General features: G+C 31.6%; 2 protein-coding genes across 5 annotated transcripts; one reads left to right on the top strand and one right to left on the bottom strand.

Moving 5' to 3' along the window:
- Positions 1-9,529: 9,529 nt before the first annotated feature.
- LOC143246747 (ubiquitin carboxyl-terminal hydrolase 10-like) lies at positions 9,530-41,818 on the top strand. 3 transcript variants are annotated; one of them, XM_076493854.1, is made up of 14 exons: positions 9,530-9,652; positions 11,495-11,590; positions 12,154-12,208; positions 14,288-15,862; positions 16,305-16,396; positions 19,166-19,275; positions 21,215-21,353; positions 22,428-22,533; positions 22,665-22,762; positions 28,900-29,022; positions 31,691-31,783; positions 34,877-35,021; positions 37,830-37,898; positions 40,201-41,818. In XM_076493854.1, exons 1-14 carry the CDS (start codon positions 9,635-9,637, stop codon positions 40,407-40,409), a joined length of 2,928 nt encoding a protein of 975 aa, XP_076349969.1. In that variant the 5' UTR covers positions 9,530-9,634; the 3' UTR covers positions 40,410-41,818. The 3 variants fall into 3 exon arrangements, with proteins under 3 accessions (XP_076349969.1, XP_076349959.1, XP_076349978.1); XM_076493844.1 differs by lacking the exon at positions 9,530-9,652 and adding an exon at positions 10,092-10,136; XM_076493863.1 differs by lacking the exons at positions 9,530-9,652; positions 37,830-37,898; positions 40,201-41,818 and adding an exon at positions 10,092-10,136 and having other exon boundaries at positions 34,855-34,989.
- Positions 41,819-43,678: 1,860 nt separating this feature from the next.
- LOC143246734 (uncharacterized) lies at positions 43,679-49,882 on the bottom strand. 2 transcript variants are annotated; one of them, XM_076493825.1, is made up of 4 exons: positions 49,724-49,882; positions 49,492-49,552; positions 48,593-48,665; positions 43,679-48,205 (listed from the first exon to the last, which is right to left on the bottom strand). In XM_076493825.1, exons 3-4 carry the CDS (start codon positions 48,625-48,627, stop codon positions 45,028-45,030), a joined length of 3,213 nt encoding a protein of 1,070 aa, XP_076349940.1. In that variant the 5' UTR covers positions 48,628-48,665; positions 49,492-49,552; positions 49,724-49,882; the 3' UTR covers positions 43,679-45,027. The 2 variants fall into 2 exon arrangements, with proteins under 2 accessions (XP_076349940.1, XP_076349948.1); XM_076493833.1 differs by lacking the exons at positions 49,492-49,552; positions 49,724-49,882 and adding an exon at positions 49,364-49,407.
- Positions 49,883-70,242: the final 20,360 nt, after the last annotated feature.

Below are 70,242 nucleotides of genomic sequence, written 5' to 3'. Positions count from 1 at the left end.
GAATATTAAGGAAATGTAATTAGATATACATGTAATAAATTAATGTTAAGTTTCCTTTTTCAGGACTATTTACATATAAATGTTCAGGAAATGTAATTAAATATACATGTAATAAATTGATGTTAAGTTTCCTTTTTCATGACTATTTACGTATGAATATTAAGGAAATGTAATTAAATATACATGTAATAAATTAATGCTAAGTTTCCTTTTTCAGGACTATTTACATATAAATGTTCAGAAAATGTAATTAAATATACATGCAATAAATTGATGTTAAGTTTCCTTTTTCAGGACTATTTACATATGAATATTAAGGAAATGTAATTAAATATACATGTAATGAATTAATGTTAAGTTTCCTTGGTCAGGACTATTTATGTATAAATGTTCAGGAAATTAATCAAATATACATGTAATGAATTAATGTTAAGTTTCCTTTTTTAGGACTATTTACATATAAATGGTCAGGAAGTGTAAAAATGTGTCTCAACTGATTGTTATAAAGTGTAGTTGGTTTGTATTTATAAACTAGGTTTATATGTGGACAATATTATACATATTATGCGTATTATCGTTGTCGACATATGTCGAAACGAAACCGCCTATATAAATTTGTTCATGACTTTGTGTTCAAACTTTTCGTGTAAATACATATTTAATACACGAGTCTTTTTATGTTCATCAGATTTTAAACTATTTATTGTTAAAAAGAAATATTGTGACCACATTTTTATTACAATCATGTTACCAAGAATATTTGAAATAATCATTTGATTTATAGTTGAAAAGCGAAAAAGTAAGTTTTAATTATTACATGAATTAAAGTGGTCAAGAAATGTAACTAACTAATTAATTAGTGGTTTACTCTGATTGTATTAATTATAGTCACGTCGATCAAAGTTCAGTTTCTCCCACTTAGAACTATGGCGTCATGGCTACCTGTCATGGCAGTCTGGCAAAATGTCCCCGACAATACGACATCTAGTGACATTTTGTGGAAATACGACATCATCGTCTCTCCCACTTCTCCCTTTTGCCTTAGATCAACATACGTGTAGCGCCCTCTGGTAGCGTGTTGTGCGGTTCCCGCCCTAATAACTGGTGGATACAATACTTCTACATGATCTGTAAACAGTAGCGAATTAGTGTCATTGTTAGAGCATATAGATCGATTGTTTAAAGCTTTGAAACACAATTCAGCTTCCTCATGAATGGATGTTTTTTCACTCTGCTTTCTTAAAGAAGAACTGCCAGTTTCATTTTCGGTTAAAACACGTGACTTTGTTGCTCGACATGTAACACGAGATTCGTTTTTATAAACTAAAATTTTATATGTTAAAGGCAGTGTTTTGAGAGGAAATATATAATACGTAGATTTTGAAACTTTTCGATTTTTTCCGTCTTTGAATTGAAATCGCTTAAGAAGACTTTATTTGCAGAGTTTAAACTTTGCAAAGAAACAAACGACTTGGGTGCCTCAAATAGATTGTTACTTTTATCACTGGCAGAAACAACTTGTGTTTCTCCAGAGTACTGGGTTGTTCAACCATATTGTTTGCGTGATACAAAAGAGGGTACTGGATTGTTTAATAAACCTGTTTCCGTGTTATAAATGACTTATTTGCTGTACGCTTATAACAAGAACAGCAGATTCAACGTCTGTTTTGTCACGATTCGACTGAGGACCAAAGATTTGAACAACTTTTTGAAGTTTACTCTTTTTCCGAATGTCTTCGTTTGCATTTGGTGAGACAATATGTTGTCTTTGATTGATATGAATTGCATGAGTGGTTGTTTTGAATTTCGCGCAAAGCTGCACGATTTACCAATGAATAGTGTGATTGACCGTCACATTATAATTCCCCTATGACTGAAGGGCAAGTATGTTTGGGTTAACGGGGATTTGAACCTGCAACCCTCAGATTAGGAGTCGAGTGCCTTAACCACTTGGCCATGCCGGGCCCCACTCAACTGACTAACAACAATGATTGTAGTAATAAAACACTTTTCTTAAGAGATGACTATTGATGCGTCCAAAGTCATATCCCCACAACTCAAACTAAATAAGGCACATTATGCGACACATGAGCTAAAATCCATTTTAAATACCCCAACCTAAGATTTAGACGGAATCATCCTTCATTTACAACTTTTGACCAGACAAGGTCAACCATTAGCAGCAGTTATCATTATTTTGTTATCCTTAAATGAATAACAAGATTGGCTACAACAAGTACAATATATGTAGTTAAAAACGTGGATCGTGTTCAACTACATCATGTGGCTCGTACCTTGGACCATATGACTAATAGTGTCGAATGTTATCCACTATGCGACACTTGACACTTTCACTACTTATAGTACTTTCTAAGTCCCATAGTAAAGTTAACTAATTGGTAAACTTTTATATCATGTATTTGTATTGATGTAATTCGCAACAGTTTGTTCTTGTTTCAACTTAAGGTCACAAAGATCTCACCACAAGCATTGCTTACTTCGCATATTATCGTGAAACAAAAACTACTGTCCATCTATTCCAGTGCTTCTCGACCTTTTCCAACATTATTCACCTATATAATTTTTCACAACAGCTCACTTACCCTAGTTGACAAAAGAGTAGCCCAAGAGTTGGCGGTGGGTGGTGTGACTAGTTACCTTCCCTCTATTCTTACGCTACTAAATTAGAGACGGCTAGCGCAAATAGCTCTCCTGTAGCTTTGCAGGAAATTCATAAAACCAAACACTTATTCCATGTCGAAAATATTATAGCTCCCCGTTGGTAAAGCGGTAAGTCTACGGACTTACAACGCTAGAATAAGGGGTTCGATTCTTCTCGGTGGGCTCAGCAGATAGCCCGATGTGGCTTTGCAAAAAGAAAACACACACACACGAAAATAATAAAGACAAAAATGAGAATATGAACTACAAATAGAATGAATACAACAAAAGTAAATATATTTATAAAACTTAGAATAAATAATAACAGTTAATGCCTTTTTTAGCCTTGAATTTGTTGTATAATTGACAATTCAACCCATTCACACCCTGCCATTCAACCCATCAATTTCATTCCATTTTACTTTGATCTCATTCACTCGTATGTGAACCATTCACTTAGTTGAGAACCATTGGACTATTTCAAGTTATCCTGCGTTTCTATGTAACGGAAATTAATGTTTTTGAATCATAATCTTGTGGAAAACCTGCTCGAAGTAATGAACTATCAAAACCAAATTTTCTTGTTTTATTAAAAGTCCTTACAATGGGAAATCTTCAACAGTACTTCTAGTTAATTAAGATTTTACTCTTTAAGCTAAATAAATCTCATATTTCTTTGAAACATTTTTTTATTCCTCTGCGCTTTACATAAATAAATGAGCAGAACAAAAAAGAAAATACGTCATTATATACAGCTTACGTCACTGTCATTTCCTGAACTCTTAGTCATTCGGACGGATGCTGCTGCTATAAGGTTTTAAATAAATTGAAGTGAAAAATAAAATGAAACTTTTAAAAGGCCAAGTTAATCATTTTACTGAAAATCATTAGATAATATTTTCTATAGATGTGTACAGAAAGTTTTAACGGAGATAGACCGAAATGTACAGTCAAGTTTGTTTGTTTTTCTGTTTATGACGTTCTACTTTAGAACTACATATAACATGAACACATATAATCCTTAAGTTAATTTAAAATATTAATTTGGAATATTTATAGCACACCGTCAATTTACAACATAGATTGAAACTTATGTAGCCCTAATATTCGCAGTCACGATTTTTTTTAAGTTTCAGTATTTTCATCTAAAATATTGCATAAAACTAAAAACGACGTATCCCCGCATGGTCAGATGGTTAAAGCACTCGGCTTGTTATCTGCAAAACCGTAGGTTCGAATCCTCATCACACCAAACATGTTCACCCCTTTTAGCCGTGGGGTGTTATAATGTAACGGTCAATTCCACTATTTGTTGGTAAAAGACTAACTATAAAAGGTAGTGGTGATGACTGATTGCCTTCCCTCTAATCTTACACTGCTAAATGAGGGACGGCTAACGCAGGTAGCCTTCGAGTAGCGTTGTGCGAAATTCAGAACAAACCCAACCAACTAAAAGTGATGTCAAAAGAATGAGAAACGTGTACACCGTTGAAGGTCACCGAAGCATCTCGAAACTTCCATTATTAGAAAAGTTGTGATCGAAGTCCATTCTAATATTAACTTATTCGTCACTGATAGCTAACATAAATTTTATTTTTAGTAATCGTATAAAAACACTACAAATTGTCATATCTTTTATTACGTTAGAAATACTAACTTCCGAAGTAAATTCACTAAAGTTAACTGGTCTGTAATACTCGAAATCTACAAACGTTTCTGGTCCCGTTCTGTAGTTTTCCGACTAAAAGACGTTAATCACTATTATAGCTTCCAAGAAATACGACACACTGACTGTAGCTGTCCAATAATATTCTTCTATTGGTGCGTCGGTTTTATATAGCAATCACGTGAGTTTCTCGAAGTTTCAACAATGATCAAACATACCAGCGTTTTCGTAAAACATGTATTGTTGATTCTTACTCTCAGGAATATTCTACAAATTTCACACTTATTGCAAGAACAGTGATCCTATATCTCAATACGGTATATACTACTATATTAGGGATGGCTAGCGCAGATAACCTTAGAGTAGCTTTACGCGAAATTAAAAACAAACAAAGACCGCCAACTCTTGGGCTACTCTTTTACCAACGAATAGTTGGATTGACCGTCACATTATAATGCCCCCACGGCTGAAAAGGCGAGCATGTTTGGTGCGACGGGGATGCGAACCCGTGACCCTCAGGTTACGAGTCGCACGTCTTAACCCACCTGGCCATGCCGGGCCAACACAATTAAAAAAAAAAATTGAAAAAGATTTAGCGGTTTAATAATGTTCATTAATTAGAAGATGATTTATGCAACTTATAGTATATTAAATTGAAACTGCCACATTGAAGATTCATTTCTCGAGTTCGCTGTTATACTTTGTTTTCATGTGATTTCCTCTAACTATTTCAGTGAGTTTGATAACAGAAGATGATTACCATAATAAGTTTCTCTACTCTTGTCAGTGGTCATTTATTTCTCGGAGTTTCTTGCTTCGCTGTAATTGTGAGTACGTATTTTAGTATTATTATTAAATTTTTGTTTCACAAGCACACAGTAAAATCGGTTGGGTATTTTACACCAAACCCTAGACAAATATACTATATAAATGCTGCAAATGGTCACAAACTATTTGTTGTTGTTTTGAATTAAACACAAAGCTACACAATCGGCTATTTGTGCTCTGCCCACCACGGGTATCGAAACCCGGATTTTAGCGTTGTAAGTCCGCAGACATACCGCTGAGCCACTGGGGGGAACACGAGCTATTTAAAAATTTCGTTATTTTCTACTGAAAATTCATTTACGTGGATATAAATACATAACATATTCAATGTTCCTGTGACCAGCTTCCTTTTCACTTGATGCTTGTTAAACACGCGTTTACAAGAAACCTCAGACACAAAACCACCTGTTTCAGTGCAGTAGTAAACTGGTGAATAGCATACAACTAAATGCATATGTACGTGCGCAGTTTAAAGTGTGTTTGTGTTTTCTTAGAGCAAAGCCACATCAGGCTATCTGCTGAGCCCACCGCAGAGAATCAAACCCCTGATTTTAGCGTTGTAAATCCGGAGACATACCGCTGTACTAGCGGGGGGCTGCGGAGTTTAAAGTTTATTCTCCAGAACTAGACATAAGAAACGAGATGACAAAAAACTGTTAATTTAAAAAGGAGAAAACAGATCGTCAAAAGAAACAAGCCGAAATAAAATGTTCAGATTATGTTTTCAAATTTAGAACTAGAGACTGAAAAAAGAAAATAAACTAGAGAGGAAAAATTGTCAACGTTATTTCCTAAAGCTAGAAATTTCTATTTTTGATTCCATGAAGATGGATAAGTACTGTAAGTTAAACGTATTTATTTATATTGTATAGTAACGTTGGTCTATATTTCACGGTTTTCCCTTGTTATCTGATTTCGAACACGAATGCTTTTTCGTTACTGATATGCACATACAAATACCATTCGATCCAATAAGCCTTGTCAGCATTCAGTCAATTATGTTATGAAATATGAAAAGAAAAAGACATTTCTGATGCGCTCTGAAAGCTTCAGGCTTGTGACCTCATTTCTCTCTGTTACATCAAAAGCAGTCTCGTTCAACTACTTCTAAGTTTATGGAACAGGATAACTACTGCCGCAGTATCAGTTTTTGAAAGTATAAAATCAATTTCTCTATTCTTTACTGAAACTAAAAAAATGAAATAAATGTACGAATGTAGAATATAGGATGTCATGTGACTATAGAAACACTCTCACATATATATGTGTGATGTCACTGCCAATATATATATCGAAAAGACAAAACTATAATAATAAAAATACAAAGATAGAAATTTTGTCAACAAAAAGGATGATTAGACAATGAAAATTGTGATGAAACTTACATCACAAAACTAACTGATTAGGCTCCGGCATGGCCAGGTGGTTAAGGCATTTGACTCGTAATCCGCGGGTTTGAATCCCTGTCACACCGAATATGGTCGCTCTTTCAGCCGTGGGAGCGTTCTTGGTAAAAGAGTAGCCCAACAGTTGGCGGTGGGTGGTGATGAATCGTTGCTTTCCTCTTGTCTTACACTGCCAAACTAGGGACGGTTTGCGCAGATAGACCCCATGTAGCTTTGCGCGAAATTAAAAACAAACAAACAAAACTAATTGATTAAATAAAAGTTTCTAGAAAAAGATCGAATTTCAAAGTCTCAGTAACAGTGATTGGTTGTCCTTTTCTCTTTATTATTACCAAAAATGGGATCCAGTGCTTTGGAAAGAATAAAAGTATTTTATGTTAATTGTGGGTATATATTTGTGTGTGTTCTTATAAAATCGATTTTAAAACACAAATTTCTTTCTTACGCAACATCACAGGTTAATATATCTGTGTGTACTGTTAGTTTATTCTATTTATAAACGTTAATATAGTTATATATGTTATTCACATGTAATGATTTAGTGGTTTGGTTTGTCTGAAGTTAATCACAAAGCTACACAAAAAGCTATCTGTGCTGTGCCAGTAAAGACCACCGAAACCTGATTTATAGCGTTGCAAGTCAGCAGATGTATTAATGGAAGAAAATAATTACATAATACATTCTATTATTGAAATCAATAAGAATGTTTTTTGTCATGAAATGTAAATTTTCTTAAGTAATTATGTTAACTATTTCATTCTTTGCAAAAGTACAATTTTGTTTTAGGAATGGTGCGACTTTTTTATTTAGATACATTTATATATATAAGTATATATATGTAAAACCAAATATGCCAAATCTTCATCTGAGGTGTTACTTAACTAACGTTTTCTGTTATAAGAAAGTCGTTCATAAACATGTTTTAAGGTATTTACTTCCATAAACAACATCTCCTTGTTTTATCTCTTTACAATAAAAATTAACTTGGTGCAAGCAGAGCGTTTCTGTCAGAAATGGGCTAATCGTAGCTAAGCGGTTTGTGTGTCCAGATTGTGAATCCTATGATACATGGTTCGCATTCCATTTGCGAATAAAACATTCAACACTTATGAGGCAGTGGGTGCACTATAAGGGCGATGGTCAAATCCCATTATTTGTCAAACCTTCCCGTCAGTCTATGAGTTCATAACTAGGAACTGTTATGCGTAAGTCGCCTTTGTGTAGTTGGGTATGAACATTTTAAAGAAACATTGCATAATATATGGATTATTTGGTCTTTCACGACTGTTCTTACAGAACCATTTCCGAAAAAGTTACAAATTTAAATCCATCTTTTATTTTTTTTAGGAAATTATCGACCTTTCTATCAACCTCTTGTAAACTGACAGTCTTCACTACTGCCGACAGCAACTGAATCCATAAATCAATCACCGTGTTACAAAAATAAAACTGCCTTAACCAAAACATAGCCTATCTTTTCCAGGTAATAGAATTGTCATTTAAGAATATAGCACAAAACAAAATCAGGGAACTTTATCTCATCGATTCGCTAAATAATATTGTAAAATTCAATTAGATCACATATTACCCTTCTCTTATCATGATGAAACAAGAAATCTTAAGTTATCTTTATAAAATAACCCTCCCATCCCCGGAATAATCATAGTATCTCTTCTTTGAACCCTCTGCAATAAGTTAAAATCCATCCTAATATAAGGTGACCAAAAATATATACCGCAGTATTCCAATTGAGGCCAGACTAATGATTTATTTAGAGATATAATTGCTTTTTGTAAATTTCCATTAGTTTTGCTAATGATTGCTACGGATGGATTGAGTGACTTATTTATATAAACACAAAAATTATTTTAAAGCTGAGATGCTGAGCTTCATAAAACTCAAAATTTTCATATAATATATATATATTATGTCATTAACTGCAGTTGTTGGAAAAATACGTTGACTGGTAACTAGTTCAATACAAAATCACACTGGTCACGTGCTACACATTGCTAATCGTTTTAAAATATTGAGTGTTTGGCACTCATTTTGACTTAACTATTACAGAGGTAATATAAACTGGACTAAAATGTTAAGAGCATTACTTATCAACCGCATTAAAGAAAAAAGTGTGGCATTAACAATTCTCCAATTTCTTGACACCTGCACACTGATACTGACCGATTGATATACAAGCAATGTTTCAGAGATACATGGGAGACTCATGTTAGTTTAGCATACAAAGGACCTACAAATGGTTTATCTTTTCTCTTGTATATAATTTCACGCTTACAAAAAGATTGGTTTGAATTTCGCGCAAAGCTACACGAGGGCTATCTGCGCTAGCCATTCCTAATTTTGCAGTGTAAGACTAGAGAGAAGGCAGCTAGTCATCACTACCCAACATCAATTCTAGGGCTACTCTTTTACCAACGAATAGTAGGATTGGCCGTCACATTGTAACGCCCCCACGGCTGAAAGGGCGAGCATGTTTTGTGCGACGGGGATTCGGACCCAAAACCCTTGGATTGCGAGTCGAATGCTTTAACCACTCAGTCATGCCGGGCTCTTACAAAAGGAATATACATTGTTCAGTTCAAAATTACACACGTTTTCAGGTTTCTTAAATAGTTTCGTTCAGTCTAAACGTTGTAAACAATCAGCATGGGAAGCAAAGTTTTTTTTTGGTTGTTTTAATTATGCGAAAAATTTCATGAATAATATTGATGTATCATTTGTCATGTATAACTTTAATTGTTGCATTGGATTTTTAATCAAATGCAATTCATTCATTATTGCTGTAATTCCACATTTCGGAAATCCTATAATTTTCAGGTTATATTTTAATAACAACGACTAAAAGTTTGACAATATGGCACAAACTTTGGAAATTGTGGTTGTACCATTGTTTACTTTTAAATTTTATTCATATTAAGAGGTACAAAATGATACATTTTACCACTTGTTTGTTATCCCCCTGCCATCTGTTATTGTATATCCTTACGCCATCTTGATCGACATCATCATGTAGTGAGTGACAGGTGTTGTGAACAATGACTCAAAGAATTTCAAAATGAATAATATTAAACTGGTAATATTTCCTTGTAAAACATAAATAAATTTAAGGAAATTTAATATAGAAATTGGTTTTATCTAATCGTATTTATTTCAAGAAGATAGCATTTGCTACTCCAAACGAATAACATTTTTATGATATTGAATTCGAAGGTAGATACACCTGTCGAAAGCGATAGTGTATGAACTTTGGATGTAATCCGATTATATAATAGAAGGCTTTTAGGTTTAGTATTATATTGGGCGTTTTTATCAAACATACGATTTTAAGCCTAACGAAAACTGTACCAGTATTTTATCAGCTTTAATTTTCTGTTCATTCTAGCAAAAGTTCTTTGTCATACAGTACATTTTTGTTTTTGTAATTTATTTATTAATAGATTATTATATTTATTTTTCTGTTCTTTAACTTAAATATTAAGACCACTTAATTTGAAGTTTTCTCATGAACTAATTAAATATGTAAAACAATGGCATTAAACAGTATTAAGGATGTTGAGGTATTGTTTTAATTGGTTGGTAATTTTAATAGATATTGATAAGGTACCTATAATTATAATAAGTGCAAAGTAATGCATGTGGATGATCATAATCTAGATTACTGTTAATAATAGAATTGATCTCACTCAAAAGCAGACCAGTGTCTCAGTATGTTTGTATAGTGATAAATTACTTTCTATTCATGAAAGAAGTGTAAGAGATAATCTTAATGAAATTTGAAATTATTTATGGAAGTAAGGAGATAAAAGTATATGGTTTATTTGTATTCTGAAGATAATGGGATGAATGTACAAAAGTTTAAAATTTAGTAAAGCAAGATAATTTCAGTTAAAATAGTTTTATTTTTCTAAATGAATGATCGACTTAAAGAATGAGTTGTTGGTGGTAGTGGAGACCAACACTTTGCAATAGTTTGAAAATAGAATGGATAATTTAAAAAAAAATAAATTATGGGTTTAAATGTTTACTTATTTTAATGTTGGGTGACTTGGTGTAAAAGAACAGCTGTAAACTATAACACTGCTATTCATTTTCAACAAAGTGTTGTGGTTCAATGTAATTATGTATGTAGTAAAATACTTATGGGAGGTTTGTAAAAATGATATTGGCACTTACATGTGTCTTATGTGGGTATGTATCTTTGATTTTTGTTTTCTCACACACCTATGGGCTTACCCACCTTTACAAAACAAATTTTGCATATACCATACAAATATATAATATAAAGGATTATTTAACATCAGGTCAGAAAATTGATTTTCAATGCATCTAGATTTGGAAAGAGCATTCATATTTTCTCCAAGGGGTAAATGCTTAAGTTGCAATGGTATTTGTTATTTAAACTGCCTGATTTAAAGCCAGCTGTTGGAAATAAGGTTACAACTTAATTCCAGTTGTCTGTCACTTGAGGTGAGCAGTTCTCCTTGGACGTGTATTAACTACCACTTCTTATATTTCCAGTGAGCTGCTTTATTTTTATAAAGTTTATTGCTCTGTGAAGTTTATGATTTTATGAATTTGAACTCTATAATGGTATGGAATATGAGGTAGCAATAATAAATTCCAAATATCATCCGATTGCAAAATTTGATGAGCAGAGCTAATGTCTAATATTTCCCTCACTAATCTTGATTAATGGTGGGAAAAAAAGTGACAATAGTGTATGATCTCTTTGCTAACTGAATGAAATTGCATGTGATGTCATTTCATTCTGCTTAACTAATACAGTGCATCTTGTTAACTTGAAACCAGTAAAACTTTCAGTGCTTAGATATCAAAGCCTTGGCTTTGTTTTAAGTTATGCAAATTATTTTAATATATATATTATTTCATCATCTACAAGAACTTTGTTTTCTAGGATTTGGAGTTTCTGGATTTATCTGATGTACCTGAAAATGAAGTAGAAGAAATTAATTTTTTTCTTCATCCCCCTGGTGGTGTACAATACATTGAGGTAAGAAATAGCATTTATTGTTATTTAGAATGTTTATATAAGAACATGTTTGAAAATCATACTTCATGTTTCTCAGCATACAGTATTTTAGTAAAAGTAGTACAAAAGTATTTGTTTTTTGTGTGAAGTATTCAGTTGACTATATGTTCAGTACTGTTTACTGAATAATAGTTGTAAACTGTCATGTTTACATCATTTGTTGCTGATGATGTTTTTTTGTTTTCACTTTTGAAACAGTCAGAAAATAATGAATATCCTCTTAATCTTGTATTATTTAAAAGGATAACCCAAATGAAGACAAAGATTTCTTATAGACTTGGTGTATGATGTTGTGCTTCAAGTGTGTATCTGTTGATAAAAATGAAAATATATTGAATTTTTCATGATAAAATGTTATGGATATTTTATAATAACAGAAATTTGTTCAATGAAATCAGAGTCAAGTAATATTAACTAGTTGCTACATTTAAAAAACATTTATGAGAAAGAAAAACATTTTTTTTGTATTTATTGATGTGATTGTAAACTAAAGTATTTCATTATTTAAGGTTTTTACTTTTTAGCTTCCATGGGATGCACCTGCAAATTTCTTTCCTTCAGTAGATAATCAGACTACGAGTAAGTACACTTTTACAATTTTTGTATGTTGAAATGTTTATTTATGTCAGTGTTAAACTGATGAAGTGATTATAATACAGCATCATTCAAATTAGAATGCAATGATGTATGTGTTGTGATTGTGTGTTGTAAATTGATCACTGATAGATACTAGTCTAGTAAGTTTGGCCTCAACAAGAAGAATAGTAACAATTGAAAACTTAAAACTAACAGTTTTCTAACTTAACAGTGTAAACTTTGAATGCTGACCTCAGTTTGTACATTCTAAATAGTAAACACTTTGTAGAAAATATAACACTATTGCAAAAGGCCTGTGATGAATTAATGAGCAAATTAGTATTTGTTCCTTACTTGTATTAAAAAGAATCAATAACTTTTGAATTCTTATCAGCAGGAACTAGCTTATGTATGATATTAGAAGTTAAAAATTTTCTTAAATATGTGTGAACTTCACTGATTATTTAAATTTAAACTTAGTTTTTTGTATTTTCTTATCCAGTTTTACTGTGTCAGGTAGAGAAACCCTTGTAGATTTTAAAAGCTTAATTGAAATTTCAACCATACTGTAAAAATATTATTACAGCCCAAAAGCTATGAATGTACTAATATACTTAAAATAGCTTTAAAAAATAGAACCTTTTACTTTTTGGTACAAAAAATGCACATGAACTCTTCTACTTCTGTAGATGTTTCATACAAGCTCTAAGAAGGCGTGAGAATTTTGTGACTCTTTGGACTTGGGTCAAATTTTCAGTGTTTTCATAGGTTTTTTATTGTTGTTGTTTTGAGAGAGACTTTGAAAAAGTTAACACTTCCAGCACCCCTTTTTAGATTGTAGTGACTTAATGGTGTTAACGATAAAAAGATAAATATTTGTGACTGTACATTTGCACTAAACTTTAGTTTTTTCTGAGATTTAGCAAGTATCTATGTAGTTCTGTAAAAATTATGAACAGTTTCTGCAAGAGTAACATGTAATTAAATCTTAATAATGAAACTTTCCTAACATTAGGATAATTACAAATTTTACACTCATAATTTTTTAGGGGGAAAATTTCATGCAATGTTAAATTTTGTAAAATATTTGGTAAAACAATTTGAAATTAAGTACATTAGGTTTGTTTTGACTCTCTGTGCCTTAAGCTTGTCCTACAACTACAAAAGCCATGTGACAGTGTCAGTAACCAAATACATATTTAAAATAACTGATCGTCAATGCTTCTTTTTTGTTCTTCACAAAATATTTCTGTGAAAGTTTACTAATACAGCCAACTGACTACTAAACTGAGGTCAAGACAGAGAAGAGAGAAAAAATCAAATAAAAATCCCATAGTCTTCATTAATTGCCTTGAAAACTAGGTGTAAAATGTTTTGTTCTATCATAAGCATAAATCTTTATTAAGAGTTGTAATCTCTAAGTTGATAATATATCTGTTTGTAGGTGTACAAGCTCAAATCACACTATATTCTTTGCAAAATTGTATAGCTGAGAATCTTCTTAATGGAATACATAAGTGCACTGATAAATGGAATAGTATTCATGATGTTAGAAAGATGTAGGTGTTAGAAGTCTTTGTATAAACTATAACCCATGGGCTTTCAAAAGGTGGAATTTATTTTATTCTACCCCAAAAGAAGAAAGGTCCATGTTTTGAAAGTACTTGGGTTGTAGGGTATTTGTCATTTGAAATGAAATAATATCATATTTATATTGCTGTTTTTTATCATATGATAGTGTTGTTTATTATCTTATGTATATTATATTTATAGGGATAGAAATATTTGTTGTTGATCCTGAATAGAAAATATGGTAAATATTATAGGCAAAATGTTTTATTACATTTTTTTTAGCAAGATTCATATAATTTTCTGCATTTTTTTGTTATATTAGTAAATAATTGTCATCCAAAGAATGTATTGCTTTTATATAGACTGATAAAACATTTGGAAGTAAAGAGTAGAAAGTATAATTTCACACTATTTCTTTATTTGTGTCAAATAGATGCAAGTTTCTGTAATTTGTACCAGTTTACAATACTGTTGCAAGATGTAAATGTTACTATTGTTTTCCTAATTCAGATAACATAAGTGAGCAGACTCAAAATACAATAGAAAATTGTAATCATTCTCTGAGACTGAACCTGTGTGAGGGTCCTAGATTTCAACATCAAACTGGTTCTCCAGCAAATCATCCAGTAGTACCTCCACCCTTTATATCTCCAAGTGGGCCTACAAGTGTTCCTCATCTGGTTGCTTCCCAAGCTTTCCCTTTCATACCTTGTTCTTACACACTGCTTCCTTCTCACTTTCAACAGTTAAACTCACCAGTGTTTACCAGCAGTTTTGATCACCCAGAAGTTTCTCTTGTTCAGCGCAACTCTCTGCCGCCTGCTTTTCCCACTCGTACTACCAACAGGGATTGTAACCCTGCTCAGCCTAACAAAATTGTAAATCAACCAATAAATGAGCAAATTGTTGTTGAAAAGCAGAGTAACCAGCATAAGGGCTCAGTTGACTATTATAGTTCAGTTAACAACTCAAAAGAACAGCAGTCACATCCCCAAGGAGCTGTTTTTGAAGATTCTCTGCCTGCAGGATGCCCAAGTTTGGTTCCAGTGCCTTTTACCGTATCTGCTTCCAGTTTTCCAAACTCCACAGGTACCATTTGTATGAAAGAGACTGCTTCCAGTTATCCACCTGTTATGAGCCCTGTTCATTATCAGCACCAAAGGCCTTCCCCACCAATATTATATCCAGTTCCGTTTATACCATCTCCGTATCCTAGATATATTCATCCTCAATCGTCTCAAGTTATCAATAGTTATTTCAACCAAGGAAAAGGAGACACCAACAGTAATGGTAGTGGTGCAAGAACCACTTCAGTCATCCCATGCGTTGATGGTGGAATTCAAGAGTTAAGTGTTACTCCCACCTGTTGTTCCAATAATACAAGAAGTGTAGAGATTAATTTGTTTAATCAGCAGGATCAACTGAGCAAAGATCCTAATATGTATAAATCTCATATTAATACATTTCATCACATGCAACCAGAAGATCTTCAGAACAGTCAAAATATACCTACAACACAAATGTTTACAAGGAATGAAAGCAGTTGTAACAGTTGTGTAAAAACTGATCAAGGGCTATTATCTTGCAATGGACATGAGTTTGATAAATTGCCAGCTGAAGAAACTGTAAATGCAGGTGCTATAAAAGATAGTGATAGGTGCTCAGCTGTGTTAGAACAAACTCTGGAAAATATGTCTTCAACTGATACAGAAAACTCACCAGTTCTTACAGAGAAAATACCTGATCTTAGTTTTGCAACATCAGACTTTTTAGTTAAAGAGGCTCACCCTAAAACTTCAGTTGACAAAGAAAATGAACTCGGAGAATTAAATAAGAATGTATCTGCTGTCCCATCATGTGTAACTAAAGCAACATCTGATAATGTGTGGCAAAGACGGCCTGGTGCAGATTTATTTAAAAACCAGAGTGCTTGTCCTGCTGCTGTACTGAAAATTGAGAAAGAGAGACTTCCTTCCATTTCTCCTAAAACAACACCTGTGAAACATAAAAAAAGAGATCTAGAAACTATTGAGAATTGCAAAATTGTGAAAGCCGAAAATGATGTTTTAGCCTACAAGTTGGCTAGTAAGTATGCTTTGGGATTAATTACTTTTTAGTGGTCCATTTTTAGGTGAATATAAAGTTCAAATCTTTTTAAGAGGTAAGATTTCACTTCCATCACTCTTACATGATCATTTTTTGGTCAGGATTACAATTAATAAAAGTAGATGTTCATATGCCAAACATTATGATTTATATTTTAGGTTATCATTAATTTAGTTTCATAAACGTTTTTAAAAATGAATACTTGTTTATAAACTCTTTTTTTTTTTTCAGAGAAACTTTTTTGGGCTGGTCCTTTTCAGTTTTCACTTTCAAGTTGCACATATAATTAAAAAACAATTTAACTGTTTTGATGTATTATGTTTCTATACATATATGAATTTTTTAGGCTTAGTTATTTAAGGCTTTGAATTTCAAGTTTTATACGTCCTTCTTGCATTCCTGACTTTCATTTATCTTGCAGAGGTTTTTGAAAGTACACACCTAAACCATAGCACTGCATTTCTACAGCCTCGTGGACTTACTAATCGAAGTAATTGGTGCTATGTTAATGCTGTATCCTTTCTTATAAATATTGTAAATGTTCCACAAATTCTTGAACTTAGACTCCAGAAATTTTAAAAAAGTTTTGTGAACTAAATAAAATAATAAATATGTAACTTGCTTTATACAATAACATGTGATAATACATTTGTTGTATTTGTAGTAGACACGAGAACTTGGAAACCTAAGTTACTGTGTCATTTTCTCCTGAAGCTCAAATATCAGTTCATATTATGTACATTGAATAATATGACATTCACTGTAGTCAGTGTTTTGAGTATATCCCAGAAATTATTGTAGACAGAATTGCTTAATGTTTTGGAGCAATAAATATTAATATAGCACTGTGTGCAAGAATAAATCAGTATAAAATACAAAACAGGTTAATATTTGTGCAAAACTAAAGAACAGCTCTTGTAAAATCAGTTTATACATTAAAAGAGCATACATTCAATTATGTTATACTTTTAAACCTGAAATATCAATGCAGGAAATCAAAAAGTATCTTTAATTCTATCTTGTAAACTTTTATATTTTCTAATTTATCAAGGATGGACCTTTATAAATAAAAAAAAGACTTCTTCCATCTTTACACTTATTTGAATTTGTTTTTTGTAACTTGTTATCATACTCATAATCTCTAATGTTTGAAACTGTCATATAATTCAATTCTCTTTTGTTTTTATGTATTTATAATTTCATTGTCTTGGTGTATTTACTAGTTTTATTAAGGACAGTGTGAAGTGGCTTAGAATGAACTTATTAGAGTTGAGAAAAGCATTACATCTTTATCATTTAAAATTGGTATATTTTAACCCTTTCCATCCAGGAGGTTACTTTTGTACATATTAACAGCCTATTACAGTGATGCACTGAACATTTGATTAAACAGATATCAATATATGTAAATAAATTTGACATGAAAATGTAGTTTATAATTCAATTTTTTATGGTTTGTAAATTTTAACTTCTTATTCAAAAAAAATTTTTAAAATCTGTTGACTTATCTGTATCATGTGACAAACTGTGGGTTCCAGTTTCTGATATTAAGTTGTCTAATTAGAATTTGAGTTTGTGCATAATTACAGTCAAGATTATAAAATTTGTACCTTTTTTTTTTTTTTCATTTTTGGATGAGATGTCATTAAACTTGTCAAACCCATCAAATAAACCCTTCCCCTGACTCTGACTTTCAAGATAATTAAATAATTTTACATAGCTGATGAATATGTTTATAACAATTAAAAAGATAAAATTATATTTTGTGCAAATGATAGTTGCTTTGTTCAGTATTGGTTATATTGACAGTAATAATTCTTTAGGAATTGTTTGATTTCTTATGATGATGTTTGCTGCTCCAAACACTTAAGATTATTTTAAACCTACTTATGGCTTATTCATAAAACTTAAATTATATATTCTTGAAACATTCTGTTCTAGTTATTGACATAATTATTTTGTTTAAAAATGCATGTCTGACAACTACATTAATTTTCTTTTGAACACCCAAATTTGTGAGACTCAATAAGGCTTAGAGAAAAATATCTTCAGTAGTACTCAAATGTAAACAAGTTCACCTTGCAATGAGTGCTACAAATCTTTAGTAATTTTAACTTATTCTTTTTAATAAAAGTAGCTGTAATGTTAAAATTATAGACTTTTCAACTTAACCTCGGAAAAAAACTTGAGTAATATAAAATGTCTGAAATTCCTCACCTTCTTGCTAACCAACACTTGCTTGTTCTATTTCATGTGCTGTCTATTTACCAGCATAAGAAACATTCGATGGCTTCTGCTGTGATTTATCATGTTGTGGCTGAGGATTACTTCTCAAGTGTGTACAAAGTACTGAAATAAAATCATATAAAATAACTGGGAAAATATTAACATTTGAATTCGAATTGTTAAAAGAGGTTATTGGGAACTTTCTGAATAAGTCAGTTTAGACAAAAGAATAATGTTCATTTTATTTCATATTTTTCAACTATATTTGGATGATTTCTCTGAAGACCCAGGAATTAAGTATGTTAAGGTATTAATGTAGAAAATGAATGAAGTGTTTAACATTTAAAAAAAATGTCATTCACTTAGTAAGTTTCAGAGGTTATGCAAATGAGGTATGAAACTGTAAGATGAAATCAGTGATGTCAAGAAAACCCGCTTGTAGAGAAAAAATATATATGTAAAAAAGACTCGTTTGGGTTGAGAAAATATTTTACGTAGAGGAGCGAAAGTTTCGACCTTCTTTAGTCATCATGAAAATGAGCCATTTTTTTACGTATGTAAGATGAAATATTTATATTCGCAGCATGAAATTCACCTTTTGCTCTGATGGACTGACTGATTTAATAAAGGCTTTGGAATTCATAGACAAATTTAGTGAAAACACTGTACTAAAAAGTTAATGTTTGTGCACAAGCTGTAATACTTACTAAAATATTGTCAAATTTCTTGAAATATTTTGTAAATTGAAGCTACAGTAAAAGTTCATATGTTTAGCTTCTCAAATCCAGGGTTAATCAATGTGACTGATCCTGTGAACAGAGGTTTAAGTTGCCTTTCTTGGTCTTTTTCTCTAAATATCACAGATCAGTATTATGAACTTAGTACTACTGGTGAAGGTTTGTGATAAAATATTTATCATTGTAGTGTTTTATAGCATTTATGATCACCTGAGTCTAATTAATAATTTAATGGCTGTAGTTAAGAGTTTTAAAAATAATTTACTAGTCATGTAATATGTATGATTGTATACATTTTTTTTAACAATTCATCATTCAGACATTGCAAGCCTTATTGGTATGTCCTCCTTTTTATAATCTTCTAAAACAGTTAACTAATGTATCTGGACAGAGCCGTGAGAATTCATCAACCCCAATCTTGGATAGCCTGTAAGTGAACTAAAAGGACTATAGTTGTTTTAATGTCGTTCATCTGTTTTTAATCTAAAATATTTACAGATTCAGTTGTGTATGTGTGTGTGTTAATTATTGTGATAACATAAACATATCTAGTTAGGGTTTTAAAAAATTAACTCATTTTAACGAATGTTAGAATATGGACAGTTTAAATGTTAAAAGCAAGGAAGCGTTGATAAGAACATGCCTAACATTTATGTTGTAATCCTGACTTAGCCTAACTGCTTTTTTCTTTTTTTCAGTTTTTGGTTTAATGCTTTGAAAGGTTTATTTCATTGTGAGATATAAGTTGTTATTCTTGCTTCAGAATAAACAAAATGGTCAGTTTTAAATGTTGACTGTTAAAGCTATGACTGCTAATTAGTTAAATTATTTACTGTTAATAGATTTTTTTTTCCCCAGAAGTTACTTAGAGAAAAGTATTTTAAAATTATTTGCTTGTGTTAAGTATATACATTGGTAAGAAAGATCTTTACAATGGGTATCAAAAAATGTGTACATGTATATTTCATAGTGGTTGGACCTCTAGAGTTCTTGTAGTCCTGTAACTTAAAAACTGTTTTTATTTGAATATTGGTAATTGGAAAAACTAAATTTAGGTGCCATTAATAGTTAATAAACATTATATTTGATTACTGCTCTTCTTTGGAACTTCAACATGAAGCAGTGGCTGTGCAGAGGTTTAATACAAAATGTGTAGCAAAATAATCAGAAATGTTACTAATGTGGAAAAATCACTTCCAGGAGGCCCAGCATGGCCAGGTGGTTAAGGCACTCGACTCCTAATCTGAAGGTTGCAATTCAAATTCCTGGCAACACAAGCATGTTTGCTTTTCAGCCATTGTGTGATAGTCAATCCCACCATTCATTGGTAAAAGAGTAGCCCAAGAGTTGGTGGTGGGTGGTGATGACTATCTGCCTTCCCTCTAGTTTTACACTGTTAAATTAGGAACAGCTAGTGCAGCTAGCCCTCATGTAGCTGTGTGTGAAATTTAAGCAAATGAGAAACACTCCAAGTAACTTGTTCTTTATAGTCTTTTAGTCAGTTTGGTAAATTGAATTCTTTATACCATACAGAACTCTTTACATTAATTCACACATTTAGTTAAAACTCGAATTTTTTCCATCTGACTTTCATGAAAGGTTTAACCAGTTTTGCAGTTTAAAATCCTAGTAATTTATGAATATACCTTGAATCACTTTGGTAACCAAGGTTGTGTCATCATTAGAAATGCTTCCCAATGGGATATGGGGGTCTGACAGTATACCATCTTTGTTTCTCATTAAAACTAGATCTTAAGGTACAAATGAGCCTAACATGCATTCTTACTTGTCATTGTGTTCAGTGAAATACATCAAATGAACTTTTATTTTCCATCCTGTGCTGAAGGAAGAAGAAAAAAAGTTCTCTCTGAAGTGTCAATAATTTTGGAAAAAAAATGTCTGGTTAAATAATCAACAATGTTTTGGATGTTTTTTCAGAATATTCCCAAAATATTTGTGAATTGTAATACAAGTTACTTTATTTCAGAATACTACAAAGATAAAAAGTTAAAAAAAAAATCAAAACAAAATTTGAATTTGACAATAGAAGTAACATGAGTTATATGTTATATAAAAGTAAGCTGTGATTTTTGTCTAAACCTTGAGGTAATTTTTGCTCTTAAAACTAACAGTTTAACAGTAGGAATCTATATTAATTTAATTTCTTGGAGATAGTTTATTTCACATAAATGTTAAGCTATAATCATTTAAAGCATTAAATATTTTGCTTGTCACTGCTTTAGCATTTTTAAAATGTTTAACAAAGTACAACTTCCAGTGTTTTACTTTGTATGAACTTGTAAATGTATATTAATGTACCAAGATATGTGAGGCACATAGTCTTAAATATTGACTGTATGGTGTTTAGAATGGAGTTCATACAAGAATTTCCAGTCATCCCACAATCCAGCAGAAATAAAAGGAAAGAAGATCTTGTTATTGGACTTTCTTTTGAGCCAGTAAACATATATAAAATGTTGAATGTCATAAATTCAGAATGTGTGAAGGTATGTTAAACTTGTTAACCTTAAGTAAATTGTTTTGAATAAAAGACATAATTTATTAAGTTGTATTATTATTGTATTTTTCTAAATAAAATATAAAATTGGGTACCTATGTTTGTGGGTGCACATACATGCACACACATAGATATATAGATACATATATGAGAGAAAGAGAAGATTATAGATTGTAATAGCATAGATAGTATTGTCAGACATACCTGTGTGTATTATGGTGTGTATAAAATCTAACTTTGTGAAACTTCCACTTGTGTGAAATGCCTTTGAATTAACAACATATGACCTGTAAGATTTACTTCATTTCTTTGATCTGTTTTTAGTGTTATTGGTCATTAAAGTACATAATGTTTAAATTTTGTTAAACTGTTACCCATCACATGCATGTCTATATTAACAATTTACATAACAGACACTAACTTTTATTCTGTTTTATAAGAATTTAGTTAAAAAACAACCACCATTGAAGTGGTTTTTAAGGTCCCTGGATCTTGTGATCTGAATTTGTTTTCTCTCTGGAATATTTGTTTATTGTGTGGTTTGTGTTTTTTACACTCATTGAATAACAGAACCATTTTCCTTTATACACAAACATGCTTCATTTATGTAATAAAACAGTCATAACAATTATTTCAGAAAAACAAAGTTTCTTCTCAAAAGTAAGACTTAGAATTCATGTTTTGTTTATAGGTTTAAAATACTTGTCCATTAAATACTGGCACTTTTGTGCAAAATTTGTCCTTAGTTTTGTTTTGTTTTTATTTAATGGAAATTATATTGGTATTAATGTATACTCTTGTTACATTTATCAAATTAAACCATGACACAATTTCATAAATGCAATAAGTATACATTAATACAATTTGATGTAATACCACTTATTCCTTTTGTGATTATTTGTTCAGTATGAAATCTATGGATAATTTCTGACTTCTGACTGAAAATGACTGCTGAATGAGATTTTATCAAATTAATATTATTTTTAATTGTATTCTTGCGATCAAGTGCTTTCATTTTTCACTCTGCCATTGGTATTTTGTTTATTTTATAACTTATCTATAGGGTCATCAGGAAGATGCTGAGGAGTTTTTGAGTTGTATTTTAAATGGTTTACATGAAGAAATGCTGGCAGTCCTACAGATTACAAGAGAAAATGAAGTGAAAAACAGTGAGTATTATTAAATTATTCTTCTCATACTTGTATTATTTCCTTTTTTTCATTTGCACCATGTTTGATAATCCATCTTTGAGTTTTATACAACTAAAATATTCAGAATAAGTAAACAATTTGTTTTCAAGCTGGTAATGAAGAAATGTCAACTAATGGCCATATAGATGATCCGGATGAAGGATGGCAGGTGATGGGACCAAAGAAAAAAAGTATTTTGACCAGATCTGTAAGTACAAATAAGTTTGAACCAATATTTAACTTGTGCACATAAGATTTAGAGTTCATTATATAAAGAAATTATGAAGAAAAACTTTTCTGACTGTGTTTTAATAAACCAGTTTTTCAACTTTTTAAGTCGTCCAGTGTAGTTAAAGTGGCAGTGGAAGTGGCTAGAAGTGAATATGCTAACAAAATAGTTATCATACTGTACTTTTTTAGTGTTTAGTTTTTTTATTACACTGAATAAAATAAATTAGAAGTTAACATTTTACACACGATTTTGGAGGAAGTAAATTATTAGTTTTAAACTACTGAAATATATGAATTTGTCTTAACCTGTTCAGTACTGTAGACGAGATAACTCGTCCAAGCCGGTAATACAGTGCCACGGACGAGTTAATTCATTCTCAGTAATACCTAACTTCAACGCTAGATGTCAGCACCAGACATGTATTTGAAATTGTTTCACTTTTGATCCAAAATGACATTACGAAAAAAGTTACAAAATGAAAAAGCATTAAGAGTTGTATTGTAGCAGCTGAAACACTTGGCAGTCAACAGGTTAAAGGTAAAAGATGGAACTTTTTCCAGTAGACTTTTGATATATCAATCTTCTTATTTATAGCAACCCCAAGTACAGGATTGTTAAAAAAATTATAGTTTTTTGAATGTTTGGTTCATCTTAATAGTGAGTGTATCACCTTGTATGGTCATCATACCTGTACATTAGGGTGAGTCAAAAAACCAAAAGTTGTGACACTCAGTCGCTCGCTTATAATTTGATTCCATTCAATGAAAAAAATATGCTAGCGTAAAAATCAATCCAATACATTAATATTTAGGGGTTGCGCAATGCGCTCAAAATAACAACGTGCTTCCAGAACCAAACAAAAAGTTGGCATTAGTGAAAGGCTAGCTTCGGCTTCAGACAGAACCCAGATCAGTGACCGAAAAGCCGCGCAAATTTTGCTTCCTTTTGCAGCTCATATTGGACATAATATCGAGGATCTTGCCATTAACCAAAGTTCCATAAGGAGGAAACGAATTACTAACCGTACTCTTCTAGCAGCTGAATTGAAGGAAAGTTTTTCTCCAAACGTTCCTTTGATATTACATTGGGATGGTAAGCTGATGCCTGACTTGGTTGGCAGAGAGAAGATCGAACGCTTGGCAATTTTAGTTTCAGGTGAAGGTGTAGAGAAGATTCTTTCAGTGCCCAAGATTGATAGTGGGGATGCAAATTCAGTAGCTTCTGAGATCGGATCAGTTTTAGTAGAATGGAATGTAAAATACAGAATTAAATCGCTTTGCTTTGACACCACGGCGACCAATACAGGATCCAAATCTGGCGTCTGTCTGAGGATTGAAATGTTACTTGAACGTGAGCTCTTGCACCTTGCCTGTAGACATCACATTTTGGAGATTCTTCTGAGCTGTATTCTCTACTCTCATGATAGAGACATCAAAAGTCCAGATATTACTTTGTTTTAAACTTTAGAGATTGTTGGCCTAAAATTAATAAAACTAAGTACATAACAGCAGTAGAACCAATGCCACTCCGAATACAGCCTTGGAAGGATGATATTATTCAATTTTGTCAGAATCTCCTTCAATCTCATCAACCATGGGACTATTATAAAGAGCTCTTGGAATTAGCTGTCATTTTTCTTGGATCTCTTCCACACGGACGTTCTTCAGTTTCTTTCCGTACTTCTGGTGCTGTACATCGTGCACGATGGATGGCTCGAGCAATATATTTTCTAAAAATTTGGATGTTCCAAGAGGAGTTTGGTAGACTGCAACCACGGCCTGCTTCATCTCGTGTTTCATATGACGCACATTTCTGCAGCAAACTTGGCGATTTGTGTGTCTTTATAACTAAACGTTACTTGCTCTCATGGTTTACAGCTAAGGATGCTTCTGTGACAGCTCGAAGGGACCTTACACTACTCAAGGAACTTGCATTGCATGAAAATCATATGATTAAGGAAGTTGGTACAAAGGCAATGAATCGGCATTTATGGTATTTATCTGAGGTTGCAGTTGGGCTTGCGCTCTTTGATGACGGTGTAACGAATAGCGACAAACTCAAGATGGTCTCAAATATGAATACCGTGAAAGGATCTCCTAGGCCAACTCCACGTTTAACCGTTGATGCTGCAAGCAATGCTGTTTCCAGAAAACTTCCAGATTTTTTTACCTTGGCAACGAAGAAAATTTTCTACCATCTGGATATTAGTAGCATTTTATCATTACCACGAAAGAGTGGAGCGCCTCAAGAGTACCTAACAAGGAAAGGACAGAGTAAAGAAACTTTTGTGACAAATGACGAGCTGAAAGAGGAGTAGCTTTAATTCAACAGTTTATGGCAAAGGGCGCACCAAGAACGAAGATCAATTTCAGTATATGATTCAGGTGGCAGAAGAACATCGGCGAACATAATGCGAAGGGGGCAGGCAAGATAAAACTTCAATGAAATAAATTTTTCTTTCAAGTTTTTGGTTTTGCTAATTGTATAATCAATAAATATTAAATAATTTCTTTAAATAATTTAATTACCATTAACAATGTAATGTAGGGTAAATTTAAGGAAAATAGTGAACTTTGCAAGGGATGCGCGAACCCTAAATACTTCGCGATTGAAATGAAACTTTGTCTATGTTCTTTCCTCATGCAGTGGCACAACTGAGCAAAAAAATTGGGACATTTTAATTTTTATCCTTTATCTGCTGATGCACCCTACTGTACATCATTGCTGTGTGATGTCAGAATGGGGTTTATACAATAATTTATGATAATCCCATAATCTGTCGGAAATAAAAGGAAAGCTGTGAGTGACATATTGCTGTACGTTTTGTGCAAGTGTTGGGATGGGTTTCTGAGAAGCTCTTTTACAAATTTGTAAAAGCTGTTAAGCCTATTTCACATTTTATTTGAAATCTAATAATGTATCGTTGATCATCTAATAATGAAATTGTTAAGTATGGAACTAATTTTCCTAATACAGCAAAACCTGTCTAAGCCATAAACTGCATAGGGCAGAAACCCGTACAAGCCAGAAATATCAAAATTTTGCAGCATTATCTTAAGATTTTTCTTATAAAAGGCCCTCTATATGGCAGAACCTGCATAACGTGGATGGAAAACTATCTTTCACCGACTTCATCTATCAACAAGTAGAATTAGAACCTGAGTAAGGCAGAAAAAAATGTTTTTGATTAAATATTAATTTCTTATTTAATTAATAATTCATTTAAATATTAATAAATTTTCTGACATTTGTTACAGTAAGTATTGGTTAAATATATTTCATACATTTTTCTGCCATCATTATTCAGGAGGTCGCTATTCGAAAGAACATTTGACTGTACTTTTGATTGCATTTCATGATGGAAAATAAGAGAAACCATGGGTAATAAGTAAAAGTGAAAATATGCACTGTTTCAAAAACTTAGGAAGAACCAATTTCCTGTGAAATGGAAAGGAAATATTAAAGCATGATGACAAGTGCTGTATTTGAGGATTTTTGAACAAATTAAACAAAAGAATGGAACAAGAAAATAGGAATATTCTACTTTCCCTAGATAATGCAAGTTGTCATCAAAAGGTTCAACTTTCAAATGTTCCTTTAGTCTTTCTACTTCCATGTACAACATCAGTCCTACAGCCACTAGATAATGGAATTATGCAGTGTATAAAATTGAAATACAGAAAATTGATGCTTCAGCATATTACAAACATGAACAACTATGAGAGAGCATCTGAAATGACCATGAAAATTGATACGTTAGATGCAATTGCATTTTTGAGTCATTCAACCAAATGCTTAATAAAGTGCTTTCAAAACTATGGATTTATTATTGATAGTGGCGGAGATTGTGGAGAAGTTGTTTGTTATGACGATTCTAGTGAATTCCAAACTGAGAAGATTGATGCAGATGATTCTGTGAATGCGGAAAGTTTTGTCAACGTTGACAAGAATGTTTTAACAGACTGATGAAATTGATTTAAAATCTATAATAGAATTGCAAGATGGTAACAGTGTGAGAGATTCAGAAGATGAACAAAATGGAAAAGATAGTGAGGAAATAGAAATTTCTACTTTATTGCAAGTGTTAAGTTATATTAATGTTATCAAATTGTATACAAAAATGAAGGGGGAGAATGAACTTCATAAAAAGGCTGTAGAATTGTGTTTACTTTTAAACACATGAGAAAGCCAATTATAAAAATGAAACAGTCGAAACTGGACACTTTCTTCAAATAAATTTGATTAAAATTTTATGTACTTGTGTAAATTTTGAATGTCTGTTTTTGTTCTAATAAATATAGCACAAATAGTATGATAACTTTATTCACAAATGTCTTACTTCCCTTGAGTTAAGCAAGTATAACATTCCAGAAATTAAGGAAATGCATTTTCACTGTCTAAGCCGAAAAACCTGCTTGAGCTGGAAATTTTACTTGGTCCCTTGCAATTCCACCTTAGACAGGTTTTATTGTATATTCAGCATTTTATTGTACACCCTTATGAATAATGTTATGTTAGATTCTGGTGGAACACGTACACACTGTCTTATTAGCTTGCTATATATTTTTTGGTTTAAAAGTTACTAAGCAAATTTGTTAAATTTGAGTAAAGACTTGTTTGTTGTGAATAAATATGAGGTTAACATCAGTATGTTTCCAGTCTTAAAGTCCTAGATTTTTGTTCTTGGTCACACATTAGTCTTCCTGTTTTGCTATTATACATAAATGGGTAATCAATATATTTGGTATTATAGACTACAAAATAAACTTTAGTTTTCAAATCATTTATGTAACAGGTTCAACATTGTTTTGTTTTCATATAATATTCTCCATTTGTTAACAATAGATTATCTGAATGTCAATTAGCTGCAGGTTTGGAGTGAGGCAACTGTCTGAGGCCTCAAAATTACTTATTAAAATAATTTCATATTTATAAATAATTTTATCACAAATAACAAAAAAATGGTAACTTTTGGAAGAATGATAAAAACCAACATTTCATTTGATTTCTCTACAACTTTGATTGGCATGTTCTCAAAGTGAAAACTATGTATTTTTGTTTTGCTTATTTGTTTTCAAGACGTGAACAGCCATTGTTTCTCAAGGTTATTCAGATTAGAAGTGCTTGAGTCTGCGTTTAACATTACACGGAAGGTACAAAGAGCATGATAAATGTGTGATGAAATGGTTAAACTTTGAAAAGATCCTAAACAAAGGTATGACTCGTGATAAACTTTCACACACAATTATAAACACTAGTGGCAAAATATTTTAAAAAGACATCTTGCCATAATGCAGTATTTAGCATTACAATACTTAGGCTTTTGTAGTCAAGAACAACATATAAATGAGCTTGAACAAAATAGTATAAATTTCCTCAGATTATTTAAATTATTAGCAAAATGTGATTCAGTTGCATGAGAACATTTTTTGTTTTGTCTTGAAGAATGAAATACACTATTGTTACCTTAGCAACACCATCCAGGATGACTAGACTGATTTGATGACTAAAAATGTGAAAAATAAAATACTAGGCAAGGTGAAGGCAACTAGATGCTACACATTTATCTTGGACTGTACACAAAACTTAAGTTATATATAACAGATAATGTGGTTTTATACTACACTGAATGTAATACTAGTGCAGTTCATTGATTTCCTACTGTATGCCAAACAGTTGGAATTAATTTTACCGCAATTATTTTTTCATCCTCTACTGTCATGATCAAGACTATGTCAGTGGAACAAACATGAGTGGCTGATTCATTGGAACTATGCACAAAGCTACACAACAGGCTATCTGTGCTCTGCTCACCATGGATATCTAAACCTGATTTCTAAGGGTTTGAGTCACCTTCTGGACATGTGGTAGTCCTAAATGGAGTTCAGGAGATATTGCTTTATTGTGTATGAGGGCTCCCAAGTGTTTTTTGGTTTACTCTAGATGCTTTAGTCTGTTTTCAGCATATTCTAACAAATGGCATATATTAAAAGAAACAGTAAATTTTGTGATTAAAGGTTAGAAATGTGATTTTTATTTACTCCTAGCTGAATTAGTTGTACAGTTTTTTTTCTTCCATATGTGTATATATATATATATATATATATTTATAGGCCAAATTTTCTCGATCTCCAATTTCTGACATTTTTGGTGGCCAGATACGATCAGTTCTGACAACTGGAAGTGAATCGTCTGCCTTTTTACAACCATTTTTTACATTACAACTTGATATTCAGGTATGTAATTTTTACAACCATTTTTACATTACAACTTGATATTCAGGTATGTAATTTTTACAACCATTTTTTACATTACAACTTGATATTCAGGTATGTAATTTTACAACCATTTTACATTACTTGATATTCTTTTACAACCATTTTTTACATTACAACTTGATATTCAGGTATGTAATTTTACAACCATTTTTACATTACAACTTGATATGCATGTATGTACTTTTTACAACCATTTTTACATTACAACTTGATATTCAGGTACATACTTTTTACAACCATTTTTACATTACAACTTGATATTCAGGTATGTAATTTTTACAACCATTTTTTACATTACAACTTGATATTCAGGTATGTAATTTTTACAACCATTTTTACATTACAACTTGATATTCAGGTATGTAATTTTTACAACCATTTTTTACATTACAACTTGATATTCAGGTATGTACTTTTTACAACCATTTTTACATTACAACTTGATATTCAGGTATGTAATTTTACAACCATTTTTTACATTACAACTTGATATTCAGGTATGTAATTTTACAACCATTTTTACATTACAACTTGATATTCAGGTATGTAATTTTACAACCATTTTTACATTACAACTTGATATTCAGGTATTTTTAATTTTTTTTACAACCATGTAATTTTTACAACCATTACAACTTGATATTCAGGTATGTAATTTTTACAACCATTTTTACATTACAACTTGATATTCAGGTATGTAATTTTACAACCATTTTTACATTACAACTTGATATTCAGGTATGTAATTTTTTTACAACTTGATATTCCATGTTTTTACCATTTTTACATTACAACTTGATATTCAGGTATGTAATTTTTACAACCATTTTTTACCATTTTTACAACTTGATATTCAGGTATGTAATTTTTTTACAACCAGGTATGTACTTTTACAACCATTTTTACATTACAACTTGATATTCAGGTATGTAATTTTTACAACCATTTTTACAACCATGTTTTTACCTACATTACAACTTGATATTCAGGTATGTAATTTTTACAACCATTTTTTACATTACAACTTGATATTCAGGTATGTAATTTTTACAACCATTTTTTACATTACAACTTGATATTCAGGTATGTAATTTTTACAACCATTTTTACATTACAACTTGATATTCAGGTATGTAATTTTTACAACCATTTTTACATTACAACTTGATATTCAGGTATGTACTTTTTACAACCATTTTTACATTACAACTTGATATGCATGTATGTACTTTTTACAACCATTTTTCATTAGGTTTGTACTTTTACAACCATTTTTACATTACAACTTGATATTCAGGTATGTAATTTTTACAACCATTTTTTACATTACAACTTGATATTCAGGTATGTAATTTTTACAACCATTTTTTACATTACAACTTGATATTCAGGTATGTAATTTTTACAACCATTTTTTACATTACAACTTGATATTCAGGTATGTAATTTTTACAACCAGGTATGTAATTTTTTTTACATTACAACTTGATATTCAGGTATGTACTTTTTACAACCATTTTTACATTACAACTTGATATTCAGGTACTTTGTAATTTTTTACAACCACTTTTTTTTTACATTACAACTTGATATTCAGGTATTGTAACCATTTTTTTTACAACCATGTTTTTTACATTACAACTTGATATTCAGGTATGTAATTTTACAACCATTTTTTACATTACAATTTGATATTCAGGTATGTAATTTTTACAACCATTTTTTACATTACAATTTGATATTCAGGTATGTAATTTTTACAACCATTTTTTACATTACAACTTGATATTCAGGTATGTAATTTTTACAACCATTTTTTACATTACAACTAGATATTCAGGTATGTACTTTTTACAACCATTTCTACATTACAACTTGATATGCATGTATGTACTTTTTACAACCATTTTTACATTACAACTTGATATTCAGGTACATACTTTTTACAACCATTTTTACATTACAACTTGATATTCAGGTACATACTTTTTACAACCATTTTTTACATTACAACTTGATATTCAGGTATGTAATTTTTACAACCATTTTTTACATTACAACTTGATATGCATGTATGTACTTTTTACAACCATTTTTACATTACAACTAGATATTCAGGTATGTACTTTTTACAACCATTTTTACATTACAACTTGATATGCATGTATGTACTTTTTACAACCATTTTTACATTACAACTTGATATTCAGGTACATATTACAACTTGATATGCATGTATGTTTTACAACCATTTTACATTACAACTTGATATTCAGGTACATACTTTTTACAACCATTTTTACATTACAACTAGATATTCAGGTACATACTTTTTACAACCATTTTTTACTTTACAACTTGATATTCAGGTACATACTTTTTACAACCATTTTTTATATATTACTGACTGATTTTTCAAACAGCATTTATGTGATGAGGTCTAATAATTAAGTATTATTTAACATTGAACCAGTTTTGATTCTTACATATTCTAAACATAAAAACTATTTTATTTTATACAATGTATAAACATTATGGTACAACCTTTTGAATATAACTAAACTGTTCCTGTATTTGTTTTGGGTATGAAAATGATTGCATTATTGACATCTTGGAATTTTTTCAGTCAGAAAAGGTTATTTCAGTGCTCTCTGCTTTAAATTACCTTACAAACAAGGAGCTTGTTCAAGGTTACACGTCTGCTAAAACTAAGCAAGAGGTAGGACATTCATGTATTTATGGTAAAGAAAGACTAAGATTGGTCACATATTGTAAGATAAGTGTAAGAAAATGTTTGTTAATTTTATCTAAGGCATTCTATGAAGATTGGCAATGTAAAATCAAAGTACAAAAGTTTATAATAATAAAGTAACTTTATCTGTAATACATATGTTTTCTTACAAAGTTTGCATTCTATGTTCAAGTATTTAGAAAAAAATTTTTGGTTTAGAAAAAATCCCTAATTATGGTTTATTGTTACATTTCAACTTGGAAGCATTAATTAAATACAGTTTAAATATATGATAAGTGTATGTTATGGTGTATTTGATAATTAGGTTGTTTTACAATGTGTAGTTTTTGTGAAACAGCCTGAGTTGTTAAATTTAAGATTAATTTAACTCTGATAAGAAGACTAGCTTTTTGGTTTGCCAGTTCTTGTAAATGATAAAGTTAATTCAATTAATAATAAGAAGAAAAAATTGGTGTTAAAAAAACAAACAGTACAACACTATTAATTTTCACCATAATTTTGATTCATAAATGACAGCTCTCTCTGTGGGCAGGTCAGAGGGCATATGTTATGATGTTCTAGAGTTATTTTCAAAATGTAATTAAACATTATCATTGTATTGCAGTGAAAGAGGCATCACAACATAGTTTATTATTCAAAGTTTGATATATGTAATAATTTCTCAATTTAAAAGAAAATATTTTAAAAAATGCCAAATATGTTTTTGTGTGTCACATGGTATGTCTTCTTGTTTAGTTGTTAGTTTTTACTTCATGACTCCTACCATACAATGTCTATGGTGGTCAAAGAATTAAAATCTCAAACTTCACACTTACAAACTATAATATGAAATAACAACCTCCCACTTCTTTAATTTGCTGAGATGTTGATACTTTCACAAACCAATAAGTGTGGCCCTGCCCACTACTCCATTGTTCTGAAACATCTTGTCTATTTGCACCTAATTTTCTTAAATAGACCTGCATAACCAACAGAAAGAGCACATTTCTAACTGTTTAAATCTGATAGCCATTTGTACTTGGTTTGAATGGGAAGCTTCTAGTTGACTGCAAATCTCAAAGTCTGTCAAGTAACTCATTGCTCTGAGTAGAAATGAAGTTTTTCTTATCTAACATACAACTTAGAAAGCCATATAAATTACAGTGGTTTTATGTGTACTAATATAGTAAGTGGATAATTTTTGGTTTTTCTGAAATGAATATTTGGAATATATATAAGAAAATTATGTTCCCCATTCTCTATGTGAGAGAATAAAAGGTTAATGGCAAGGCTTAATGAGTGTGATGCATGAATACAAATAAATTTTGTAATATAATTAGCCAAAGAAATTATTGTTTTTCTATATATGTTTTATGAAAAATAATTAAAAGTTAAGCATTTATGAGTAAATAGTAATAAGATATATACATACATTTTCACAAACACTTACACACATTGTACACCTGTACTGCTCAATTTCAGCCACCTTGGGAAGGTAACAGAAATACCTACCACATTTATTGGATTGGCCTGAGCTTTGTACAGTCATATCATAAATGTTATCTTGCACTTTTATTACTTCAGGCAATTATTGTTGCAACTACTGTATTATAAACAAGCTAATAAATCCTCTCCCATTGTGTACTTGGAGTTAAGACTGTGATAAACTTGTGGGAAGTCCTGCTGCATGAGCCTCTTTCCTGCCAACAATGTGGTAGTGTGTTGTCACATAAATAGTAGTGGCAAAGAGCAGTGATCTGTTGGTATATGATCAGCTGGATACTGCTAACAATAAAATAAACATAGGAAATAGATGTGAAAAGACAAAATAGAAACTCTTGAGGGAAGTACCTTCCAACTCCAGGTCAATACTAAAGAGGACAGAATAGTATTTGTCACTGTATTTCACATTTTATGACCTTTTAAAGTTTTACAGTGAGTAAAAGAGAGGTCAAACTGACAGACCCCTTATAGAGTTATGGTAAAGAAATCAATAGATAGAATGTAAAGTTCATCTGAAAAAAAATAGTTTGATATTTAATTAGAAGATTTTAGTGATTATACAAATGAAATTTGAAAATTTTTAGACGAAGAAAACGATTTTTAATCATAATGTAAAAAAAATCTCTTTTTGCACACACAGCAGTCAACAATGTAACTCCTTATACTTCCTGACACCTTTTTAGTAAAATACATAACTAAAAATTCTTATTTCTTGTGCACAAAAGACTTGTTTAAAGAAAGCTTCAGATATTTTTATGAAGATATACAAAACATGGTAAAAATTATAGTATGTAAAGTGACGGTCACATTGAGGTCACAAGGTCAGCATAATCCATCGAGTGAGTAGAAAAATAGTTAAATAAAATTAGTAATATTTATGGTTCTTTTATGTAATTTATTTCACACCATAAGAAAATGTTCTTGAAAATTAATGATATAAACCAATACTATGTGATATCCTAGCCTTCCTAATGAAACTTGATGGCACTGGATGTAGCATGGTTGACTTATTGCATATTCTTCATTGCTTTCATTTATAAGTTCTTATAAATAGTTCTACTATACATCAGCATACTGTTCTAAACAAACATGTAATTTATTTACAAGCCATTACTGGATAATACATTCATAATAATGTTTGAAATAATAAATTTAATAAAGAGAAAGTCAAATGTTTTTTTTTTTGTATGTTTGTAATAACATAAACTGATAATTCTATAAACCTTTAGGAGTAAAGTGAATTGAACACTGCTACAAACATTGAATTATTATGTGTTGGGTAATTGCCATTATCACCTCAGTAGTTTTTTAATCTGACTGGAACAGCACATTTTCTGAAAAGATTAACGACAACAAAATTCAAGTTAATCAGATTATTGACTGTATCTTTCAGAAAATTGTTGTTAGAGATGACAGTAAGAATTTGAATGGTTATAGCTTTTTACAGTTGTTACAAAATGAAAATTTTATCTTGTTATAAATGGATAACCTGGTATTGATAGGATAAATAAAAATAATTAACCAGAACAACTGACAGTTTGCACATATTTTTACAGACAGTTTCTACCATTCAATTAGGTTGAAGCATCACGGAGGATCACCATAGAAGAACTGCCCTTAGTTTTGGTCCTTCATTTTAAAAGGTTTGTTTACGATAAGAATGGAGGATCCAAGAAAGTGATCAAGTGTACAGAATACTCGGTTACCTTAGAACTTTCAAGAGGTGAGCCTAGTGTATTTCATTTAACATACAGTTTTCTCAGTAAATGCATTACTTGGTTAAAATCATTCATATTAAAGACATTTTTGTTTTATTTCATTAACAAGGAAAAGAACTAAGCTTAAAAATCTAGATGTGTAGCCTAGTATTTATTATTGATTGATCCAGTAATCCTTGGTGTTTCATTTGTATATTTTATCCTATGCAGGAGCTTGTTCCAAAGAATAAATTATCAGTTCTTTAAGTTTCACAAATTATCCAAAATTCCCTTATAAGATTTAATGGTCAGCCTTGCGATTAAAGTATTCTGACTTTTCTATCTATTTCTGAACCTAACTTTAAGAGTTTATAATGAAATAAAAACCACTGCATGATATAGTTATCTAAAGGACAGTTATACAGTGTACTTGTAAGTGTTGACTAGAAAGCCAGCTTTCGTGCATCCTCATTGCTTGTGACACAGTTACGTATTTAACGATGTCATGTATTAGCATATCTAATTTAATTAGATAGTATTATTGTACTTACTTTGTAAGTGTTATAGAAGTTATTCCTGTGTTCTTTTCAGAATTGTTTTTTCTTTTTTGAATTTTGCACAAAGATATTTTAGGGTTATTTGCACTAGCCATCCCTAATTTAGCAGTTAAAGACTAGAGGGGAAGGCAGCTAGTCATCACCACCCACCGCCAACTCTTGGGCTACTCTTTTATACCATCGAATAGTGGGATAGACTGTCACATTATAATGCCCCAATGGCTGAAAGGGCGAGCATGTTTGGTGCAACGGGGATTCGAATCTGCAACCTTTAATTTTCCAGTTGAACGCCTTAACCCACCTGGCTGTGTCAGGCCCAGAAATTATGTACAATTGTTTCAGAAAAGAACCCCTATTAATCTCTTAAGTTTAAGGCATAGCACATAGGACTTCATTAGTTTCAAATAATTATCAGAAGTTTTTGTAAAGCAAAGAGCAATTGCCAAAAATTACTTGTCAAAATAAGAAAGAAGCAGTGAAACAAGATTAATTTACAACCTTTAGAAATAAAGACTTGATGCAAGTGAAACTGTAAAAAATTTACAATTCGCATGACCTATAGATTATATGAAAGAAAGTATCTTAACTCCAAGCAGTATATTGTTACATATTACAATTTCAAATAGCCTGAAACTGAGTTGTATGATAATTTAAACTTGGATGTTAAATAAATGTCTGTGTCCAATTTATATTTGCCATCAGGACTGATACAGGTTTTTCTATTTTAATACAAATGTATTTTAATATACAAAGGAGAACACAGTTTAGAATAACTGTTATTGCAAAAAATGATTTATGTATGAAAGTTTTAAAAACTTACAAACAATATGAAGTATTGTATCTGATTTGCAACTGGATATCATATTGAAGGCTCATGATGAGCAAATTAATTTTGAGTTAATATAGGTACAGTTCACTTAATAGTGAGCAAACTAGCTCTGCATTCTACATCATGTTATATAATGTTTTCCTAAAAATACTAATGTTCTATGTGAATCCATTGATGTTAAATGGTTTGTAATATTCAAGATCTGTAAATATTCCTGGATAGTAATCAGCATTAGTCACGGTCATAGTTTCTAAGGTTTATAGTATACCAACTATAGTAAACCAATTGTATATAAAGTCTCTTGGTGTGTTGTGTTGGTTACATTTACAGGTGTGAGAAAAATTTCTAGAAGTTACAGCTTGTACAGTTATGTGCATATGTTGATTCTTACACACAAGAATCTTCTATAACTTTGGTAAATAGGTGGGAATTTTGCAATACAGATTTAACAGTATAAGCTGTGTACATTTTTAAATATAAATAAAATAATGACTTGAATATCAGTATTACAATAGATATATAACAGTAAATCTGTCACAGTATTCATGCCATTTTTTCAGCTTAACAATTCTAATACAAGAAGTACAGTTAGAATTTTACTTTTTTTTACAGCACTGACTTCAAAAATGTATTATTTATAAGCTGTATGAATTAGAAATGAGCAACGAATATTTGCAACTTTGTTGATGATAAATTATCTGTAATGGTGAAAGGTTTAAATACTTTTGCTGTTTGGGTGGGAGTGAAAATTAGGGTTAATATTTTGTATGTTTTCACTCCTTAAAACCTGGGGACGATGCCACTGTCCATCCAAAAATCTCAATTTACCTCATGAGGTTGTATCAACATCCAACAACATTTATTAGTTGAAAACTAATCCAAACTAAGTTAATTTTCCATCACTTATAAATTGACCATAAATTTGTAAAATCTGATAATTATTAGGACATCACAAAAATAGTTCCAGCAAAATGAGAAATACATTGAGTTTAAAAAGAGTTAATGTATTTACAATTAAAGTTATTACATTTTATATCAAAATAAAATCCTAAATCTGAACATTTCAGTTTCATTTCGAAAGTGATTTGAGGGGTGATGATCAGGCACAATGTTTTTTAACTTTCACTTTTTACATGATTTCGTATAAAGAAAAAATAATGCCAGAGAGGGTTAAGTTATTTCTAACCAAGTTAATTAGTGTTCTTAGTTCATGTAGATAATTTTATTTCCAAAATCAATATCTATTTGTAAAATATAAATACTAGCAAAGAAAAAATATTGTTCTTAGAATAAATTGTGTAATTCATTTTACTACTAAGAATTTATTTCATGTGATATTTACTTTGAAGAATTTCTCATTCTGTTAAATAATTAAGCTATTAGTTTAGACTAAATAATGTTTTAATTACACTATTTTCATTGAAATATACTTTAATTTGGTGATATAGATTTGCTCTCTCAAGAAGTAAGAAGCAAGTACAGTCAGAAATCACTTCGTTCTTACAAGCTATTTGCAGGTAAGGTTGTTAAGGCACTGTGAAAAAAATTGGGAAATTTGACAAAATGTTAAGTGTTTTATATTTCATTGATTGATTTGTATATTTTATACAGAAAAGAAAAAGGCCCTACAAAGTTTGATAGGCACCATTTCTGTGAAATGTTGTGCAGTTTTTACTTTTCTAACTCTGATCATCTATTGATATTAATCAGTTTATTTGGTTGTTTGTAAGTAAACTTTCAAAGTATTAATGAGAATTTTGATTTCTTATTTCATGGATCATTGATAGTAATAAGACAGTTCACTTGGTTGTTCTCCATTTCTACTCATTGACTACATTTTCCTCCTATGAACAAATGTGGTTCATGCTCCACGTGTGAATGAAAGTATCGCTTTATAAAATGTTACTTTCATAGTGATTAAAGGTATGTTTCATGGAGAAACATTTTCGCTCATCTAAGAATTGTTGTTTACGTGACCATAGTAGAACAAATTTTGAAGAGCCAACATTTGTGTATGTGTTCACTTTGTTTACAAATGGTTGTAGGTAACATTTCTAGAAAAGGAGGCATACCAAGTATGCCCCAATGGTAAGCAGGGGGCTAAAGCTAGGTGATTAATCCTATGATCTTTTAGAGTCGTATTGAAAATTTGATTAAACAACGTTTGTTTATCAATATTCATGAATAAATTTTGCTTTAAAACATATTTTATGATTTTAATCTCTTAATTTCAAATGGAAACATTAACATTTCTCAATCTTCAATTCTCTGTGCCAAAGGACATGTCTCTGCTCCAAATTACGAATTTTAAATTTTCTTTATACCCTTATATGATTTTCTGAGTGTCCAAATAATTATAAAAAGTTACTGGGAAGCTAGAATATAAATGTAGAGTCTTCAGTCTTCTTGCTTCACCGAGATTTAAAAAAAACTAATTAAGCCAACATGAACTCCTCTCTCATTTGATTCTGTCTTCCAAACAACATCAGTAGTTCTCTCTTGACATTACTATTGAATTATTTACAACAAAATTAAATGTATTTTTGTTTTGTTTTTGTACATGTTAGTTAATATTTAGTTTCAATTTGTTATTTGCAATCATGTTTTTTTCTGCTGCAAGGAGCTAACAGAATTTTTTAAACCAATTTATAACCTAGTAAGAAAGCCAGTTAACTTATAATAGTTTTGGAACATACTGCTGTAGCACCCGATATATTTGGTGTTCAAAAATGCACATTTGAAAGGAACATTGATGACTGTTAAAATTGTACTTAGGTAAATTACTGTAAATTAATAAAAATCAAAACCACATGTGTATATATATATGAGAAGTTTTGACATGTAAGATTGTTTAATAAATTTTGTTAGAATCTGCAATAATTCCAGAAAAAACAAAAATTATTTTTATTTCATATCTTTCAGTGTTTTTCCATTTTTAAATTGATGGTTTTGATATAACAGATGTTAGGGTAGAGAAAATAAGTTTACTGAAAAATTATTTTAGTCTTCATTTACCAGGTTGAAGAGGTTATGAAATATTAAAACTGTCAGATGAAGTAATTTCATTTTTATCATTAAAATGACCTAATACTTAGACTTGGTAAAGACTTCTTAATTTACAGAAAATCTTATTAGAAATACTTTGAATTTTTTTTCTTGTTCCTGTATAATATCTGCTAGGGGCTTGCAAAGTGTCATAAAGATACAAGTAAGAATTACGGTAAACATTGTGTAGCTTTGCAGTGTCTTAAGTTTATTAGCTGTGAGAAGTGGTTACATAATGTAATGTCCAGTAATCTGAAATTGTGATTAAATTGACTTGTCATGGAAGTGGCCAATTAATTGAAATCGTTGATTCAGTTATTTCAAATATTCAAGTTTTATGTAGTAATACTAATAAATATTCAATTAATGAGACCACCAACAATGAATCAGTTATCTAATATCAATATTATTATTCACTATTTATTACAAAATGGAATAAAAATAATTATTTGATTTCATTGTTTTATTTTTATTTTTTTTTATAATAATCTCAAAGTAATCCCACTGGTTTCAATCAATAAATAAACTTTGCATTATAAAGTATTTCTGTTAGCTTATGTTATGTTTCAAAGAGGTTTCATAAACTATATGATTCTAAGAAATGAGCTGAAATAGCCACAGGTATTTTCACAGTTGGCATTCCAGGAAATTAAAGAGCTTGGGAAGCATCACAATGCGTTATTTTTCTTTTAATTTTGTTAAGGTATGTTTCGAAAGGATGATATATAGTTATGCAAGACTTCTTTTGTAGTTGTTAATGAAGTGTTTTCACAGTGGTATACCATGAAGGAGAAGAAGCTGTTAAAGGTCACTATATAACAGACGTGTATCATGCTGGTTCTGGAGGTTGGGTGCGCTGTGATGACTTTAATATAACTCCTATAACTGAAAAACAACTTCTTCGTTACAATCCACCTCGGGTTCCTTATCTCCTGTTTTACCGTCGTTTGGATACTGTACAGCCTGGGGTCACTACAAAGTAAACTTTTTCACCAAATTAAAATTCTTTTCTGTAGTTTTTTTTTATTTTTTAGCCAGGTTTGTTCGTTGCAAAGATGACAATCTCATCTGCACTCTTTTTTTTTTGGGGGGGTATTCATCTCATCCAGTGCATAGTCAGTTGCAAATTTATTGCTGCAGTTGTTCAAGATACAAGTGCTAACCAAATTTTGATACTGAAATTGTAACATACTTGTATAAACTAATAATTTGTTGTAATTATAACTGAATACCTGTTTATGTGATCCAAAGATAATGCATCTCAAGTTATAGCTGAAGGGTGGTTCAAGTGGATGAACAATCATTTGTACATTTAGTAAGATATGTGATTAAGAATTAGGGCTAAATGTATATGATTTTTAAATTTTATAAAAAAATTAAAAACATTTCTTTCCATTTGAATGCACATTAATTCTCAATTCAGAATGCAAATCATATAATGCAGGTGGTTATACAGGACTTAGCAATTTGATTTTGAATTTTAATAGTACATTTAAAACACATTAAAACAAAACTGAATTAAAAATTCAATTTCTACACACACTCTCAGAAGTTCATCCTGTCACTGCATTTGGTTCTAAAAAGGTTGTTCAGTTGTTTCCAACTGTGATGATTGTTCTTTGTGGTTAATAAATTGTTCAAATTTAGTACTCTGTTTAAATTCACCATTACAAATATGTATCATAACCACTGTAATAACTTGCAATCATTTATTATTTTAAGCATACTGGAAATAAATTACAGTAAAATAAAATTATGAGGTAATTTTCATTCATTTAAATTGACAGTGTACTTAAAAAAATCAATAGTTCTGGAACACATTTTCCTTGAGTTATGTGGCAACTTACTAAAATCATTTATCCCAAAAACTTAACCCTTAAAAGGCAGCCATCATCAATTGATGCTGTTATCTATAACATTCCTGCTGTTTAAGGGTTAAAAATATTAAGTAACAGCAAAAATTACATAACTACACAGTCAATTTTATAGGTTTTTGCAAATATTGCAACAACTATCACAATTTAAAAAACAGTTTCCTTGGTATTTTTTTCCTTTTTAGAGATGTATTTATGAAACTGTAAATTATTATATGACCATTTATTGTACTGTATAAATTGTATGTTAGCATTGTATAAATGTGTATAGAAAATTGAGAGAATTCGAATAGAGTAACTTTCATGTTCTTAGTGATATAAACAAACCCTTTAATGTGCCATTACTACTATAAAATTTTGCCAAATTTTTGTATTATATAGATGATATACTTTCTTTTTTTTTGCCAAATTTGTTTTGTGGAAGATGTGATTTGTAACAACAATGATTTACTCAGTCATTGCAAAAATGCTTGTTGTACACCACTGAGAGAGAGTGTAAATAAAGACTTACTTTCAGAGTTTTATTGTGTTTTTGTATGACAAGTATCGTTTGTGTCAGGGGTTGTTTAATGAATTTTGTTTTTTTGACTAAAGGACTTGTTGAATATTGCTCTATAAAAATTAAATTTTTAAAACACCAAAGATAAACTAAACTTAAAAATTTTCCAGGAAATAACTTCATTCATTTGATAACACGCATTATCACACTCTTTACTTTACGAAGTTAGGAGTTTAATACTCAACCAACAAAAAGTTTTTACTTTTGATTACTAAGCGTAATGAAGGTAATATAATTAATATATTTCATAATATAAAGTTTTGCACCTACTTCACGTATAAGTGTGATAGTATGAACATCAGTTTCTTTGCATGAAGACTTATCACAGGCAAACAAATCAAGTTGTTAAACCAGATGAGCATTTTACAAAAGTGAAATTCCACATGATTTGAAATTTATATTTACAGATACATTGTCATTTTAAGTCTTATAAACATATCCAAATCTGTAAAATACCAATTTCTGCATTTTACTTTCCACTTAATTTATATTTGCTAAAAGAAATTTGTTTAAAACTTGTCAATTTTAATTCATACAAACCATGAAAATTTAAGGAAATTGTTTTATCATTCATCATGTAGAGTTCACCTTGTTCCAAAAAAATTGCTTTTTATCTTTTGGAGATACAAAGGTCAAGTAAATTAAAGTAATTTGTGAAATAGGTCATCACCACTACATTTTAACTATATCATTCCCTAGCCTAGTGTGATACCACATAATCAGTTTTGGGAAAGATGTTTGATAGCTCTATATGATGCAAAATGTTCATATGTGGATCATATAGATAGGTGCAGTTTGGAAATTCCCAAGATGGGGATATCCCTGATACTTAATACTGGATTGGAGAACAAAAAAATATTGATGACTATGTGGTACCAGAACAATCCAAACAAAGACCTGCAACATGTCATGATAAAGAGAGTGCAGTGTGCCTTAATAGATGAGAATCCATGAACACAAAGGTTAGTGGAAAAAGGCCCCAGGATTTACCATTAAAAAAAAAAAAAAGACCATGGTCACTACCAGGAATGAAATTGGTATGCTGTAAGCAACATACTGGTGAAGTTGCATGATGCAGTGCTTAGATATTCTACATCATCACAATCTAAATGTAGTCTTATGACAGAGCCTTCTGCAAAGGAAACTACACTACAGTCATGATAGCATGGACAGGTATGGTGAGACTTCAAAATCATTGTAATGTAACATAACCTGTGTACTGAAGCAGCAGTTCCAAAGCTGTGATGCAAACCTTTGAAAATAAATCCAACATCTCAGAATTGCAGGACAGTCTTGGTGAGTTACTAACATATTTCACTTGTCAGCACACTTCACAATGTTAACCCATTCTTGAATTATTCCTTATGATTTACCATTTTATTAGTGTATACTATTTCTAAGCTTCTTTAACAACTTACTTGCATCAGGGGTATGTTATGGCTCAATAATTCAACTAGAGTTATGTGGCCCAGTAATTAGCATGCCAAACTATGAATTTGAGGTTCACATCCTATTGCCACCTAAAAATAAAAATTTAAATGTGACACTTTTTGGCCATGGATGCATTATAAAAACAAGTCTAAATTGACCAATGTGTCACTGCAAATTTTAGAATGATTAGTGTATATAGCCCTTGTGTAGCCTTTTGTATAACCCAACAAACATTTTTGTAATATTTCTAATGCAAGATCAGTTTGTTTAACTTTTTTATATTTGTTAACCTTCCTAATAACGTGTTACAGCTAAGTTGCTAATACATACATTTGTAAGTCAGATTGTAATTTTATTTTAAAATGTTGATGTCAGTATTTGGAGAATGCTTATGTAACCAGGAATTTAATTAATCCAGTTTACCATATACATACTGAAATTTTCAAAAATTTTGTTTGGTATTACTCATAAGTAAGCCTCACAAAGAGAACATGAGGTGATATTATTTTGTAAAGAACCATAATGTCAGAAATAAGAGATACTAAAAATCAAATAACTAGTAGTGCATATCAATGTCACATTACATAATTGCAAAAATAAATTTTACAAGACCAAGCTCATTTTGAAGTATACAAAGTCATCAGAAGTAGGAATTTCAAAATTCATATGTTGTTAATACTATTGTATTTCATAGAGGATAAGTTAACTTATGGATACCCAAGTAAAATCTTTTCATCTGTATACAAAACAGATAGTAATTATAACATATATATAAATAATATATCTTTTGCTGCAAATTTTTTCAATCTTGTTACTCAAGACTTCTGATCACTATCTAACTAAATCATGATCTACAACTGGCCCACGTAACAAACTCTAATACAATCTCATTACCTCTGGAAAAACAATAAAATTGTGTTAAATTTGTTTTAACAAAAAAAAATAACTGGTTTCATTTTTCCTGAAAGCCAGTATTAAATACCCAATGGCTGAATTACTTTAATCTCATAATTAGTTTTCTCTCTTTGGTATATACAAATTTATTTTAAGGATATTTTAGCTTGACACAGTTCCAAGTACTTATATTCCCAAAAGAAATAAATATGTGAGAAAATAAATTAGATGCTAAGAGTACTAGGTAAAGATGTCTTTACTACAATTATGTCAGGTAAGTTTTTACTTTGAAAACATTTGTATGCTACCATTTTACCAAGTCAATTAGCATAATTCATTGAGATATAAAATAATACTGGTTTGGCAAACAACAGTCATCAAAGACAAGGAAGAACTGTACACAGCATTTTTCAACTGACTTGATTCTAATATAAAAATGTGAAGAATATTTTTTTTAATTCAGTAAAGATGCAAACTGAATACTACAGGATCTTCTAATTTGTCAGTAAAATTATATTTTTCTGTGGCAAGTAATATATACAGTAACATATAAAACAAACTTGAATACTTAAAATCTGATTTAACAAGCACTAAGAAAGTTTACCTACTGTTCCATCTACCTTTAAAATTTGGTGGTGAAGTTCATTTCAATGGATAATTCATAAAACTACAAAAAATTTTAAAATGTTTTCATTATTTCTTAAAAATATTGGATATCTTTCAAAAAAAGGCACCAATTTTAGAGGTTTCACTGCTTTATCTGATTAAAAGTCCAATAACTAAAACAAAAAATGTAATTTATATTAATGATTAACAAAATAATTTCCTGTATTTTAGTTTTTTTCACACTGGCATGTATATAATAATTGTTTCAGCATTATTTTCTTCTGTGTAAGTTGTGTATTCATAACCATGTGTTACACTTCCATGTAAACTATCCGGTAATCCTTCCACTAGAGTCTGTTCAGTGCTAAAATAATCAGGGTTATCAGTAATAAAAAAATCACTAGCTGATAATTCTATTCTGGTATTTGATAAAACACCAGTTTCAGCAACCTCTGTAACAGCCTGATGTAAATCTACCTTTGGCTCAAAATTGTCCAATGTCAACACACTTGAATTGGTTTGTGCAATAACACCTTTTACTGTTGCTTCACTAATTTTAGAGATTTCAGTGTGTTCAACCTCTTGAAATCTGGCCATCTCAGGTATCTCAACAATATTACCTTCGTCTTCAATAACAGTGGCTTCCCTTAAATCTGCTGTTGTGTCATTCTTTTTTCTTCTTGTCTTAGAGTGTTTTCTTGAAAGCAGACAGGAACTTGTTTCTCTTACTTCTGACCGAGAACCTAATGCATCTACTGGGATAAACCCATCATCAACATTGGTATTATCTTTGGTATACAAACCAGAGACATATGATGAATCAATATCTCTTTCTCCTTCTGGAAAGTGTTCCAGGTGATAATCAAGAAGATGTTTCTTGTATTCCTGAAAGTCATTGCAACCAAACTCGCAAAAACGACAAGGATACATTTTCTTTCCAATGTGTTTTTTTGTTTTTAAGATATGTTTGTGAATATTCTCCTGTGTGTTACAAGAGTAGGAACAGTATGGACATTGATAAGGCTTGGAACCCGTGTGCAGCCTCATGTGTCGACGGAGGTGACTACTGAAAGTTGCCGAGTACGAACAATACCGACATTTAAATGGCTTCTCACCTGTATGACACTTCTGATGTTTTTTTAACTGGCCACTTGTTTTTCCTGCATATCCACATTTATCGCAGAGAAATGGACGTTCATTAGTATGCGAACACATGTGAATTTTTAATTCACTCTTTGAACGACAGGCATGATAGCAACCATCTATAGGGCATTTGTAATCAAATTTTTTCAAATGAATCTTCATGTGATAATTGAGGCTACCCCTATCTGAATGTGAGGAACCACATTCTTCACATAAAAAGGGGCGTGGTCGTTCAACCAAATGGACTTGAAGGTGACGATTTAAAGCACCTTTTGTGACACACGCATAATTGCACTGGTCACATTTCATTTTCTTTATTCCTAGATGTCTTTTAATATGAACCATAAGAGTACCTTTCTGTGTAAATGTTGCTCTGCAAATGTGACACGTGTGAGGTTTTTCACCAGTATGTACAATAAGGTGACTTCGAAGGACTGCACGAGAGAACATTCTTCTACAGTATGGACAAGGATACCTTTTTTGAATGCCTTTAATGTTTTTCTTTTCACTCCTTAAGAATTTATTATCAACTTTCTTCATGGACTCTTGTATTTTCTCTGTATTTCCCACTAGATACATCTCCAAACCTTCACAATGGTGCAAGTCTATTTTATGAAAAATAATATCAGCTAATGTCAAAAAGCCACATTTACACATCTCACAAATCAAATTTCCCTCATGTTTCGTAAGGCGAGTTTTAACCGTTTCCTGCTTTTTGTGATAAGCTGTATTAATATGTTTTTGCAGTTTAGAAGATGAGAAAAAGTTTATTTTACAGATTTTGCATTCATGACAATTTTCAGGATGACTGCTCAGTACATGTTTGTAATAATCTAACCTACCAAATTCTTTCTTACATTCTTTACAACACCAGTGTTTCCTAATCTTATAATCTGTGTTTTGTAACGTTTTAGCTAAGTTTTCTTGAAGATGCTTTGAATTTTGACTATTTTTTAATGTTTTCAGACTTTTGTGGTTTAGTACAGTTACAGTGTTTACACATGGGTTTACCACACTATCTGAACTATTCTCTTTCCTTATTTTCTTCTGTAATGATAACACAAATTTTTTTATTTCACACTGCTTTGGACAAACATCACATGACTTTCTAATGGCATTTTCTGATAAAATAACTGGATGCTGCGGCAGGACCTCTACGACGTTTTTGTTATGAACAGCAGAAGTCAAATGATTTAACATTTCGTCATTTGCATAACATTCATACTGGCATGATGTACAAATTAGGGGCCGCCTCACTTGAGCTGCTTTTCGGAGGTGTTGTTTATCTCTCACGTGAGCAAAGAAACACTCTTGTTGAGCAAAATAAAAGGAACAAATCAAACAACGGAAAAGCAACGATTTGATCATTACTGCTTCATTCTGTAATACATGATTCATCCAGTCTTCTCTCAAACTAAATGCCTGTCTGTGTGTTTCACTCAAAAGATGCAGTGCAAGTTCATATGGTTTAACAAATTGTTTGCAACACTGAGTACACTTAAGCTCTACCTTTAAAGTACTTTTGGCAAAACCATCCTTCTGTGGTAAACATATCAGTCTTTGAGCTTTCTTTAACGTTTGTTTCCTGGAGTCAAGACCGATTCCAGAGGTCAAACATCCAACATCCCTTTCTAAATGTGATCGCTTGAAGTGAAGCCTTGTATCAAGATGTCTTTCATAAGAACACTTATCAGAATACTTTCTGTTGCACAATTTGCATTCAAACCTTTTCTTAACTTTTTCCTCATGATCAATGGAAGGTTCTGAAAGTGCTAAGTTTAAATCTTCGTCATCTTCTCCTGAAGATGAATTTCTTTCCCACTGGTTTAGAGTGTACTGTTCTGGTCGACTTCCGGGCTTCCACTTTCCTCCCGTGTGGGACAGAGGAGGATGAGTGTCATCATCACTTTCCTCAAACACATCATGACTTCCAAATTCATGGTCCGATTCCTCTTCTTGTTCCAAATAAGTTCTACTACTTTGTTGGAATGAAGATGTCAGTTCTTTCTTGGAAGGATCAGATGGAGTTGCTGTACTCTGAAGTTCTAGGTAGGAAAAAAAATCTGAGGCACTAGGTGTACAAGTATTAGATTGAAAAACATCCGTCACACTTTGATAACCAGAAACTGAGCTTGGTGGAAATTGGTTTGGTGTGTCTGGCTTGGCTGCTGTACAATGTTCTTTACGGTGTATGACATAACTGTCAAGACCAATTATGGTACTGTTACAACGAAGACACAAATGTGTATCATCATCCATGTCCATTAGAGACCTAAAAGTACAATTGTAAAAATTAGTAACTTTGTACCTCTCATAATGTCTCAAAACGTCATCCCCTACACTTGTGTCTCCACAACAGGCAGTTGCCGTCCATTCTATAAAGTTTCAACATTCATATCAGTACCACTTGAAACAAAATATAAAACAGGTGTATCATTTGTGGACATATAAATCCCTTATTTAAAGAAATACAAATAGTATTAAAACATCTGTAATAATTTTCTATTTCACCACTACAAAAAAAGAAAATTCAATGTATTGGTTTCAAATTATAAGAACAATGAAACTTATAAATTACTTGAAGGTACAGTTAACACTTAGAACATTTCAGACATATTATTTATTGTTGACAGAAATATGAAATGTGCATAGAACAAACCTTTTGCAGCATGACACAAAAAACTTCAAGCACATTAACTGGAACTTGGAAGTACTGGATAGCCCAAAATGAACTGAAAGAAAGAAAAAAGCAAATTAAAAAGTAAACAGATTCATGGTTTGAATAAATTTCTTTCCAACTATGAACCCATCTTATAAAAAAAGTCCTACTTTTCTGAGTTGTTACAAAATACAAAACTTCATGTCAAGTTGTATGTAAATATTTTCAAGTTTTATAAATACTTCACTACAACATCAAATATATCAGAAATTTCAAAAATTTTATATTCTATGGAAATCTCTGTACATAAGTTACAGTAAAGTGTATCTTGGTCTTGTTTGATAATAACAAAAGTCAACAAGGTTCCCAAAATGAGTTGTTCTTGTCAGTAAATGGGTTAGATTAAAACTCAATAATACCACTGCAACGTTTACATTTCTTCTAAAATATATGTAAACGTTGCAGTGGTATCATAAAAATAATAACTTTCAATTACAAATGATTACTGTAATTATAAAAATGTAGTTTTATAGTACGTTCAGATAGATGATGTGCCATTTTTATATCTAATAATCTAAAAACTAAACAGTAGTAGTCTCACCACACTAATAGTAATGGTACTAGTAGTACTAGCTATTCCTACTAATAGAGCTAAGTATTAATGAATAGTTGATATAGTTCATATAGTATGTCAGGATATAATACAAAAACTGTTCAGTTTTACTGACATTTGAATAATAAAATAGAAATATTATGAAATAAAAATCTAACGTCTCTCTTCCAATTTGTTTCTTTACTAATACTACAGCCCAGAGCTGAGGTAGCATTTAACTGTTGACGACAGTAAAATACAATACACTGTTTCTTCATAAAATAAATCAATAATAAATCTAACTTACAAAAAATAATAGCAGTTCTTGCGCCACCAAGACTGAAAAAGCCAGAATCACGAAATGTTTGCTCAAATAAAAAGATTTTTTATTATTATTTGTAATGATCGTTATATTGTTTTTCTAAATTTATGCAGTTGTCGATAAAATGATTGAACTTAAAACCATATTTTTAGTTTTACTGAAAATATAAAATGAGAGCAGTTAATAAAACCAATATATTATAAATTAAAAATCTTACGTTTCAGCTTTTTTTTTTTTTACTAGAGTTAGCATTCAACGATCAAAATACACTGCATAGTGTCTGAATCAGATAAAACAGCAATAAATATCTTAAACAATAATAGCGTTAGCAGGTTAAGCCTAACATCTAATGTCTACTTTAAATTTGCGGATGTGGCGCTTTCTATGAGCAAGATCAAAACAATGGTGAAAACAAACATTTTATTTCAGTTGTTTCTGAGTATACATAATTCATCTTCAACCACTTTTGTAGAAGCATTTAAAAATGCGAATAAATTTATTTCCACAGTAAGACATTGAAAACTTTAAAATGTGCGTTTATTAGTAACATATTACCTTTAATAACTTCTCGCTCAGACGTAAATTTGTTTTAACTAAGAGCCACAATGAACAATTGCTGTTTCCATTGCGGGGAATCGAGCTCTGAATTTTAATATTGTACATTTGTAAATTTACATGAACATATCTGAGCGCTTAGAAGTTTAAAAAAACAGGTTTTAATACCTGTGGTGGCTACAGCACAAATAACCCACTATGTGGCTACGCATTTAACAACAAATTACTGACCAAATAATAAATTCTAGTAGTTTTGAATTTCGCGCAAAGCTACATGAAGGCTATCTGCGCTAGCCGTTCCTAATTTTGGAATTAAGACAAGAGGTAAAGCAGCTACTTATCACCATCCACCGCCAACTCTTGGGCTACTCTTTTGCCAACGAATAGTGGGATTGACCGTCATATAATAACGCCCCACGACTGAAAGGGCGAGCATGTTTGGTGCGATGGGGAGTCGAACACCTTAACTCACCTGGCCATGCCAGGCATGTAATTCTAATAATTATTATAAAAATACAGCTATACTTATATATTACAATAACTATTATAATCAAACTCTTGGCTTGGCATGGCCAAGCGTGTTAAGACATGCGACTCGTAATCTGAGGGTCGCGAATTCGCATCCCCGTCGCGCCAAACATCCTCGCCCTTTAAGCCGTGGGTGCGTTATAATGTTACCGTCAATCCCAATATTCGTTGGTAAAAGATTAGCCCAAGAGTTGGCGATGGGTGGTGATGACTAGCTGACTTCCCTCTAGTCTTACACTGCTAAATTAGGGACGGCTAGCATAGATAGCCCTCTAGTAGTTTTGTGCGAAATTCAAAAAAACAAACAAACTCTATCTAGAGTGCACTTAAACATGAGATAATTTAAACAAAATTATTTCAGTTAGTTTTATTTCATAAAATATAGACTAAATTTTAAAACCAGCCATAAAATCGACAATTATGTTAAAATTGATAAGTGTACTTTAAACAAAATTTAATCATAAACTGTTAATTGTATTTCTCTCATTAGATCTAAATTTTTTAAATAAAGTGTAAACCTAAATAATTTATCTCGCCTTAATTCACAATTTTATGAAATTTGAAGATCATTTCATATCATCCTATATTCTTATAGTTTCTGTACTTTACTTCATGGCCTGGCATGGCCAAGCGCGTAAGGCGTGCGACTCGTAATCCGAGGGTCGCGGGTTCGCGCCCGCGTCGCGCTAAACATGCTCGCCCTCCCAGCCGTGGGGGCGTTATAATGTGACGGTTAATCCCACTATTGGTTGGTAAAAGAGCAGCCCAAGAGTTGGCGGTGGGTGGTGATGACTAGCTGCCTTCCCTCTAGTCTTACACTGCTAAATTAGGGACGGCTAGCACAGATAGCCCTCGAGTAGCTTTGTGCGAAATTCCAAAACAAACAAACAAACTTTACTTCATTTAACAGGATATTACGTAAAAATTTGTTTCACACATCGTGGAAAACGTGAAACATAATCCTCTTTTTATTCATTCAGCGTACCCATATAAATCGTCTCTTAATTTTGACTTTTTCCCAGAAATTTCTGCAGATTTCCATGTATATATAGAAGTAAGTGCCAGCATGTATACATATAGGCTCGGCATGGCCAAATGGTTATTTCGCTCAACTCGTAATCTGAGGACCACGGTTTCGAATCACACCAAACATGCTTGCCCTTTCGGCCGTGGGGGCGTTATAATGTTACGGTCTATCCCACTATTTGTTGGTAAAACAGTACTCCAAGAGTTTGGTGGTAGATGGTGATGACTAACTGTCTTCCCTCTAGTATTACACTACAAAATTAGGGACGGCTAGCGCAGATAGCCCTCGTGTAGCTTTGCGCGAAATTTAAAAACAAACAATATTTATGTATACTTTTATTCACTAGAGAAAAAAATCTGCGCGCATAATTCTATAATAGTTTCGTTTATCTGTGGTCAGTCATCTTGAAATTGTATACTTATTCTAGAATTCAGGAATCCCCAAACTTTTTTTACTGTCGACCCCTTCATGGAGTCCTTGACTTTTTATTGACACCTCCATTCTTTTAAGTAATAAAAATCTATAAGTCATAATTAAAGGAAGAATAACTTAATAAAAACATATAAATAGTAATAATATAATATGATAAACCAACTTACCTTTTTATTGATCGTCTGACATTTTTAAAAGGAGGGACATGGTTGATGATCTTTGAGAAGAGCATTAATAGTTGGTTGTAAATTGGTGAGATTTAGTCCTAAGTCACCAGTTTCTTCTATGTTCAGTTTGTTTCCCTGCTTTGTTAGGACTGAATTTACATGGCTAAAATCAGCTTCAACCATACAGGAACTTGGGAATGCAAGTAACGAAAGGTTCACCGCTGTGAAAGGTTTTCGATACTTATTAGCAATAGTTACATTACTTCAGAAGTTGCTGAGGGTCGTATTTTTGAACAATGATTTAGCTTCGAGATCCATGGAATGTTCAATGAGTTAATCTTGTAAATTAGATTCAATAATTACCTTTCCTATTTTCAAATCAAATGACGTAACAGTCCAGTCAGGTACGTGCATTTTCTTCAAGTCCTCAAAGCGCACTTTAAGATCTCCACTCAATTTTTCAAGATACTTTATGTATATATATCCAAGTCATCATCAGAAATAATTTGGTCTTCATCTTCCAGCTGCCGCAAGTTTAGAAAGTACTGAAAATCTCTTCGTAGTCATGAAGATTTAAAAATTCCTATTTTGACTTGGAAGCCTAAGAGTATTGCTCGGATTTGAGTAATTGTTACATCTTTGCCTTTCAGACGGATCTGTGCATCATCAAATTTTAAATGTAGGTCTGCCAAATAGAAAAGATGCTTCTTATTATTTTTCAACCCATCACATAGAAAGGAATTAACATCTGTAAGAAACTCCATAGTTGAGTCATACAACTGGACCAGCCTTTGCAAGCAAGCACTTCTTGACAGACACCTCACTTCAGTATACAACAGTAATTGGTTCACCAATTCATCATTTTTTTTTTCATAGCTTAGCAAACAGTCGCGAATTAAGTGGATGTGCTTCATTTTATTTATCGACCTGATGCACACCTTTATTGTATCATGCAATTCGTCATTGAGATATTTTGCCACAAGGTGGTGTTTGTGTGATACACAGTGAATAGTACGCACATCGGGAACCTTTTCCTTAAGAAAGGCAGCAAATCCTCTGTAACAGCTAACCATTGAAGGTGCGCCATCTGTGGCAACCGCAATTATATTGCTGAGTGGAATATTGTGCTTGTTCACATATTCCTTCAAACATTGAAAAATCGTCACCCCTTTTGCATCAACTTTAAGATACTTTCCGAACAAAAACTCGTCAATAATTTGTTTTTGAATTTGACTAAAATATCTCACATAAGCCATGAGAATGTTTGAACTACCGAAAATTGATTCATCATGTTAGATGAAAAACTTACAATGAATAAGCTCACATGCCAAAGTTTTTTCCACATCTTCAGTCATATCATCAACACGTCTTTGAAGTATATTTGCACTTAAAGGCAAACATTTTAAAACAGGACCAGGGTCTTTTTCATAACAGTTTCAGTCACTTCTTTAATTGATGGTATTAGGATCTCCTCTGCAATAGTGTACAGTTTTCCTTTCTTTGCTAAGTTGAGAAAGATATTATGTGATGTCCTTAACCCTCCTTCATTATCACCCTGAGCAGATGCTTTCATAAATGACATTATATTTGGTCCATTTTTATATCTTCCTTTCAACGTTATAAAAAATCAAGATCTTTATATCTCTTATCGCATCATTACTAGGAACATTTTTCCATGGGAGGCACATAGGTTGGGTTTCATTTGTAAGCGAAGGTAAAAACCCAAGTTTCAAGTAATCTAGTGAATATTATCGGCACTTCTTTCCTGTTTTGTTTGTTTCTTTTTTTGAATTTTGTGCAAAGCTACTCGAGGGCTAGTGCAGATAGCCCTAGACTATTATGGACGTTAAATTATGGACGGCTAGAGCAGATAGCCCTCGTGTAGCTTTGCGCGAAATTCAAAAGACAAACTGTTATATATGCATATATTTATTGACAAATGCATCGGCATTTATTTATTTTACTTGGAGTTACTTTGTTATATTAATTAACAAAGACATTTAAGAGTTTGTGACAATGTTCCCTTTGGCTTGTGTTAATGTTATACATGCAACTTTAATCGTATTTTACTTTTCGTTTGTTCGGAAACTTTAGTTCTATCTAGATTATTTGGCATTGTTACATTACATTACCTGGTACATTTTAATTTTATGTAAACTTTGTATGTAACTAGTATATGTAAATAATTAACGCATTACCAAAGCACCACCACATTATAGTTTCTACTAATAAGTAGGTTTGGTTTCTTTCATAATTTCTGAAAAATTACATCCAGTGTCGTATTTAGGTAGGGGCTAGATAACTGACAATTTTATTCTATGTAAAATTACACTGGATGTAGAACCAACAAAAATGATTAATCCCTGGGCCCATACAACTTTAAATCCAACACTGGCTACATCAGGGTTATCTTCGAAAGCCGTCTCTAGAATGATGATAGTTCTTAGGCTACTTTGATCTAATCAAATAATGAGATATTTAATGTTACTCGTAAAACGTGTCAACAGCCGTAAAATACAGAGCACGTGTTTTGCGCAAACAGGCCGTAATCCACGAATTTTCTAAATCAAAGTCTGACACAGTTAGTGGTTAAATTCAGTCGAACAGACTTCAACATTTAAATTATTTTTGTTCAATATCATAATTAGTTTAGTTTTTGTTTTACTACAGACAAATAAATACAATACCAAACAATAATGATAAGACTTTTAATTTAAAACAGTAACAACGTTGCTCTTACTTAAAATACTTTTCTTCCAGGTATGTACGGGCACTTTGAATAAGAAAAACACACTTCTGGTATAGGTTTACTGATATTTCTGTTTCTGTGGCCAAATATGGTCAAACACAAATGAAAACTTTTATTATAATTGTAATGTAAACAATGCCTCTGAATACGCGGTATTATTTTCAATGTAGCTTGCTTTTACGTGCGTGATGAAACTGCAGTAAGATTCTTAATGATAATAGAAAAGCAGTAAATTAATTAGGTTCGCCTATCGGTTTCTTCGGCCATGAAAAAAAGAAATTAGGTTCTCCTATTGGCTCCTTCCGCAATGAAAAGAAGCATTTTATTGTCAGTTGTTAAGTCTAACAAAGGTTTAATAAAAAGTTTGATTTATTTGCTTAGAAATAAGCACAAAGCTACACAATGGACTATCTGTGCTCTGTCAACCATGGGTATCGAAACCTGTTTTTTAGCGGTGTGACTCCACAGGCATATTTAAGAAAAAGAAAAGTGCTTATTGACTATATAGCAAGTCTTTCAAACGGAAGATGTTTCAAAGAGTTATTTTTCCAAAACATTATAAATAATATATAATTTTCCAATATATATTAATAAATAACAGCTAACAATAATCTATAGCTAATACACTAATTAAAAATAATTCAAAGCTGAATGTTATACATAAGTACAAATGAATCATGTTCGTTAAATTAGTTACATTGGGAAACATTAAAACATTACGTTGCATAAGCTGTTAACAGTGGCATCAAATCAGCTAACATTAAAAAATATTAATGCATGTTCAACAAGACACTATGTTTTTTGTAGGCCCGGCATGGCCAAGGGTGTTAAGGTGTTCGACTCGTAATCCGATGGTCGCGGGTTCGAATCACAGTCGTACCAAACATGCTCCCCCTTTCAGCAGTGAGAGCGTTATAATGTTACGGTCAATCCCACTACTCGTTGGTAAAAGAGTAGCCCAAGAGTTGGCGGTGGGTGGTGATGACCAGCTGCCTTTCCTCTAGTCTTACACTACTAAATAAGGGACGGCTAGCACAGATAGCCCTTGAGTAGCTTTGCGCGAAATTCAAAACAAATATGTTTGTTTGTTTTTCAATGCATTTTTCGAAACTTTTTAGAAACTGGTCAGTTTTTTGTTTATAGGTTCCTGTTGTCGTTATAAGTAAACATAGGTATTAATTTATCTTTTTATATTTATCAGATAGCCCTTGTGTAGCTTTGCGCGAAATTCAAAAACAAGCAAATAAACAATACGAAACATTATACACTAGGTAGATGCTCAGCATGGTCAGGTAGTTAAGGCACTCGACTCCTAATCTGATGGCCGCGGGTTCAAATCCCCGTGACACAAAACATGCTCGTCCTTTCAGCCGTGTGGGCGATATATTGTTACGGCCAATCCCACTATTCGTTGGTAAAAGAGTAGCCCAAGTGATCACTAGCTGCTTTCCCTCTAGCCTTACACAGCTATATTAGGAACGGCTAGCGCAGATAGCCCTCATGTAACTCCGCGTGAAATTCAAAACAAACAAATACACACTAGGTATTCTTTCAACATGAAATAATTGGTTGTTGTTTTCTAAGAGCAAAGCGCTTTATCCATCACGAGAATTCAAGCCTCGGAATTTATCGTTGTAAGTCTGTAAGATTACTTTGGAACTACTGAGGACTAAAAATTAGTGGCATAATTCTATTGGTAAATTCCGTTGTCATGGAACAAGCCTGGTGACAACGTTTCGATAACCCATTGTGCCACAACTTCAAATACACAGTTAAAAGACGTTTCGATCTAGAAGTGGACACAAATACGTTAATCATAAACAGCAAATATCTGGAGAGTTTTAACACTGTTACCGTTTCAAATACTGTACTTAGGCCTCAGCCTGGAATACGAAACGTTGCAAGTATCAAAGTTTCTCAAAACAGGCGATTCGTTTTGAGATCAATGTAATCAATGTTACTGCTTAAATTTCAACAATATTCACTAGATGTCTCTGTGCTCGTGTTAACACTTAGATCCGCCCCGAGGGGATGCGAGTCCCATGATGCTGAGGGTAACGCCTGTCTATCTTCCTGACGTCAAATGTTACTCACAGTTTCTTGAATGGAAGGTATACAGCGGGAAGTACTGTGCATGTGATCTCACCGTACTCGTGTGCTTTTCAGTGTGAAACGCTTGTCACTCCTAACCGGAACAGTACGACGGTCAGTCGAAACATGCCGAGACGTAAACAAGACCGACCGAAAAAGGTGAAATGTAAGTGTTATTGGCGTTAATTTCATGAAAACAAAAGCTTATGAAAATTGGTAAATTCTGTACATAATAATGCGAGAGTGAATATTTGTATCTTGGTTTACGTGATTTTGGTTTTATGGAACGTGGACTTACATCCGAAAAATTTTGATTCGTTGATAATTTAGATTTTACCAAATTAGCGAGTGCAGAACTTTGGCAGTCGTTACCTTTGACTGTTCGGTATTAGTCATGGTTCTGTGACGTTGTGGCGTGAACGGCGAGTCAGTTTAAACGTCACGTTACTTTCGTAAGCCGTTTTATAATCAGTATCACAATATGACGATTACTGCTTACTGAGAGACTGTTATTTCAAAACAAATAGAGCAGTATATTTGATATAAGGTTTTCAAGTAACAAATTATTTATATTTACAAAAGAAACAAATAATTAAAACTTCTCTTTAGTAAATTTAGTATTTAAAAAACAACACATTAATAGTATCTCAACCTAGGCTTTAACTTCTGAACTATATCGCTGAAAGCTTTAGAAAAGTAAATATGGCTTATTCCGTCGGTTTTATTGACACGAATCATGGGGAAAACTAAAGATTAAGGACATAAGAAGCACGAGAACATATTTTATCTTTAATTTAATTTTACTTGTATATTTTGATTTGTGGAGAAACCTCTCTTTTGATAATACTAACGTATGCTGTAGAAAATAAACAGCTTCTGGCATTACATATTTTTTAGATTTTTTTTTTTTTTTGACCACCTAATAGTATGAATACGAACGACATCATACAACAAAATGACTGTGCCAGCACGTGAAGGAACGTCATCACGTTCTTCACGAGAATCTCTCGACAATCCCTTTCTTAGAGTTAGGTGAATTCCATGAAGACGTAATCATGGTCTTCATAAATAAATGAGTTATGTATGTCAGTTAATATGGTTGAATTACAATTTTATTCCAGAAATAAAACTGTCATTTTGAAAATCAATTCAAAGTAAAAATAAGAACACATTCCAACAACGGTTTGCTGAGAACTTCGTGCTATTTTCGCTCTTTAAGTTTATTGTCAGCGATATTATTAACCCTAAACACATATTTCAGATTTATAGAATGAGAGTTATTAACCAAATTTTCTTATGATTTTAGTAGCTGTTCGAAAATTTCTCGTCTGTTTGTTTCGTTTGCATTTCACTTTTGTTGTAGCACTGGTTTTCCTACAATTCGTTATCAGTTTGCCTCAAAATTGTTCCAGTTGTAACATTTAAAACAGTGTAATGTGCTTTATCATTGTATGTATCTTTTCTTCGTGTATGCGTTGCTTGCCCTATATATGTATATACAAATAGATATTTAACTATGTATATTTCGCATATTAAATGAGACCAATAAGTGTTGTATCAAATATAAAAATTGTAAAGGTACGCTTTTTTACTATTATTAAAATAAACGTTTAGTAGCAATTGACCATCGTTGAGAATACACCATCTCTCTAATTATTTAACGAAACACGGATGAAAAGCCAGTGTCAAAAGACAAAGTAGTCAATAAAAAAAAATTTTTTTCAAGTAAAACTCGGGTGTTCAACCTCACGAAGTCCTGAGTTTTACTGACCATTGTCCAGCGCCACTTGTGAACATAGCAGTTATCCTATAAAAACTGTGTTAGGTACTAATCTTGGTGCCATTATGGGTCGCTAGAAATAAGTGTAAAGACCTGTAATGTTTTGACGAAATTATGGGTTATGGACGAGTCACAACTACTGTAAAACAGTTATGGACATTGTGTGGTGTACGCTGACTCATATCTCAGTCATCCATAAACATTTTTATTAACATTAACAAACAAACCGTGACAAACGTATTACACCAGATGATTAACACATATTTGGCAAATGCAGGAACGTTGTCTTGAGTAAGAAAACCCAGATTTAAAGATAACATCACAGAAAGATTGCAAAGATAAACATGTTATGAGAGTTTTTTTAGAAAGTTAGAAGTCAACAAAAAAGTCCAGAACGAGCCGTGAAAGAAAGTGCTACACCACAAGAGATTTTTAGATGGGAAACGGGTAATTCTTGGAAAAACAAAACTTAGAATAATATTACATGTTATGATGAGAGAAGTGTTATTTAGATTTTAATCTTGTTTTCGGGTGGAAATTTCATTGGCACAGATACCACATAGATCATCACGTTTTAGACTTAATCATGAATTTAATTTGGGTCTATGAAGAACTCCTTGAGAAAGTTATTTCAAAAGAGTGTGTTGTGATTCTTGTCAGAAAAGACAACATTATTAAAAAGTTATGAAGCGATCTTCCAATGTGTCTCTAATAGTCGAAATATTACATATATATATATATATACACATTCGCTATCAAAGGCTCCTTCAAGGTCTAAGGACGTGGCTAGGATGTATCCTCAGTAAGTGATTAATAATGAAACTGTTTGCTGTGAAGGTGAACGGTGATAATACTTAGCTAAAGAGAAGCGACGGTTGATTATGTCTTCTATAACGTTGACAACACAGGAGGAGATTCATCAATATATGAAAATAGAAGGAAAACAGGTTTGTCCAGCTTGAGAATCATGGTTGTTTTCTAGATGAGCAACCATGGGGAATTTTATTTTATCGGGACGAGATGAAGTTCCATGCTGTCTTAGGGCAGATTCTAACTCTGAAGCAATGAGGTATAATATATTACGATCCACAGTAACTTCAGAGAGTTCAGAGGTTGATAGAGGTAAAATTATTTATTTTGAATTTCGTGCAAAGCTACTCGAGGGCTATCTGCGCTAGCCGTCCCTAATTTAGCAATGTAAGACGAGAGGGAAGGCAGCTAGTCATCACCACCCACCGCCAACTCTTGGGCTACTCTTTTACCAACGAATAATGGGATTGACTGTGACATTATAACGCCCCCACGGCTGAAATGGCGAGCATGTTTGGTGCGACCTGGATTCGAACCCGCGACCCTCGTATGAACGCCTTAACACACTTGGTCAGGCAGTAAAATTAAATATCAGTAAGGAGGTGTGTTAATAAATACGAAAATACAATTAAAAACCGTAAGTATGACAACGTTTAGAAACTGTACCAAGAATACGACATTGGAGATTACATTAAAGAAAGAAAGATTAAACTGGTGGAAAATACGATCTTCTTCCAAATCGTGTCGTAAATCTTGACAGAAAAGGTAACATTATTAAATAGTTATGAAGCGAATTTAAATGTATCCCTGATAGCCAACACATTATATATATGTGTGTGCGTCCAGAAGATATAGTTGTAATGAAGTTTCTTATCGAATTATGTATGAGTATGCTGTTCATGTTATTTATTCAAATTATCTGAGCTGAAAGGGAGCCATTATATTGTCTAAGTTTAGGGCATTGTCCTTCTCTGGTTGTACAGGTAATGTCTGTAGACCATGGCTTCACTCATGTTGACCTAGAATAGTCAATCATATGGTCGCGAGGTAAATGTGCTTTAAACAGAAACGTCTCACTTAATTTTTTCTAGTCCCTACTAAGCCTAACTTCATCTTAACTCGATATGAAAGCGACGTTCTGACGTAAGTAAACTGCAAATACAACCACCGAGTTGTTGTCTCTTGAATGTAATATCATAATTAGACAAATAGTACAGCATAGATAGTCCATTGCACACCTTTGTGCTTAATAATAAACAATACACAACAAACAAACAGCATATACTAGATGATTTATAGAAGGACATCAGGGAGTAGTGGTGTGATTTTGACATGACTGCCTTATGATGGTGATTATTGTAATGACTACTGTGCTTCATAGCTATTTTCAATACGTCCGATCGTGAACTATTGCGTGACTTGAGGTGGCGGTGTGAACTGTAAAGAACACGACGAGGCTCCAAGATCATTTTAATATAAAGTACCTAACCCCTGAATAAATCAAATCACAAAAGTGAAATCTGAAGAACGTTAAATGTGGTAAAAGTATGAAGATAAATGCAGTAAAAGTTGTAACTGTTTCACAGAAAATGAACGACTAATATTATTATTATAATATATATGCATATAACTGTCATGATAATGCAAATCGTACGTAGTTTATAGCATATTTGAGATCTGTATGCGTATCTGTGTAGTGATAGACACCCACCATTAACATTCATTAATGCTAGAGTGATCTGTTTTGAATTAATTCTCAAAAATGATTATATAATTAATTGTAATATTATTATGTGTTACATAATATTATGTAAATAACAGACAACAAACCAATTTTTTAGAATCCATTTGAGTGCACTGTGTGCATAAATGTGAGATATTTATGAGCTGGACAGGGCCCATTTTATTATTTTAAACATTTAACTTGGCGAAAGATGTAGTTAGATCCTTATCAATCTAACATCATGTGACTTATTGTAGGTACGTTGCATTCACCACTCTTTGTAACAATAAGTCGCTTATTTGTGGCTGAGACATAGGCAGATAATTCAAAAGATGTATAACCGGTACTTCATTCATTGCAAGGATATGACATAGGATATGTCACTCACCCGTAAGTATAGCATGGTTAGATCGCTAACGTATAGGTTTACCATGTTTTGTTTTGATTTGATTTGAATTTCACGCAAAGCTACACAAGGGCTATCTGCGCTAACCGTCCCTAATTTAGCAGTGTAAGACTAGATGGAAGGCACGTAGTCATCACCACCCACCGCCAACTCTTGGGATACTCTTTTATCAACGAATAGTGGGATTGACCATAACATTGTAACGCCCCCACGGCTGAAAGGGCGAGCATATTTGGTGTGACGGGGATTCAAACCTGGGACCCTAATATTACGAGTCGAGCGCCTTAAACACTTGGCCATTCTAGGTGTATCTAATTATACACTGTTATTTTTCTGAAACTGATAAAGAGAGTGTATATCCATTTTATTGGGCACTTGAAATGTTCTAAGTGGGAAATTGATTGAGGCTTAAAACTTGGACTTTCCATTCTAAAGTGTGAGACCCAGCATGGCCAGGTGGTTAGAATGCTTGACTCACAATCTGAAGGTTGCAGCTTTGAATCTCTGTCCCATTAAATATGCTTATCCTCTCAGCTGTGTGAAGTGTTATAAGGTGATGGCCAATTACATGATTGATTGATAAAATATAGCCCAAGAGTTGATGGTGGATGATGATGACTAGCTGCCTTCCTTCTAGTCTTTCACTGCTAAATTAAAGACAGCTAGCACAGATAGCCCTTGTTTAGCTTTGTACAAAATTCAAAACAAACAAGCAAATCTGAAGTGTAACCCACTAGCCAACAAGCAATGCCTATCCTAGTAGAATGTTGTAAATGCAGGGCTTGTATATATGCATATTATAACATCTAGTATTAATTGTAGAATATTGTAGAGAAAGTTTTAAATTATACTAGTATCTGCATATATGTGTTAAACATAAGGTCAGATGTAAAGGAAGTCAAGGGCCTATTTTAGATCTAATGGTACTTGTAAGATGTATGAGCAAGGCTTAGATGTACTGCATGTTCTAAGAAATGTTATTAAACATTGAATATTGTATAGAAAGTTTTATAATGTAATGGTAATAGAGGATGTAGTGTTACATATAGTGTTATATGTAAAGCTAGTAAAGGGTATAATTTTGACTTAACATTGTTTTACATGTTGGTTTTGGAAATACAGCACTTCTCTAGATACATAAGAGTAGTAAATTTTGTTAGACAGTGAATTTTAGATTATATTCATTAAATAGGCAAAATAAAGTTGCATTAAAAATTTCTGGCAGAAGTTTGTGAATATTTCTGTATTGGCATTATTTACTGAGCATGTTATAAATTATGAAAGTATTTGATATTTATCAATAAACCATATGTATTGAAAGTTACTAAAGGTATAAATTTTGTATTGTTATGTTAAGGGTAAATTACAGTACACAGACCTTGAACAATACATTTTATGGAGATAAGACTGATACTGTATTAATATTGCAAGGAATAAGTGCTTTACAAATTAAACCATGTTACTTCATTGTGACATGGCTTACATTTATAATTCAATCATGAATAATGTTAGAGAAAAGAAAGAATATTTTGTCCTTTTTCTCTTTGCTTCATGCAGTTTTTTTTTCCCTATGATGAATTAATTATTTTAAGATCATTAAACAGTACCATGATTGGTTGTATTTTATTGAAGTTTCAGTGACATTCCCATTTTTGGAAAAGATGTTTGCACTAAATATGCAACTTCATTGACAGAGGGCACAATGACTAGATAATTGAACAGTGTGTGTTGATTTGGTAGTGTTTAATGTAATACTAACCCCACCTACTGGACATTAAGACCACAAACGTAATTTGTGTTTACAGACTTTGATGTTATTGATATAAAGCATTCTCCTTTTTTTTTTTTAAATAAACGTTTGAATCTCTTACTTTTATTGTGAAATACAAAATATAAGAATTTTTTATTCATCACTTTTATATTACTTGAAATTTAAATATGGTGTTACAAAACGGTTGACATACTTTTACTTTGGCTCAAAATGATCTAATACATAACAGTTAGTTTCAAGTTATTGCAAGTAATATTTGATAACCCAAAATGTTGTAATTTACAAAAATTATTAGTTTTATTTATATTGGACTCTCATTTTCGATGTACCAGTTACAAATTAATATTACCAACTCTGTAGTTTAAAAACTTTTGTGATTTGTCAGCAAGTGTACAGAGTACCTGTATAGTCTGTTGATTATATAAGACATATGTTACTGATGTTCAAAGCATACAACAAAGAGATTTCTAGCTTTTCAATCTTAAAAATCTTGATAATTTGAAATGTTGTTAAGTGTTATGACAGGTTTGTGTGTCACATCGCACTACTGCTATGTCAATCAGTTTTGTAATCATGTGCCACTTATCAGAGTAATATACACTTTTCAGCTGCTGTCACCACTCATCCATCCATTCTCTTTTATTTGGTTTATTGTTGATACATCATAAAAATTTTTTGAAGAAAATATTCTATGGAATTAGCTTGTACAAACTGTTTAGTGATTATAACTTCTCAACATTATCAAAAACTTGTACTGAGAAAACAGATATCAACAAAAACTTACAAGTTAAGGTTTTAGGAAAAACTTAAATTCAGTGAGTATTGTGAAGGTTTTTTATTATATATACTATATGTTTTTTTAGGATGACTGAAAGTATGTTGTTAAGATAGATATGACATGTATATTAGGTTAAATAACACAGTTTTTGAGCTTTGATATTTGATAGGCTTCTACACTATACTGTTTGACATGAAAAGTTTGGATTACAGATCATTGGTCGAGGAATCCTTTTTGTTTTATTTGCATCCTATTTTTTTTCTGTTTTCACTAAAGAGGGTAAACAAAGTACTGTTGGTATGAAGTTCTTATTTTTATATATAATTACTTTATGTTACTAATTAGTGTTCATAGTAAATGGAAACTACATGTTTATGTTTATGAAAAACCTGCACACACACACTTTAAATGCTTCCACATTTTTGACATGCCATAATGAAGTAACAGAGTACATTTTTTGAAATTCAAGTTCCTGGGAGCCATGCTTTAATAAGCCTGCTATCTGTATCTGTTTCTCAAGTAATTTAAGATGATCTTCAGAGACTTTTTTTTTTTCAAATGTGAATAACAGTGGTTTCACCAGGTTTATGTTTAATCTTCCATTTAAAGTATTTGAAATTTAGGGCAGTTAGGGCATTTTGCATACATGTAGCAGAAAAAGATTAGGATTTTTACTGAGACTTCAAAGTAAAGTATTGTTGACAAGCTTAAAATGTGTTGTTTACTTGTGTGAGAATAAAGAGTAGCAATCACATAGTCGAAGGTGAAACTCTTTACAGTGAAACAGTGAAGGGTATAGTATATATATATAAAACAAGGAACCGAGTCAATTCTGTGGATTGTTTTTGAAATGTTATTTCACTGTTTGTGTAAATGTGGATGTTATTTTTATTGCATGCCACATTCTGGAATCTTTGTAGATGTTTGTATCAGTTTTTTTTTGTAGTAAAGATATACGTAATATGAATGAAAAGAAAGATTAGCAGCAGCAGAAGTACAATTATTCTGGTAATATAATACTCAACTTCATTGAATGTTTACCATAAATAACATTATTCTGCAAAAACAAAGTGTCAGAGTGCTCTTTCTAAAACATATATAAAGATTTGTATATGATGTTAACTAATAGTTTGTTTTGTTTACATATGTTTTACATAAAGTACCATTCTTGGTTTAATATGTATGAGAGTTAATGGATTTGTGTTCATGGGACCAGTTTTTATTTTTATTTTAATATGATCAAAGGTAGTGTGTCAACTGTTCAAATTACTAATAAATGGGTTTTATTTAATTGTAAATTTTAGGTTCCAGCCAGTGATATATCTGAGAGCATGAAAAGATGAGTCATTTTTCTTTTGCTCTGTATCAGTGCTAGTGTTAAAATCAACTTCAGAAGTTAATAATTAGATAAATAAGATAAAGCATTACCTTTTCTTTATGAGCAGAAATAACTACCTTTGCTGATTTCAAACACAAATGGAAGTAATTCCTTGAAGTTACAAAAAAAATTTTCATCAAACAATGTATTTGTTATTGGTTAGTGTGTCATTAAGTAACATGTTTTCAGTTGTTATCATATAGTGTTATTAAACTCAAACAAACAAACACATGAAAAATGTGTTTGAACAAAAACAAACTAAAGATCCTTGACTTGGTGTCACATTTATTTTTACTTCATGCAGTTCAATGTGCTATAAGAATTATTACTCTGTTTGTATCAGTTTTGTTTTTATGACTTTTTTGCCTTTTTCTTTTATACCTGTTGTTTTACTAATATAATTTCATACATTATTGTTTTTGAGAAGTAGGCATATTACAAAAATTATAAATTGATATTAAATTTGTGCTAATAAAATGGTACATTTATTACAGTTAAATAGTTTTGAAAACATTTTTGTATTGTGTTTTACCAGAAGAACATAAGTGTAATCTTGTATTTCAAAACTTTAAGTAACTTCAATAACAGTATGTAACAAAATTTTTACTTGTTTCTGAGCAGAAAGTGTTATTTTCCAATTCCTTATGCCTAAAGTAAATGGAAAAGATCTATTTTTTCTTCAAACTTTGCTTTTGTGACCTGGGAGCATATAACGAAAACATGATGGGAGACTATATTTGGGTGCTGATACGTGAAAGTGATTTACATTACAGTCGCAAATCTCGAAAAACTATTCACTTCTGAACATTTTTGTATACCTTTAGTATAAATACATGTAAATCTTGATTCATATGTTGTTTTATTCAGACCTTATGTGAATGAAAATGTGCAAATTTGTCCGTTTTTACATAGAAAATAGGTTAATTTATAAATTTCATTATCCAAGTCACAACAGCAAAGTTTGAAGGGAATAATGGTCATTTTCTGTACCTTTACAACATGAGTAATTAAGAAATAACACATACTATCTATGAACATAATTTGTGTACATTGTGTAATAGCCGTAGAAAGTACGAAATTTTAAGTAAACGTAAAAATTTAGCATTAAATTAAATTAAATTAAAATTGAAAGTTTAAATAAAACGAGAATATTTTATATTTAAAGTATTTGAATTTCATTAGATAACTTATTTAGAATACAGGCCCGTCATGGCCAGGTGGGTTAAGACATTCGACTCGTAATCTGAGGGTCGCGGGTTCGAATCCCCGTCACACAAAACATGCTCGCCCTTTCAGCCAATTCGTTGGTAAAAGAGTAGCCCAAGCCTTCCCTCTAGTCTAACACTGTTAAATTAGGGACGACTGGCACAGATAGCCCTCAAGTAACTTTTCGCGAAATTCAAACAAACAAACAGTATTTATAATACAAGAAAGTTTAAAGGGTTTATGCCCAAAAGAAAGAAAATAATTAATGTATTTCCAAATTTGAAACACTTTTTTCCTGTTTCCTTTGGTGTTTCGAGCATAATATAACAAACCTCAATATTGAATTTTATGATTGAAAGTTTGTACATTAAATGACATCAAACCCAAATTACGATATAGGTCCTACCCAAATTATTTGGCAAGTGTTCTACTTGTGATGACTATTGTTTTACTTCTACAGCTTGATTAAAGGATTTTTTATTCAGTTTTGTTTCGATCGATAACGAACTTCAGAAACTGAATGAACTACGACCTTTAAAAAGGTTTCAAAAGTGATAATCTTATAGATTCTTTGGATAAAGTGTTTATAAATACAAAAAAAAAGGTTTTATTTAGGAGTTTTAGATATCTCTGCTACGAGAAGAAATTGGTTTTATTGCTGCCTATGTTCTTTTAAACTATTCTTTTGTTTGCTTTCTATGAAAACTCAAAACTTGCTGTTTTTACACACTTTGTAACTTAACCTTTAATAATGTTATAACGCATACTGGCGATGTCGGTGTTATATTCCTAGAAAAAGATTTTCGGCACAAATATTTTAACATCAGCGTTGTAGAGAAGACAGGCCTAGACATGCTTAAATTCAGCAGTAATATTGTTATTACTAAAGCAGACAATGGTAACGGTCTGGTTATTTTTAGTTGAGAACACTGTATCATAAAAATATAATTTACAAGTATTTTAGTAATATAATAAATACTAAAATGTTATTATTTTTTGAACAAAATATCCAAGACTAATAATCTTTTCCCATATTAATAAGTAAATGAAAGTTGAATATTACAATTTGTTTCTTTTTTTACCATCTTAACAAAGTTTAACAATTTAACACAAACTAGTGGAGTACTGAAACTACCCAGAAGAGCAAACATTTACGTGCTACCATCTGTCGACATCGAAGTTTACAAAATATTTGAAGTCAATGAAGAGTAATGTAGGGTTAAAAAACTGTATTAAGTTTTTCAAACTATCGAAAGACCCTAGTACTTCAAGGAAAACAAACTAATTACAATATTGCTACAATTGAAGGAAACTTAATGCTTTGAATTATGATAATACACGTAAAAACATTAAACTAGGCAGTTACCACATATTTTATAGGATGTCTAAGGCTCACAAACGTGATTACCTCGTTGGATTTGTTTCCAACACAAGATGTTTGAGCAACAGTATATCTCAAATGTTTTGTTCGATTTCAACTAATAGTAGTTTTAGTCACTATATGTTGAAAGACAGCTTTGACTTTTGTAATAATGTTAGGAGCTTGAGATTTGATGATATGTATTAAGCCAGTCTATATATTGAACCTGTTCCTTAAATCAGACGATTGACCTTTGTATTAATCTCGATTTCAAATTCAAGAAATGTGTTAATGAGCTTATTGGACAATCTGTCAGACAACTAAAGCAATTTGCCACGAAACTGTTTTTGAGCTTACTGATGAATTTTGTAAACAAGTTAATGAATGAAGTCGTCATGGAATCTAGCTTTGTGCGAGAAATGTGGTTTCAAAAAACCATTTGGCTTAGGGATTGCCCTACTGGATTCAAATTGCTTACTACAATCGCTGTAATTAGGATATAATTGTAACACTAAAATTGAATTAATATAATTTATAAATTGTAGACGTGATATCGTTAAGTTAACCTGTAAACCATAACAATGCTCTTTTTAACCTTTTCTTTTTAACACTAGCAAGCTCAACAATATATATATATATATATATACACTCATTTTGGTAGTTTTGTTTCATTTTATTTCGAAGAAAACCTTATGAAATGTCTTGCATTTTCTGGTTATAAAATCACTAGCTTTTGTGAACTTTAACATTAAGAATTACTCAGACAAAAATGCGTTTTAAAGTTTTAATTTGCGTAAGCAGGAAAAGCATTTTCTCGCGAATGTTTTACAGTATATGAATAAATTCTATGGAAATAATCAGTTTTAAACTAAAATTATTACAAGCTTCTTAAAACTTATAAGTTAAAATGAAATATTTTCAATAGTTAATCATATTAATCATACGTTTTATTAATAGAATAAAAACCAGCTTCAATTTGAACAAGCTAAGCATTAATTCGTGATTTGCCAATTTGAAGTGAAAGACTGTAAAACATCAGTATCGATACTTAAAGAGTAAGAAACATTTGTTAACTTTTATTTAAAAAAAAGGCGGGTGGTGTTGAAAGTAAGGCAAATATTTCATTGAAGTTATTCCTTTTCATAGTAATATAAATTATTAATATACTTCCCAACTTTTCTAACAAGAAATTTTCACCTTGTTTTTCACTTCCAAATTGGATGCTCAGTCTAATAAATAAAGCAAAATTTTGATCTCATTTATATTTGGTCTTTCTCGAATAGGTATGTGATGTTATTTTTATAACAAATCAAACATTTCACTTGGTCAAATCTTTTTTTTATTATTATCATTTCAAGTAAATACTTGAAAAAAAAGTTTACAATTAACAGTTCTATCTTTTACCGAAATGAAAATATTGAAAGATTTTCAAAAACTTTTCTTCAGAAAATATTAGAACTTGTTACCAAGAAATCTCATCTTCTATGTAATAGCAATATAATTTCCCCTATTGAAACATTTACGGACCTACACTGCTAAATTCCAGAAGGATTCGATTCACTGCATTGAACACATGAGAAACTTACGAGGGCTGTTCAAAAAATACGCGAACTAACGTCATAAAACAAAATGTACTTTATTTAGAAGTTACAGGCCTGGGACCCCTTCAAAGTACTCTCCTCCTCAACGCACACACTTATCCCAACGGTGTTTCCACTTGTTGAAACAGTCCTGGTACGCTTCTTTTGTAATGTCCTCCAGCTCCTTCGTGCATTTGCCTTAATCTCGGAATCGTCTCAAATCTTCTTCCTTTCAAGGGTCTTTTGAGTTTGGGGAACAAGAAAAAATCGCAAGGAGCAAGGTCAGGTGAGTAGGGGTGGGTGGGGAAGAACAGTGATTGAGTGTTTGGCCAAAAACGCACGAGTTCTGAGGCACAAATTTCGCAGCAACGCGATGCATCTTCAATTTTTCGGTC

The sequence above is a fragment of the Tachypleus tridentatus genome, chromosome 1 (assembly GCF_004210375.1).
Source record: "Tachypleus tridentatus isolate NWPU-2018 chromosome 1, ASM421037v1, whole genome shotgun sequence".
Taxonomy (NCBI): Eukaryota; Metazoa; Arthropoda; class Merostomata; order Xiphosura; family Limulidae; genus Tachypleus; species Tachypleus tridentatus.
The sequence above is the reverse complement of the archived record's forward strand: the minus strand, read 5'-3'. Positions and strand labels throughout refer to the sequence as shown.

What these genes read in the sequence shown, in the direction of transcription:
- LOC143246734 (XM_076493825.1), bottom strand. Translation starts at nt 48,627, where the DNA reads ATGTGCTTGAAGTTTTTTGTGTCATGCTGCAAAAG. An exon ending in TTTGTGTCATGCTGCAAAAG is followed by an intron (nt 48,206 to 48,592) that starts GTTTGTTCTATG and finishes TTGTACTTTTAG; the next exon opens with GTCTCTAATGGACATGGATG.
- LOC143246747 (XM_076493844.1), top strand. Translation starts at nt 10,107, where the DNA reads ATGGCATTAAACAGTATTAAGGATGTTGAG. An exon ending in AGTAGATAATCAGACTACGA is followed by an intron (nt 12,209 to 14,287) that starts GTAAGTACACTT and finishes TTCCTAATTCAG; the next exon opens with ATAACATAAGTGAGCAGACT. An exon ending in AAAGTATTTTGACCAGATCT is followed by an intron (nt 22,763 to 28,899) that starts GTAAGTACAAAT and finishes ATATATTTATAG; the next exon opens with GCCAAATTTTCTCGATCTCC.